The 51,851-nt window shown below is 50.3% G+C and overlaps 1 protein-coding gene across 1 annotated transcript; it reads right to left on the reverse strand.

Moving 5' to 3' along the window:
- Positions 1–22,457: 22,457 nt before the first annotated feature.
- On the reverse strand, positions 22,458–50,741 carry NLRP12 (NLR family pyrin domain containing 12). The gene is made up of 10 exons (XM_032323589.1): positions 50,271–50,741; positions 45,093–45,173; positions 40,855–42,556; positions 36,769–36,939; positions 34,688–34,858; positions 33,024–33,194; positions 30,063–30,233; positions 25,391–25,561; positions 23,302–23,472; positions 22,458–22,866 (listed from the first exon to the last, which is right to left on the reverse strand). The coding sequence occupies exons 1-10, from the start codon at positions 50,626–50,628 to the stop codon at positions 22,779–22,781; spliced, it is 3,255 nt and encodes a 1,084-aa protein (XP_032179480.1). The 5' UTR covers positions 50,629–50,741; the 3' UTR covers positions 22,458–22,778.
- Positions 50,742–51,851: the final 1,110 nt, after the last annotated feature.

A 51,851-nucleotide genomic window follows, 5' to 3' on the forward strand; every position in this document is an offset into this window, starting at 1 on the left:
TCCTCCCCTCCGGCTCCGAGGCTCCTTTCCCACATGCTGTCTCAGCACCCTTTAAATAGTGAGACACACCCTCTATCCTCCTCTCCCCCAACCAGATCTCTGACCCTTCCCTTGACAAATCCACTCAATGTGAAAAATGAATGGAAATTGTAGCAAAATGGAATGCGGGAGATAGAAGAGGACCTGGAGGTTCTGGGTGGGCTGGGAGGAGCTCGAGGGTGTCAGAGCCAGGTGGGAAGCTAGAGGAGCCCACATGGGGTAGAGCAGAGGGAACAGTATGGCCACAAGCTTTAGGTGGATGCAGGCTTGCTGGCTTACAGGATGGCACTGTCCAGGCAAATGGGCACTAGCTTATCGCATGATTGCATTTCCGTGAGATGCCCGGGAAAGGCAAATCTGAAAAGAGTAGGGTAGGTGCTTGAGATTGGCAGCAGGTGTCCCAACCGTAAAGGAGCTGCAGGTGATGAAAAATTAAGAGTGCCTCATGGCCATGTTTGTACAACTCTGTGGACTTGGTAAAAATTTGAGTTGCAGGGTGAGTGAATTTGGGGGGGGGGTGTCAAGTTAGACCTTGATACTGCCTTCTAAAGCAGAGAGGGATATCCTGATCGGAGAAATACGAGTTAAACTAAGTGTGATGTTTTTGACCTAATTCTTGGCCAAAAACAAAAATTGTTTTGAATATTAGTAAGTCACACAGTTGACGTTGATGGGAGGAAACTGTAACCAACAGTGAGGGGATTTCCTTGAGTACCTCGCTCAGCCTCGGGATCTCATCTGGGAAATACAGGGTTCTGGGTTCAACTTCTACCGTGTCAGCCCTACAAGTGCCTGACAAGTCTTTAATCCGTCAGATCTCTGGCTTCCTGGTGTGTGAGGTGGGAAGAACAGGACTTACACAGGTAGGGCACACGCTGTCTGAATACGTGTTCGATACTTTTGTTGCTGTTTCTGAAACAGTTTCAGCAGGCTCGATGTGTGTTTTAACCACTTGACTGAGGTGTGGTTGTGATTCGGTGTGTACGACTTGATGAGTTTGGGAGCAGTTTATGCCACAAGTGTGTCTACCCCCCAATTTCATCCTCACTATGTATGGTGTGTGTGTGTGTGATCACAACACTGGACAGAAGAGGTGCGCCGGTGGTGAGGTTTTCAGCGCGGCATGCTGCTGGTTACCGTTGTCACCATGCTGCAGGCTCTAGAACTTCTTGACCCCCAGGGGAGGCCCTGGCACCAGGATCCCCACCCCCGCACTCTGCTTCCCAGTCTGATGGCCTCACTGTCCTGTGAGATTCCTGACACGGCGGGATGATATGGCCTTGGTCCTTCTGTGTCCGGCTTATCTCACTTAGCACAGTGACCTCCAGGTCCGTGCTTTTCGGGAGTGGTGGCGTGTCCTTCATTTTAAGACTGAACAGTGTTCCATCCTGTTCCCTTTCCTAAGAAGCGTGCGCCGTGTTTAAGAGAAAGAGGCAACAGTGGCGCTCTGAGGCTCAGCCCTGTCCTGGCCGCTAGCCCACAGCACGCTCTGTCCATGGCTTCTCTCTCCCCATTACAGGAAATAAAAGTAAACGTCTCTTTGAGTCAAAGGTAGGATTGAAAACACACAAACACACATTTGAGCTCCAGAAAAGAGAGAGAGATAGAGAGGTCAGAGACCCAAAGAGGGGGAAAACGGTGCTGGGGACTTCATCTTGGGAACCCTCTCAGGATGGGGCAGTCAAGGATCTCTGGGACTCAGACTGGATTCCCCAAAATCCTGACCTTCCCACCACAGCACTGTGTGAACTGAGCCGATGACCTTCAGTCTCTGAGTTGCAGAAATAAACAAAGACCACCCAAACTAGCACAGGCAAAGGAGGGGCAGTGTTTTGTAGTGGGGATTGGTGGTGGGGGGGGGAGCAAGCCTCAGGCTGTTGGCACGGGAAGCCTGTAATCTGCTGGGGATCCAGTGTGGCTCTCTCTGGGTAAGCCTAAATTGAAAGCAGGGACAGGTGTTAGGGAAACTATCAGTTATTAACTCTGGTCATTTGGGGCCGACTGCTAGAGGAGTTATTGTTTGGCTTCCCACACTGGTTCCTAGAAATAGTGGTCTGACTTGTAGAGAGCAGGCTGGTTTTCTGGGCCGGCCGCTGTAAATAGTGGTCTGACTTGTAGAGAGCAGGCTGGTTTTCTGGGCCGGCCGCTGTAAGTCACAGGTCAGAGTTGTGTTCTATAATATGGCTGGGACACCGTCCATATGTATATCTACAAAGACACTAGATACAGCCTTATTCTTACAGGCATGATAGATACAATGACCCTCTGGAGGTTGTGAACATCTGAGGGATCCGATGGGATCACCTTATACCTTAAACATACACATTGTTACATCTCAGTTGTATCTCAACAAAGCTGGAGAAACATTTACAACACGTTTCCTTCTGAAAAGTTCCACGTGCCCCACTGTGATCAGTGCCCTCACCTGCCTACAGTCCTTAGCAAATGCCGTTCTGTTATGTGTCCCCCCTGGTTTTGTATAATGGACTAAGTCTTGAAGGGAGGATCGGGCTTAGGAGAGAATAATGTGGTAGGTCAGTGGGGAGAGGAGCCAAGTCAGAGGGAAAGAACGGGACACTTTTAGGCAGAGATCTGAAGGGTAGGGAGGAGTTTGCCAAATTAAAAGAGAAGCAGGGCTCGGGAGGGTGGATGGGGAGATCCTACCATCACCCTTGCTTTCGAAAAGGTAAACTGTGCAAAAGAAAACACACCGTGCACACGCGTGTTCATAGCAGCATCATTCACAACAGCCCAGAGCTGAAGCAGCCCAGAGGCTCCTCCACAGGTGCAAGGGTGAGTGGGATATGGTCTGTCCGAACGGTGGGATGTTACTTAGCCGTAAGAGGGAATGAAGGTCTGATGTGTGGCGCAAGTGGATGGGCTGCGAGAACATCTCGCTGAATGAGAGAAGACCAGACAGGATGGGGCACGATGAGCAGATACGTCTTGAGTATCACTAGGCTCTGCATTCATGCAAATTGCCGCGAACCCCCTCCTCCATCTGCCATACACAGACGGTAAATTTTTCGGGCGGTCTGAAACCTTTCTTTGTTCCCCTCCACACAGTGGCCTCAGAAGTAACTACTGCAAGTTTCAACGCCTGGACGCCTCCCATGGAGGGATGCTTCGGGGTACAAGATTCAGGACGGTATTGTCCCACTGAGTCCTGTGGTTGAGGAGAGCCTGCTTGGTCACGTGGTTCTGGCCACCAGGAATTCCAGGTAACTCTTTACTTGTGAATTCGTGGTCGACTCCCGTTTTCCAGATGTTTATTCTCCAGGATTTCCTGCACGGGAAGTTCTCAAATTCGTGACGACGAAAATCTGCAGGCTTGCTAGGAGAAGCTGCTGCTCCCACCTACAGAATTTCTGGTACAGTAGGTCTGGGTTGGGTCCTAAAATGAGAATGTCATCCTTGGGGCACCTGAGCCCCACTGTCAGTGTAAACGTCTAGACCGCACACTCAGATGGCTGGGTCCCCTAGCACCTGGGTTGTCCAGGGGGTTCTGTATACAAAAGAACAGACTAGAGGCCGGCATAGAAATAATCCTCCAATGCCCAGGACCTTGTAGATTGAAAGCAAGCTCAGAAAAAAGTCCCTGTGCTCAGGCATCAGGTCTGTTTTGTGAAGAGCGTCCTTGAAATGCATGTAGCCTCGTTGAACCCTGAGGCCCCTAAAAGACATTTGACCATTTGAACCCCCCCCCCAAGAGAGGACATAAGATACTAGCGTATAATTTTAAAATGGGAATTAATTTAAGTTCAGTTATTTAAGTAGGGCACCTCAAGTTGTCCTTCCTGGGACTCAACCCCAGCTATGATTCCAAGCTGGACAGCGCCTTCTGTATGTCTGAAAGGAAAGCACCCCCAAGGCTGGGCCTTCACAGTCCAAGGCGAGCTGTCCAGGGGGCCGGGTTGTTGTGAGTGCTGGTGAACTTCCTGGAGACAGGGTCCCAGGTCTGCGTAGCCCTTGTTCTCAGTCAGAGACCTTAATCCCTCGACCTTGACCTTGACATCTCTTCCATACCCATCCTCACAGCACCGTGAAGGTACCGTGAGCAAACTGCCTAGGAACCCCCAACTCGAAAGATCTTCAGTGTTGTGTTCACTCCCACATAGCTGGCTTTTGCAGATTTACTGATCTCGCAGGTAATTTCTTTGTGGTTGGAGAACATGCTTTTGTATTTCTCTTGTTTTCGACCTATGGGATTTATGGTCTCGCTCGGAGAATGTTCTGTGTGTACTTGAACCTCTACTCATAACCATCCCAGACTCCATCCCGGGTGCTCCTACCTGAAGATGACAGATTACGTACCACATCACCACTAACCTCTGTTTCCACCCAGCTCCTGTGCAAGGCAGCCTGGTTCTTAGACACAAGCCGTGGGTGTCTAACAGACATTGATTTTTCTTTCTAGGGCTAAAAATAAGTAGGGTTTGGGTGCCTGGATGGGTCAGTTGGTTAAGCATCTGCTGGGCGCAGGTCATGATCTCAGGGTCCTGGGAACCAGCCCGGCATCAACATCGACATCCGGCTCTTTGCTCAGCAGAGAGCCTGCTTCCCCCTCTCTCTCTGCCTGCCTCTCTGCCTACTTGTGATTTCTCTCTCTCTCTCTGTCAAATAAATAAATAAAATCTTTAATAATAATAATATCAGGGGCACATGGGTGGCTCAGTTGGTTAAGTGACTGCCTTCAGCTCAGGTCATGATCCTGGAGTCCCAGATTAAGTCCCACATCGGGCCCCAGCTCCACGGGGAGTCTGCTTCACCCTCTGACCTTCTCCCCTCTCATGCTCTCCCTCAAATAAATAAATCTTTTTAAAAAATAAAATAATAATAATACCAAAATTATAATAGAAGCTTCTGAGAATTAAAAAACAAAACAAAGAACGGTGATCTGTTTTGCAAAAGAGAAGAATGGGACATTTTGGTTTTGTCCGGAGCAGTTTTTCTAAGGAAATCGCATTGCGTTTGGGTTTAAGGGACGCGCAGAGGTTGGCCGGGTGATGGGCTAGGAAACCATTGCAGGCAGAGCGAATCTTAGGCTGACAGCCCTCGGTCAGAAAAGAAGAGAAGGCCAGCGAGCGTGGCTGAGCCGCGAGAGGAGGGAGACGGAGAGCAAGTAATGACGTTCAAGAAACGAACAGGGACAAGGTTACTGAGGTCTAACCTGCAGCAGGGTTAGAATGTGGCTTTCCAAGGACGCTGAGGACCAGTCAGGTCTTTCTGGCTGGTTTCATGTCAGGGTAATTATTTGCGTTTGGAGAGGAACATTCTGGTCCAGCTCGAGCGCATATCCCTGGGAGGCCGGCCTGGATGTAGGGCGAGCGCAGCGCCCTGATTGGTCAGCAGGTGACCGAGCCGCCCAGCTGGAGGCCGCGGGGGTGGGGAGGGGTTGGCGGGATGTGGGGCGTCGGGGAGGTGGCTCACAGGCACTGCGCATTTGAACTCGTTCCCCACAACCCCCGCCAGGGCGGTAGGGGAGATGGGAGTGCTCCACAGCCGGCGGGAAGTGTACGAAGATCGGTAAACCCAAAGTGCCCTGCGTGCGGAATCCTGTGAACGTTTGGCGAGCCGGAGGCGCTTTCCCACGGAGGCCACCAGGGGGCGCGCCGGGGCCGGCCACCCGGTAAGCGGAGGCGCCGAGGCCGCCGGCACTTCCTTCTTCGGCCAGTAGGGGGAGAACACGAGCCAGGCCAGACTCGCCCCGCGGGGTAGGCGCGGTCCTGGGTTCAAGACCCGCGGCCCCGCAGGCCCGCCGAGGACGCCCTACCTCTCTGCATTTTATTTTACTTTTTTATATATTTTTAAAGATTTTATTTATATATTTGACAGAGATCACAAGTAGGCAGAGAGGCAGGCAGAGAGAGAGAGAAGCAGGCTCCCTGCGGATCTCGATTCCGGAACCCTGAGACCATGACCTGAACCGAAGGCAGAAGCTTTAACCCACTGAGCCACCCAGGCGCCCCCTCTATGCACTTTATAGAATGAGCCACTCAAACACTGCTCGGCTGTGGTCAAATGTTAGTCCCGCGCCCTGGCCCCCGGGTGACCACGTGACCTCCGGTCCCCAAGCTCATGCCCTTAGGAGGCAGAGTGGCCCCCCAGGAAGACAAAACCCAAAGTGTTCCTGAAAATAATTTGGAAAATGAACGATCACTCCGGTTTCATTTGTTTTTTCTTCTGTGTTCTCCCCTGGACCTGTGACTCTCCAAAAAGGAGAGGAGACAAAGTAGGATCCAGCATTTCCCCAGTCCTTTTTCTTGTTGTCTACGTTTTGATAAATAAAAGAATGTATTTAATTAAATGTATGTGGTTCCACGTTTTCACAGGGGTTTGTAGAAGATGAAAATTGACAGGTGTCTCTCCCACCCACACTCTATTTTTTGCTCTCAATCATCCCACTTCCCATATAAATGCTCCCCTGTGAGCCCTGGTGTCCCCTGCTGCTCCCATCTTGAAGAGGCTTTTCTCCCATTACTATATGCCTTAGCCTACACATTAAAAAAAAAAAAAATGGGGGGTTAAGCGTCTGCCTTTAACTCAGGTCATGGTCCCAGAGTCCTGGGATGGAGCCCCGCATGGAGCTCCTGGCTCATCAGGGAGTTTGCTTGTCCCTCTGCCCCGCCCCCAGCTTGTTCTCTCTCTCTTTCTCTCTCTCTCTCAAATAAATAAATAAAATCTTTAAAAAAATTTTTTTTTTTACATTCAGCAGTGTCCTGCAGAACTTTCCAAATCTGAGCTTCCTTCCTTTTTTTTGCGTACCAGGTACATACCATTCCAGTATGTGCGTACGTATCATCCTTTTTATGTAGTTCCTCACTGACAGATTGTTACTAAGATTTTTTTTTTCAGATTTTATGTATTTATTTTTTATTTGACAGATCACAAGTAGGCAGAGCAGCAGGCAGAAGTGGGGGAAGCAGGCTCCCCACCGAGCAGAAAGCCCGATTTGGGGCTCGATCTCAGGATCCTGAGATCATGATCTGAGCTGAAGGCAGAGAGCCAACCCACTGAGCCACCCAGGCGCCCCAAGATTTTTTTTTTAAGTTTATTATTTTAAGATTTTATTTATGTATTTGAAAGAGAGAGAGATCACAAGCAGGCAGAGAGGCAGGCAGAGAGAGAGAGGAGGAAGCAGACTCTCTGCTGAGCAGAGAGCCCAATGCAGGGCTCGATCCCAGGACCAGAAATCATGACCTGAGCCGAAGGCAGAGGCTTTAACCCACTGAGCCACCCAGGTGCCCCGATTTTTTTTTTTTTAAGAGTTTATTTATGTTTGGACAGAGAAAGAAAGAGCACAGGCAGGCAGTGGCAGGCAGAGGCTGAGGGAGAAGCAGGCTCCCGGCCAAGCCAGGAGCCGGATGTGGGACTCCATCCTAAGACCCTGGGATCATGACCTGAGCCCAAGGCAGCCACTTAACGGACTGAGCCACCCAGGAGTCCTGCTAAGATTTTATTTTTTTTAAGTCATCTCTGCACCCAGCGTGGGGCTTGAACTCACAACCCCAAGATCAAGAGTTGCACGTTCCACCGTGGGAGCCCGCCAGGTGCCCTGACAGATGGTTTCTCCTATTAATTCTGTGCCTGTGCTGTTACACCTGCAGGCGAAGCAGCAAGAAGTGAGAGGAGGGCAAATGTTTTCCTCAATTTAATGGCCAGCTGGTCCCCACAGGGTCCTGCCTTCTGTGTGTATGTGCGCGTGCGCTACCAGTGTCTGAGCTGTTCTGTTTCTTCACTGCTTTTCCAGCAAAATGAGTTCAGCTCCACAGACTGTTTGTTCATATCCTTTGCCCACTGGGGACAGAGAATGCCAAGTGTTTGACCATCTGTTCTGGGGGGCCGTCATTCCTGTTCGGGGGACACTGATCTGAAAGCCAGATACCTCCTTATCTCACACCACATCTCACGCCACACCTCCCGGCCCTCACTGTCACACCGTGAAGTCACCATGTTCAGGCTCCCCTTTCAGGACTTGCACAAAATGAAGCTGAGCAGTGGGGACGGCTTCTCTGGGTGGCCGGCTTGGCATCTTGTCTGACTTGTAGTAACTTCTTGATGACTATTATTCCTTAGAAGTGTGGCATTTTTCTAGTAACACGGATTACATTATCACCGCTGCTTTTATCACCATGTATTATAAACATCCCTGTTATTTCTGATTCCAGACTCCCGGGCCTTGGAGAAAGCCTCAGCCAACCCTTCCCTACCCTGCCCACCTTCTCCGCCCGAGGAGAGTCCCCAGGAAGACACTCCCAGCCTTTGGCTCTGAGCGGGGACCGGAGGGAGGTTTCCTGCACTTTCTGGACTACAGCTGAGGTGCTGTACCATTGATCGAGAACGGCAGGAAGCCTCCATGCTCCATGACCTTGAGCAAATGGCTTGACCTCTTTGGGTTCTCAGATACCCCATGCCTTCCTCATGGGGTGAGGGAGAGAGAAATGCAGGAAAGACTGTGCCTCAGGCGCTCGGCATGCAGAGTAGCAAACATGGCCCACGCAGTAAATGAAGCCTTCATGACCGAGCCACCCAGCAGGGTCCTTGTGGCTGGTGGCTTTTCCCTGGGTTCTGCTGTATTGAGGCTCCTTGACTTGCTCATCAGTCCGTCCATCCATCCATCCATCCATCTGTCCACTTCCAGTCAGCTTTCTGCCGACCAGCACCAATGCTAAATGACACCAGGGATGCGTCCGAGACCCTCCCCGGTTGAGGAGAAGGCAGCCACAGCCCAGGGGGGCCCGAGCAGTGGAGTACTTGGCAAGTCACAAATGACATTTCCGAATGCAAGTCCTCACCCCAAGAGGGCCTGTCATTGCAGATGTGCATCTTTCTGGGGGCTGCTTTCTAGTCTCCAGCAGCCTCGGCCCTGTGCTCACCCAGATGTGCTCACTGGTCCCTGACGGGAGATGGCAGCTGGGACCTCACCCTCTCCCTGCCGCCATCTCTGTGAGCCCATCTGCAAAATGGGGACAGCGACCAACCGTCTAAATGACAACATTGTTTGTAGAATTCCAGCTGACCCACAATTAAAAAAAATAATAATAAAAGCCAACTGTAGGATACTATTCATAAATGACTCATCAGATGGCGATCACAGACACAAGTGTGCTGGAAAGACACTGGGCATTCCTTCAGGGCTGACCTCTGCTCTCATGGGGCTGCTTGTTTCCTGTTGGAGGCTGCAGCCCTGCTCGAGGGCCTCACGACTCGTCTCAGAAGGTTCCCCCCCCCCCCCCCGCCGAACTCTCATCCATCGCCATCCTCCTTGTCATGTTTCCTCGTGATGAGAACTTTGATATCCAGTCGAGTGTGTGTAACCACAGTCCCCGTGCTGTACAGGACATCCCCGTGACGGACTTTGTCCTCGTTAGCCCCTTTGCCCCTCCCCCACCGCAGCCTCAGATCTGCCGCTTGTATTGAGGAGTTTGGGTTGTTTCTATTTTTAACTTTTTTTTTTTTTTTTTTTTTTTTTTTAAGATTCCGCATGTAAGTGAGACCATATGGTATTTGCCTTTCTGCGTCGAACTTATTTTACTTAGCACGCTGCCCTCTGAGAAACACCCCGGTCTTCCTGAACCGCTCTTCATCCCGTGTGTGCAAGGGCTAGCAGACCGGCCGTCCCTCTGCGCACACCTTGGTGCCCGTCTCACCGGGATCGGAGGCTGGGACACACGTGGAGCCCAGAGCTGCCATCGGGATTATTTTATCTTTGCCCCAAACATCAGAGCTGGAGAAGATGCAGAGAGAAATCTTAGATGAACCTCCCGCAGGGGGTGGGTGCTACGACAGGGACAGCTGCCCTCAGCCTCCCTCTGCGGGATTTTCCGGCAAAGTCGCCTGCCCGGATGGACTCGTCAGCCCGGATGGACTGGTCTGCTCATTTCCCTTAGCATCAAAAAGCCCCCCCAAAGAATCTCCATCGTCTCCCACCAAAGCCCTAACGACCTTCCTTTTGTTACGCTGATACACATCATTTCTTCGGGCCCTTCCTGCAGTTTGCCGGGAGGTCCCGCATCCACGTGTAAATAAACCTGTCTTTCTCCTGTTAATCTGGCCATTGTCAGTTAATTTCCAGGCCCCCACGCACTGGATTTGGGCTGGAAGAGGAAAGTTTTCCCTCCCAATGTTTTCTAAGGAACACCTTCCATCGCTTTCCAAACTGAGGGGGGGATCCCAAACCACCACCACCCCCCGCAAATGCCTCAGTTCCCAGCCTTTTACGGTTCTGAGCTCTGGACCGCAGCTCCCAGCTAGGAAGGAATTCCATCTCCCCTCCTTACTGTGGGACCTGGAAAGTGGCAAGTGTCGAGGGACACTGGTTGAATGACTGAGATTCGCAGGAATCACGAAGAGGGAGCTCTGGAACCTTAAACACAGTCCTTGCCTAGCAAATCCTCAAGGCAGAAAGATTTCTGCCCCACCTCAGTCCTCTCGGGGGTTCTGCAGTAATCCAAAAGGAGCTCCCTGTGGGGAACAGATCCTATCCCTGACCCATGTCACTTTAAAAAAACAAAAACAAAAACAAAAAACACCACTATTTTTGCAACAAGGCCATCAGAAGCAACTCTCGGAATGAATGCACCAGCCCCTGAAATCTCTTTTTGCAAAAGCAGCAAATCGTGTGGTTCATACCTGGGCATCTCCTCCCATTTCCCAGACCGCCATCAAACCCGCCCTTCCTCCCGGCTGGCTCCCCTCAGCCCTGTCCCTCTAGGTCTGCACTTCTGACGGTGTCCACGCCAGCTGCTTTGCACCTCCCTGCCCAGCCAGACATCCCGCGAGGACGCAGGTGTGCGTCTCCGCTGTCCTGCACGGGGACACAAGGTTCAGGTGTCCATGGACCCTGACGGGCTACCGTGCTTGAGGACAGCTGTAAGCTTTAGGACACACGAACACGGGGCACCCAGTAAAACGTGCTCCACACTCCTTGGATCATCTGGGATCTAAAAACTCAACAGCGGGGTCACCTGGCTGGTTAAGTCAGTAGAGCGGGTGACTCTTGGGGCCATGAGCATGAGCCCCATGTTGGGCCTACAGCTTTTAAAAAATGGTAAGAAAGAGTGTATTCAAGACAAATGACTAGGGATTGTTAGGAAGAGGAAATAATTCCAATAATTGTCTAGGACCCTACTAGGGTCTGGGCCGAGACCTCTCCCAGTCGGGCCCCACCTTTTTATTATGTGCCCCCACACACATAATAAAAAGATGAGCAGGGACAAATTTGATTGTGCACAGAGGTACGTGTGAGAGGCTCCCAAAGATGTTAAGACTGTAAGGTGACCAGAGCAGGAAGGTTCTAGACCTTTTAGAAAAAAGTCGTGAAGAATTGATAAAAGAAAGGGGTTTGGCCCTCGAGTAGTCCACAGGAGTGGTTTACACAGCCCCCTTGGCCTGGACCCTCTCTCTAATGAGGAAGATGGCTGCCTACCTTCTGGCTGCTGGGAGGCATCTTTCACGTGAGAAATTTATATCCTGTTTTCAAGGACAGAGGAAGGTCAAAATGGCCTCCTTGCCCCTGTGGTCGCTCATGTCCCTTAAGCAGCATGCTGAAGTGGCCAGTTTTAGGGTGCTGCGTTCCGAACCCCTGCAGAGTCATAATGATGGCAGGAGTGGGGAGAAGATACCGGGCTCAACTCCATAAGGAAGGCAGGGAGGGAGGTACAGACAAGGTGCAGGGGAAGGGGTCCCTGGCTGGGAAATCGCAGAGGGGGGCCATGGGAAGGGCGATCCTACTGGACTGGCCTCGGGCTTCTCCAGGAGGGTCAGCGAGGACATGGACATCAAAGGTGGAGGATGAGAAACTTGATCAGATATCAAGGGTGTGAGGAGGTGACAGCAGGATTCCTTGTTAAGACCTGCAGGGCAGGCCCTAGACAGGTTGGGGCCAAGGTCAAGGCCTAGTTAGGGCTGGGGAGCCCAACCACAGTTTGGCCACGGAGAGCGTCTGGGTCAGGATGTCCCCTTGGAGCGCGATGAAAAAGGCATACACATCCCTGCTCTTTCTCCCCAAATCCCACAATCCCAGGCTAATAGGACCAAAAAATGAGACAAAGCCCAAAGGAAGCCCTTTCTACAAAGTCTGACAGGATGCCCCAACCCAGCCGTTGCTACTGGAGATACATTAAGTCTGAGGAGTCCTGGTGAAGATGGAGCGTGTGGTCTCCTGGGTGGGAGCCAGGGCTCCTAAGGAGACTGAAAGAACTGCGGCCTGTGAGCAGTAACATTGGTAATACTGGCTCTGGAACCCATTTATAGTAGGAGAACTGGGCCTACAGGGTACCATGGGGACTCTGCTATCCTCCCAGGTTTTCTATAAATCTAAACTTGTTCTAAAATTTAAAGTTTTGTTAAAAAAAAAAAAAGTCCGAGGACCAGTCTGGCTCGGTTGGTGGAATGTGAGACTTGATCGTTGTGAGTTCAAGCCCCAGGCTGGGTGTATGGATTACGTAAAGATAAAATCTTTAAATTAAAAAAAAAAAAAAAAAGGTCTCTGGCTTGGCAAACTCCTAGAAATCCAGCGACTGGACTGGGAGCTTGTTCTATTCCCCACCCCCAACATCCCAGCCCCCCCACCCCCAGGGCTTAGTAAACAGAACTGTATTTGCCACTAGTAACTGATGCATGCCTACCCTTTGTGTTCCCTGGTATTCAAAATATTCCCTAAAACAGCCGTCAAGTCTCATTCTTTGCAAAGGAGGGAGGTCCGCAGGTCTGCTAAAGCCGGTGGAAGGAGGGATTCCTGCCTCTGATTCCCAGTGCTGTTTAGATCACCCCTGCCCCAACACCATCACTCTTGGCCATCCATGGATTCCTGCGGCCCCGCAGATAGGACTTTGGGGGTGAGGAGATGGATGGTCACAAACGGTGCTTAAGGCTCAACACCCACTTTGCTTCCAGCCCAAGATCTGGGATCATTTCCTCCTTTGTGATTTGTGCATTTTGAGCATAAAATTCTGTCCCTGAGCAGACTGTAGCCAGGCTCCCCGGACCTCGACCTTGGCCTTCGACCTTTGAGGCCTGCCCAGCCCAATCTCGATAAAGAATCCTTCTGTCATCCCACCCTTGGTATCTCGGGATCCTCGGTATCTGATGCAGTTCCCATCCCGGCTCTCAGATATCCCCGTCCTCTGCAAAAAGCTTGAGGCCAGGTTGGGAGGAGCCCCGTACCAGAGGTGTCCCTCTTACTAATTTCCACCCACTTGCCCCCTCCCTCAGCTCCTCGGCTGCACATCCTCTTTTCCCCCTGTTACCGTGGTCGTTGAGCTCAATCCGTGCACCCACTGAGAGTCCGGACCCTAAAGGATTTCAGGACTTAACGTGACACCCAAAACTACACCACTCTGCTCTGACAGATTGGCTCTTTGGAGTGAAAGACACCTGAAACACAGCCAATCCACAAAAAGCACTCCTTTTATTTTTTTTTTTCTGAAAAGCAAGAGATGGAATTTCCAGATTTCCCCTGCAAAGGAAAGCCATACTGTTGTCTCTGGGGAGAAGCGGGACTGGCCCTACTTCATGGATGGGGATGTGGAGGCTGAAGGTCCCACAGGTGGTCAGTGCCAGAGCCCGGGTTTTTTGTTTTTCAAGATTATTTATGGGGCACCTAGGGGGCTCAGTGGGTTAAAGCCTCTGCCTTTGGCTCAGATCATGATCTCAGGGTCCTGGCATTGAGCCCCACATCGGGCTCTCTAATCAGCAGGGAGCCTGCCTCCCCCACTCTCTCTGCCTCTCTGCCTACTTGTGATCTCTGTCTGTCAAATAAATAAATAAAATCTTTTAAAAAAAAGATTATTTATTTGAGAGAGAGAGAAAAAAAGCACAAGCAGGCAGAGCAGCAGGCAGAGGGATAGGGAGAAGCAAGCTCTCCCCTGAGCAGGGACTCAGGGCTCGATCCCGGAACCCTGGAACTATGACCTGAGCCGAAGGCAGATGATTCACTGACTGAGCCACCCAGGTTCCCCCAGAATAGCTATTTTCTGACGACATTTTGGTTGTCGGGCAAAAAAGGCAACAAAGCAGTCACGGAGAAGAGCCAGACACAGAAGGAAAGTGTGTGTATTCATTCTTTTACAGCTGGGAGAACATTCCAGACCATTGCTGACCGAGCAATGATCAGAGCATCTGGGCAGAGCTGCACTGTTGTGGAAGATTTTTAGAAAAGAATGAGCAGGACAGCATGATCACCGGTCTGAGGGGGCCCCCTGGCCAGGGAGCATCTCTCTCTATAGTTCCAGGATTTTCCCTTCAGCTAAAGCATCTGGGAGACACAGAACAGGGAGCCCAATTTCCGGGTCTAGCCTTGTCAGCGGGTGCAGGCATAAAGAGTAGAGGTTAGTGTTTGGCCTCGTTTCGGGACAGGGGAATCGCCTGGGCATATGGAGAAGGGCAGCGATTTACAGAGTCTTTTCCTGGAACACGGAAGTGTCCGGAAGGGACTTCCTCACCAGCGCTGCTTTCAGGACACAGGAAAAGCCCAAGGCTGGCCAATAAAACCAAAAAATGGACACTTCATCTGAAGGTCATAAGGGTATTGAGGAGAAATCAAGCGGTATAAGGTGACGGGATGGGGGTGGCAGGATGGAATCCTGAGGTCATGGACATTCTAAGGAGGGGTATTTGGGGGGCGGGAGAGGGAGAGGCTGCAGCGCAGTGAGTGAGCAGACCCCAGGAGGGTCTCTGCAACAGGACTGCCTAGAAGACCCCCAGACCACCTGTGGAATATCATCACCGGCTTCCTCAGATGAGCACAGACGTCCAGGGACCTTGAGTGACCCTGGAGGCCAGATCCCTGCTGACCCCAAGCTGAGGTCTTCTGGCTGATGACCACGGAAGGCACTTGCTTCAGCCAACTCCCCCAAACCAGGGGGCAGGACCACCACGAACCCTCCCATTCTAGCACCATAAACCCCGATTTCCTACCAAGTCCACTACTCTAACCCTAACCCTACCTCCACCAGCTGGAGAATGCAACAGACTTACAAGGCGTGGGACATGACTATTTTTTTTTTTTAAGATTTTATTTATTTATTTGACAGACAGAGATCATAAGTAGGCAAAGAGGCAGACAGAGGGAGGGGAGAAAGCAGGCTCCCCCACTGAGCAGAGAGCCCGATGCGGGCCTTGCTGGGATCATGACCTGAGCCGAAGGCAGAGGCTTTAACCCACTGAGCCACCCAGACGCCCCTCATGACTGTGTTTTAACGTCAGCGTTTTTCAGTTTGAGAGCAACCCTGGGGTCCGGGGAGGGGGGTCCTGACATTACAAGTGCTGAGTTTCCTTCCCTAAGCCCTTAGACACATCTGGGAGAGACCGAAACTCACCCCATTTCCTGGATTTCTTAACTGCACAAGGTATGCAAGCACCCTGAAGGAAATGGAGCTTATTGAGGTGAAAACCAGCACAGAACTTGCAAGATGCCTCAGAGGGGCTCCTGGCCAGCTCGGTCAGTGGGGCTGGACTCTCGATCTCGGGATTGTGAGTTTGAGCCCCGCGGCCCCACAACGGGCATGGGGCTTACTTTAAAAAAAAAAAAAAAAAAAAAAAAAACACCTCAGAAAATGTTCCACCTTAGGGCTGTTTCACTCAATGCCCACCCCACCCTGAGCACATCTTGTGAAGAATGCAGATCTAAAATGTCTCCCAGGGGCGCCTGGGTGGCTCAGTGGGTTAAAGCCTCTGCCTTGGGCTCAGGTAATGGTCCCAGGGTCTTGGGATCGAGCCCCCCATCGGGCTCTCTGCCCAGTGAGGAGCCTGCTTCCTCCTCTCTCTGCCTCTCTGCCTACTTGTGATCTCTGTCTGTCAAATAAATAAATAAAAATCTTGAAAAAATGAAATGTCTCCTAAAGTCTTCTGCTAGCTGCTCAGCTAGTGTTCCCAAAAGTGAAGGTTTGCTTATACTTTCCAAAGGCAAAATGATCACAACACAGAACATTCACCAGGATTCCCCCAGTTTCCCAAGTGTCCCCCACACTTGACCTTTCCCCAACTGACAGATTCGCTGAGTAAATACTCTGAGCCTCTGTGGGACATACAGCCCTGAAAAAAAAAACAAAAAAACAGGAGAACGTTCCACCTTTAGCAAGCTTGCCTTCTAGTCGTGGAGACAGGGCTGTGAATAGTCTGGTGGAGTCATCGGACCTATTATGGCCGCAGTGTGGGGGAAAGCATCTGGGACTGCTCCTCTAGAAATCCCACAGGGAAGAAGCTTCCAGAAGGAGGCGTGATTGGATTCGTGGCCTAGCACTGAGCCCTGGGGGTCACGTCCAGGCTCAGGGACTCTCCTGCATTTGCATAAGCTCCGTTCCCGGCCTCCCGGTTTCCATTCAGGTGTGACTTCCTAACGTGACCGCACATTTTGCTGGTCCACGATGTTTCTTTACCTCTCTCTTCCCCGCTAGAATGCAAACTCCCAGTGAGTCAGGACTCTGCTTCAGTGTTTCTTAGCCAGCACTTACCCTTGCCAGCCCCCACTAAGTCTCCCGCCATATTAAAGGATGTGTCTCGAGTCTTGGGAGGTGCTGGGCAGAGATAGGCATCAGGGACACCCTCTGTGCTCTTCAGAAGCATCTGAGCTACTCCAGAAAGAATCCTTTCCCCACTTTTTCTCCCAAACCTCTTCCCAAAGCGGGACATTTAGATAAAATGGCGGGAAATAGGATTATCGACCCTCCCCACCCCCCGGGCTGTAGATATCACTGGAGCCAGAGAATGTGGGATTAGAGGGAACAATACCTACCTAAAAGGATTTCAAAAAAACTGTTGGGCTCCTTGCGGGGAAGAATCTATTCTCATTGGTATGGAAACCAGCCAGAGAGTGCTGAGTCCTGGGTGGGGAGGGTGTGCGTGTGGCGGGGAGGGGGAGGCTGTCTAGGGAGATTGTAATGACAACAAGGTCTAGTGACTTGCAAATGAAGATCTACCAATTCTGCAGGAGGAATTCCTGATTAGGGAAAACTCCTGGATGTCTTTCTAACCTCACGCTACGACCTCCACCTCAGGCTATCAAATCAAGTCTGTGGAATTTTTGACTCTTTCCATCAGGAATGCAAAAAAAAAAAAAAAAAAAACACACCAAAACCCAAAAATCTTTAGAATATTAATTTGAGACTTAAAGTCAATATACCTGGAAACAAAGAAAGCGGAACACTGGGGGGAAAAATTACCAACAATGATATCGACTTGAGACTCAACAGATGTGTTAAATTGCCAAAATGCAAGGTTAGACCAAGCTTGGAATTGGCGAATCAGAGGAAGGCGTGAGGGGTGTGTTCTCTTCCCTGTCTCAGCACAAACATCACAAATCACTGGGAAAATATCAAATTGGGTCCTTTACTATCCATTTACTTAAAAGCATCTTTGCATCTTTAAAGTTCCTTAAATTCAATTGCATTGACCACATTTATTGCCCTGGGGGGTGCGGGGGGTGGGGGGAGAATGCTTGCTGCACCTCTACCTTGTGTCAAATCCAAGACTGGTGTGGGGGTTGGGGGCAGGGGGAGGTGGGAGAGATGAATACGACAGAGAAGCCATCGCTCCCCAGGAGCTATGCATGAGAGGCAGGTAAAAGAAACTGGGAAATAACCAGAGCTGGTTAAGAGCTTTATTAAAGCAACACACAGAACTCGTAAGCAGGAGCACATGGTCAAAAAGGCATACAGGACATTGTATTGTCTCTGCAGTGCCCACGGGAACCCCTAGACAGGCAACTTTCATTATGAGGACGCTTATGGGGGTCAAGTGCAGGAGGAGAAAGCTGCTGCTGGCCCAGAAAGTCGCAAGGACCAGGTGCAGTGATGGGAGAAAGCTTGCTGAGTTTGGAGAAACTGAAGGTCCAGGTGTCCAGGTGTCCAGGTGTGGTGGGAGGCAGGGGGAGAGGACCAGTCCAGATCTGAATCTGGAGCAGGAGCCCCGTCCAATGCACTGCTCTCCAGCAACTCAACAAGGGCCAAAGCAAGAATCTGGCACCTGGACTTCTAAACCTTACTTCTTTCTGGCCCTTGTTTTCCCGGGGAAATCGAATCATCTCCGTGGTCGCATCCGTCAACCGTCCACAGCCTTTGGAGGGTTAACTTGGATTCCTAAATGACGTCAGAAATGCCCCCACTCTTAGAGCTGCCCTCAGACAAGTTTGGGATAACTTTTTAAATTATCCTAAAATTTAGGGGTGCCTGGTTAGCCCAGTTGGTAGAACAACCGGGTCTTGATCTTGGGGGTCAAAATTCAAGCCCCAGATTGGAGGAGGAGCCTACTTTAAAAAAAAATCCTAAATATTTTCTTAATTGAAAACGTCTAACTTTAGAGGATTCATGAAATTATGATAAAGCATTCTCTGTATTGCCCTTCGGCATTTAAAACACATTTTACCTGGGGCGCCTGGGTGGCTCAGTGGGTTAAAGCCTCTGCCTTTGGCTCAAGTCATGATCCCAGGGTCCTGGGATCCAGCCCCGCATCGGGCTCTCTGCTCAGCAGGGAGCCTGCTTCCTCCTCTCTCTCTCTGCCTGCCTCTCTGCCTTCCTGTGATCTCTGTCTGTCAAATAAATGAATAAAATCTTTTAAAAAAAAAAAAAAACACATTTTACCTGTTTTTCAATGGCTTTGCTTATATATTCTATTTCCCCCAACCTCCCTTATCAGGTCCCAAGGACTTCAGATACACCTCCAAGATCTATTACGGGAGAATTTCAGTAAGGCCTCAGACCTCAGCAAGATGCATGAATTAAGTAAAACGGCACACTTTCAAAAGTATCAAACTTAAATGGTTGTAAAAGCACGTTTTAAGATTTTTATTTAAATGTAATCTCTAGGGGTGCCTAGGTGGCTCAGTGGGTTAAGCCTCTACCTTCGGCTCAGGTCATGATCTCAGGGTCCTGGGATCTAGCCCCACATCGGGCTTTCTGCTCAGGAGGGAGCCTGCTTCCCCCTCCCCCCGCCTGCTTCCTCTCTGTCTACTTGTGATCTCTGTCAAATAAAAACTTTAAAAAAAAAGAAAAACAAAAAAAGCAAAAACAAAAAAAGGTAATCTTTATACCCAACCTGGAGCTCAGACTCAACCCCAAGATCAAGTCATCTGCTCCACCCCCCCAGCCAGCCTGGCATCCCTAAGATACATTTTAAATATTTTGTAACACACTGTTGGATTTAAAAGCACATAGGCCTACTCCCAACACAGACATTTATGAGTATCCTGCCACATTGAGATGGCATCAATTGAACAGCAATTACACCTCTGTGTGCTTAGTGGCTGCGGGGCGGAGGGTGGGGGAGGGCGGCTTTTTTTTTTTTTTTTTTTTTTTTGGCTCTGCAGCCTAGTGCTAATCAGTTCCTCGTCTTTGAGGGCGGGGATCCTTCGTCACCAAGAAGGGCTGCCTGCGTTGAAGGATGCTTACAAGCAGTCCTTGACCCCCAGGCACTAAATGCCTAAAGCACTCTGCCCCCGACCCAGCTGTAACAACCAAAAAGTCCCCCAGACATTGCCAATTGTCCCCTGAGGAGAAAGCCACCCACCTCTAGTTGGAAACCGCTGTACTAGACAACACAATATATGGTCTTACTGATCCCCCCCTCCCCTAGAGATAGCAAAGTGCCTGGTAAATCTTGTCAACTCCATAAACGTAAAACAGATTATACGTTTTTAAGTGTTTGCTGAGTGAATCTGCATTTTCCCCAGGAGAGCCAACCCGCCCAGGAGGAAACATTTCACCAGGTAAGGGAGTGTCTGACCCAGACCAGTCCAATCAGAGGCTCTCAGGTGGGTCTGGGCGGAGAAGGGGAGGGGAGAAGGGTCCTCCCCTAGGGATGGAGGGGGGAGAGTGGGCCATCAGCTTATATAAGAGCCCAGCAGGGCTAGGACCACTACTTGCTTCAGCAAACACAGATGTTTTTTCGGTCCTTCCGGATGTGAGTATGATCTACCTCTTTCTCTTTTTTTTTTTTTTGCTTTTTTCTAGATTTTTTTTTCCCCGATCTGTATGTCTGAGGTTGTTGGGGCAATATTTTAGTCCTACTTTTTCTTTTTCTTCTAGAATCTCAACTTGATCGCACTTCAGTATTCTGAGGGCTTACTCTGTGGGCTGGTGTGGGGAGAAGTGGGTGTGAGTGGGTTTTTTTCTGGTGGTTGAATGTGTAAGCTCGTTTTGTTTTTGAACAAAAAACCCATTTCTTTGAGAGCCCGGCCTTGAAGGGTCGGAGGAATCACCTTAACCTAAAGGGCATTGTCCCCTGAGAATCCTAGGTCCACGTCAAAAGCCTTTCTTTAAGTGTTCTATACCCCATTTGTTCACTGTCATCTTCTATTTTCAGGGCAAAGGTTTTTTCTCCGTCCTGCCTGGTAAGCGGCTCCGCTGGTATCCCACGGCTGTGCCGACTCCGTCTGTGCAACTCAAACTGTGGGGGCACTTTCTGTTCTGAGTAGGGAAGTGCCGCCATTTTTTGAGTGTCACCGACGGAGACTGTCTCCTGGAGCTGTCGGACGGGTCCCTAATCGTTCCGAAGAGCCATGTTTCTCGGAGGGGGCCAAGGTCATGTCTCTGCAGGGCTCCCCCGTGGCACTCAAATGTGGAAGCACTCTTCGGACAACTCAGTGAAAAGTGCTACAATATTTGGGTGTTGCTGGAGGGCACCATCACGGTACCCAGACTGGGCTCTGATCTGGGGTACACTTGACTAATCTGTCAGTGGCTGAGGCTTTTGTGGGAGATGAAGTTAAAATGGACTGCATGCAGTTTGGGGATTCTGGGAAGCATTTCAGTGCATGTAACATAACTATTCATTTCCATATTAGCCTCAGTGGTGTGTGTGTCTCATTGCCTTTCGCGGTGCAGTGTCCGCAGGAGCAGATTCCAACTGCTCACGCTGGGATACACAAAATGAGGGCACTTCCTGTTTTCCGTCTGGAAAGTGCTCCCATTTTTGTGTGTCCTTGTCTGAGGAAAGCAGCTGCATTCTCGGGACCAACTGGGAAGCAGGGGATCTTGGTGAATGTTCTCCAAAGGTGGCATTGATGCTTTCTCCAGCCTCCTACCTCCAGTTCCGGGGTCTGAGCCGCGGCCTCCAGCCCAGCTGTCCCCACTGCCCACGTCCGTCTGTCCTGCCCACTTCTCTTAACTTCATGGGGCATTTTTGTAACTTGAGTGTTCTTTTCCATAATCCGGTCCTTAGCAGCATTTAGTAAAGCCTAGGATCAACCTCCCTTCTGACTTCGCTTCCCATTTCAAGGTGTGCCTTCCTGGTCGGCTGAAAATTCCACAGACTTCTCAGACCTATACTATCAGAATATAAAGCATGCTGCCTCACCTGGTGTAAAGGCCTCTGGGCCGCCTGGCTGGTTAGGTCCTCGGTCTGCTAACCACCTTCAGGTCGTCATCCCAGGGTCTTGGCAAAGAGCTGACTTCCCTGACCAGGCAGCCCTGTTTGTCCCCCACAACTCTGCTTCTGTTGCCCTCTTGTCAAATAAAGTCCTAAAAACAAATGGGTCGTGGTTTTTGCAGTGAGGGAAGGGCCTATTGTGTACAAGTTTGGGAAGCTAATTGAAACCGTGTGGCTGGCAGGTCTCTCCATGGCTGTGTGCCACGTGCTGTGCCCCCCCCCCCGCTATTTTAGGCATGGCACCTACCGTAGTTGCAAGCCTATGGAATGCTGTTGAGATTGTAGTGGCCCAGCTCAGATGGGCTCCCACAGAAAAAGGGCGCAGAATACATGCTCGGCAGTTTTCCTTCTTGGGGAGGAGGGGGAAAGCTGAAACTATCCCTGGAATTGGCTGGCCTAGGGAGCGGCTGTGCCCCTGCGTTTGCTAGATAGCTCCAGACTCCGTTTAACTGGCTTCCCCACCTTTGAGCATCCAGGGGTCTGTATGAGGGCCTGCTTCTCCAGTTTCGTTGTAGAGCCTGGGTTGTAACCCGTGGAGTAGAAAGTGCTTATAGAAGGAGCTGGTGACTGAGTATCCAAACAATTACATAATGGAACTCGTGTGACAAACCTTTTTTGGGACCTGTATTCCATACGAATGCCCTCTGTATAAAAGTAAAACTTGGGTTGCAAGTTAACTTTTGACAGTCGCAGTCTCTACCCTTTGAGCCACCACCTATGCCTCGAGTTGGTCGTGATCACTAAGGGGGGGGGGGTTACTGCCCATCACTGACTGGGACCTGAGGTGCCCCGCTTCAAATTGTCCCCCAAAGCATGGCTGTTGGGCGGGTTACAGTAGGTTAACCATGCCAGGGGGGGTCCAGGTGCAATGCACCGGCTTCCAGCCAGGGGCCAGAACCATGTCCATGCAGAACAAGACTGAAGGGCTTGGCTGTGGGCATTAAGCATCCTAAGGCAGGCCGGCCTTCAGGGATCCTTGAACAGGTTTCAAAGCTTTACCCCAATGTCATTGCAGCTCAGCACTTAGCCAGAGTGGGGCTGTGTTCTTTATGGGGTGTTCAGAAGGACCCCTGGCTTACGCCCACCCCATCCAGCAGCTCCCGGCACCACCCCAGTGTCTCCTGACATTGCAGTGTCCTGGGGGGGAGGGAGGGAGGTACAAAACCACCCTCTTCTGAGAGTCCTCGGGACCTGTCCTAAGTTCCCCCCAGGACACCCACATTCCCAAAACTAACGCTCCAGGGCGCACGTGGATAACCTAAGTCCCCAAGGGATTTTTCCTGTGTGGAAGTTTGCAGACCAACATGTTGACTGGCAGGTCCCGGGGTCTCCTTCCTCTGCCCCAAGTCCGAGAGAAGAGCCAGCAGCTAAGACATTCAGCAACCAATGTCCAGGTGAGGCTTTGTTAGCCGAAGGGCTGCCAGCCGCCTTTGGGTCATTTTGTTTAGGTCCATTCCAAACAACCTTGGGACACAGAGTAGAACACATTACTCCAGGCCGCTGTTGTGACATTGGAATCCATCATACCTCTTGCCTTATTACCCTAAGTTTATTGACTAGTACTTTGTTGGAAACCTCAAATCCCATCGGGGACCAGGCTGGGCTCCACATCGTCATCTGTCCCTGACCTGTGCCGACCCTTTCAATCTGACAGGTACTGAAGAACCTGAGAACGTGCAGAAACCCATCGCAAAGCTGGCAAGTGGCCAAATTAGAATAGGAAAGGAAGGCCACCTCGGCATTCCATGCTAATTGCACGCATTAGTGCACGGAGGAAATGTTAGCAAATTTTCTAGCTTCTTTGTCCATCCCAACCATGGATCTCCATCACTGACCCTGACTCTCACTTCCAAGCCCCGTTTCCTCCCTCCTTCCGAACCAGAAACCAGAAAGTCTCACCAGAGGACTTGAAGTTTGCAGCCAGGATGACTCAGCCCCTTGCAGAGAAGCCTGACACCGCCGTTCCCCAGGGCGTTATGGGTCAGATAAAGCTCCCTCAGGGTCTGGTTGACCCCAAGGGTGGAAGACAGATCCTCACAAGCTTTGGCTGTGAGGCCACAGCTATCCAGCCTGTGGGAGACAAGGAACAGTGGAAGAAACCTAAGGAGCTATTTCGGAAAGTCTTTTGAGAGGGATTCAGGATGATGTTTTTAGGGGACCAGTTGAAGAGACAGCAGAGTAGCACCCAACTGAGAGGCATTCAAGGATGCTTGTCAATTCGCAGCTCCATGTCTCTAGGATACCCACTGATTTTGCAGTCAAGTACCCACTTCCCTTCCTGGTAGTTCTACCCCAATTTCTCTTTGAAACCCCAGTCTCAGCCCATTGGGGGTTCACACTGTCCTTAAGCTCAGGGTCCAGGCCTGAGTTGGCTGGTTGGTTTCCATGGCTCCAGTTACTATGTTTTGGTTGGACAGAGGACCCATTCAAAACCAGTGAATCGGAACCTTATTCAATTCCTGGAGTTTTTCTTTCAGAACTTAGACCTGGTTAAGAAGTCCTCCATAGAGCTGCGGGTGTTTCACCACCAAGTAGGATCAAAGCTAAACTTTTTCCATAGAGGAACCAAGGCAGGAACAAGTACAGAAGATAATAGACACCAAGACTCCAGACACCTAGATCAAGCCATGCCTGAAGCCATTAGTGTTCAGTTACACATATCAATAAGTACCCCCCCTTTCTTTTTTAAAGGAGCCAGTATGAATTGGGCTGCCACATGCCCAAACCATAGGCCTTTTGATTCTCTCTGACTTCCAATCTGCCTCCCATTGTGTTTCTTTCCTGCATTCTCTGCTGTTAGAATAAGAACAGGTCACATTTACTGAGTGAGGGCCAGCTGTGTGCTGAGCACCTTGCTAAGGGCTTTGTTTGCTTCATCATTTATTCCTCACAGGAACTGCTGAAAGAAGTACTACCACAGCTGGGATGCTAAGTGGAAATATTTAATCTTGATTTGGCTGAGGCTGTGAGGCAGGAGATGCCAGCTTCCAAAAGGAGGTACAAGACAACGGCCGCGAACTTGCAGAGGAAGAGGAAAAACCAGCTTGGGGCTGAAGAGCCACCCACATCACGGGTGCAAAAGGGTCAGGAGAGGGGCGCCTGGGTGGCTCAGTGGGTTAAAGCCTCTGCCTTCAGCTCAGGTCATGATCCCAGGGTCCTGGGATCGAGCCCTGCGTTGGGCGCTCTGCTCAGCAGGGAGCCTGCTTCCTCCTCTCTCTCTGCTTGCCTCTCTGCCTACCTGTGATCTCTGTCAAATAAGTAAATAAAATCTTAAAACAACAACAACAACAAAAAAGAAGGGTCAGGAGAGGAAGGTTAGGGTGAGACCCACAGTGGGGGGGGAGTGATATATGAGGAGGTCGACCCTGATTCCATGTCAGGAGACTGGGCAGTCGGGGCACTTCCCAGGGGTCCCGTAAGAATGCCCACATGATCCCCATGACAGAGTGGCGTTTGGATGCCAGCCAGATGGGGAGAGATACCGACATCCAGGGACCCCAGCAGCACAAATAAGAGGAAAATGCTGTCCCTGAGACACCATCTCGATGGCCACCTACCCAGGGCCCCAGATAATGGAGAGACTCAGAATCGACCACAACAGAAACAGACAGTCCTTCCCTCAGGGTGGGGGCCAAGCAGGTTCCGGGGAGGAAGAAGGAGGAGGAGGAAGGGACAATTCACATTTGCCCAGAATTCACACTAGAGCAGACTGAGTTTTTATTCTATAAAGGTCACTGAAGAGCCACGCAGCTGTGTAAGTGAGTATCAACGGAAAAGGGGAATTTTACAGAAAATGTTCATGGGCAAGGAGCCAAGAGAAAGGGAGGCATTTTATGTTTGCATCCCACAGAGAATTAACTCTTCCTCCGGGAGCTGTTTGTGGCTTTTCCTTCCACCTCCGGGGGCTCCTGAGTGTGTCTGCCGGAGCCGTGGAGGGATGGCCATGGGACGAGGATGCACCCCACCCGTCCCGGCGCCCGGGGCTCACCATAGTTTCTCCAGCCTGCAGGTGGGATGTCGTAGCCCCTTGCACAGCGGCCACATGCCCGTGTCCCCCAGGTCATTGAAGCTCAGGTCCAGCTCCCGAAGGTGGTGGTTGATCTGGAGCACCGTGCAGAAACCCTCGCAGGCGGCGGAACTCAGCCTGCAAATGCCCAGCCTGGAAGACAGGATGCCCAGAGCCCAGCTGACTCAGCCTGCAGACCTCCCTGGGGAGGGCTCCCCAGCTGGGCGCCCCCAGACTGAAGAAGGGAGAAGCAAGGGGCTTCATCAGAAGGAAGAGAGAGACCAGAATGGAAGGGGGGAGCGGGAAGGGAGGAAGACAGGACTGTTTGGAGTGAGCTGGTTATCGGATGGCTGCCGGGGTACGAGCATCCCCCAGCTGCTGCAACGAGTACCATGCCAGCAGGGCCCAGGGCAGAAACACCATCTCACTGCGCTGGGAGCCTGCTTCCCTCCTCAGCCCTGATGACCTGCTCCAGCCTCTGCCCCGGGGAGTCCTCAGGGTTCCCTGCCCTGTAGAAGCATCACCACTCTCTCTGCCCCCATGTTCACACTGCGTCCTCCTGCCTGTGCACTGTGTCCAAATGTCCCCTCTGCAGGAGGAGGCCTGAAGGCCACCCCGCTCCAGCAGGCCCTCACCTGAACTAGTTTTTTGGTTTTTGGGTTTTGTTTTTTGGGGGTTTTGGGGGGTTTTTTGTTTGTTTTTTTAGATTTTATTTATTTGACAGATAGAGATCACAAGTAGGCAGAGAGGCAGGCAGAGAGAGAGGGGGAAGCAGGCTTCCTGCTGAGCAGAGAGCCCGATGTGGCGCTCGATCCCAGGACCTTGGGATCATGACCTGAACCGAAGGCAGAGGCTTAACCCACTGAGCCACCCAGGCGCCGCAGCTTTTTTTGTTTTTGTTTTTGTTTTTTTTAAGATTTTATTTATCGGGGCACCGGGTGGTTCAGTCATTGAGCATCTGCCTTCGGCTAAGGTCATGATCCCAGGGTGCTGGGATCCAGCACTGCACTGGGCTTCCTGCTTCTCCCTCTCCCACTTGCCCTACTTGTGTTCCTTCTCTCCCTGTGTCTTTCTTGGTAAAACAGATAAAATATTTTTTATCTATCTATTTGACAGAAAGAGAGAGAGCTCAAGCAGGGGAGCAGCAGAGGAAGAGGGAGAAGCAGGCTGCCTTCTTTTCCGACTGCAACCGCCAGAAACAGGGGCCATTTGTGATTCGGGACAGCAAGCGATTCCTAAGTGGCACTTCCTCTGCTCCTGGCGGCAGCCGCTGGGAGGGAAATGCGACATGTCCTACCATTGTTAGGAGACACCTGTGAGCTCCAAGGCCCCAACAGACAGACGCCATGCACTGCTCAAGGTCACAGACCTGGGGACCCTCAGCCACTGTCCTCGCCGTTAATGTAGATGCCCTTACCGCTGGGAGACCATGTGGGGTATTGAGAGGGTCAGAAGTGCCATATTTCGGGGGCCTGGGTGGCTCAGTGGGTTAAAGCCTCTGCCTTCGGCTCAGATCATGATCCCAGGGTCGGGGGATCAAGCTCCACATCAGGCTCTCTGCTCAGCAGGGAGCCTGCTTCCCCCTCTCTCTCTGCCTGCCTCTCTGCCTACTTGTGATCTCGCTCTGTGTCAAATAAATAAATAAAATCTTTTAAAAAAAAAGTGCCATATTTCACGGCATAGTATTTTTCCCCTGGTTTTCAGGTATTTCTGCCTGAGATACAGCTCCCAACGGTGAACTCCTGAACTGCCCTTTGAGGGTGACCCGCAGGGTCTGTGTAACGTAGACATCTGGCTGGCCCGCTGTGTCTGGACCAGAGAAGGAGCCCAGCCTCAGTCCATCAGTATGAGCCACGCTCCGTGACTGGACCAATGCACTCTGAAAAGAGTTGGGTTTTTTTGTGTGTGTGTGTTTTCTTTTTTTTTTTTTTTTTTGATACATCCTAAAATTTAATGGCAGAATAAATGTCTACGAATAACTGAAAATCTGCTAAAACAAAAAGCAAAAGACAGACTCTTCCTCACAGTGGAGCATGTGACAAGCGACAGCAATTTCAACAGCAGGAAATTAGATTCCAAGCCCAAACAGGGCGAGAGCAGAGGATGGGGGAGGGGCACTTAGTTGACTCAGGCGGAAGCGCTCAGGATTCTTGATATCCGGGTCATGCATTGGAGCCCCATGCTGAATGTAGAGATTACTTAAATAAATAAACATTAAAAAAAAAAGAAAGAAAGAAAGAAAGAAACGGAAAAACTACAATATGGGGAAAAGACTGGCATTACAAATCAGCAAGGAAAGCATGGGCCCTTTATTAAACGGCAACACAAAAATTAGAGGAAAAAAATTGAACTGTGCCTAACCACATATGTAGACACAAAGAAGAAATGGAATACACCTGTGATAGTGTACTAGCAAAGGACTTGTTTTTTTTTTTAAGTTTTTTTTTTTTTTACTTATTATTGTTATTATTGTTTTTTTTTAGTAATCTCTACGCCCAACATGGGGGGTTTGAACCCAAAACCCCAAGATCAAGAGTCACTTACTCCACTGACTGAACCAGCCAGGAGCCTGGCCAAAGAATATGAATCAGGGGCACCTGGGAGGCTCCGTGGGTTAAGCCTCTGCCTTTGGCTCAGGTCATGATCTCAGGGTCCTGAGATCAAGTTCTGCATCGGGCTCTCGCTCAGCGGGGAGCCTGCTTCCCCCTCTCTCTCTGCCTGCCTCTCTGCCTACTTGTGATCTCTCTCTCTCTGTCAAATAAATAAATAAATAAAATCTTCTAAAAAAATAATGTAAATCATAGAAATACATATGGATTTGACCTCAAAACATAAAGATTTGAACTTGATGAAAGCAACCACAGACAACTTGACAGATTGGTGACCCGCTGAGCAGACTTTCCAAGGGCTGCCCTCAACAAAAGATTGATCCCTGACACAGGGAACATCTGGGTATGAAGACCAGTGTAGGACACACACCAAAGACATAAATAAATTATACGAACATGCAATCCACAGGATGGGGGAACCAAAAAAGTGGGTAAGCACAGGAAGAGCTACTGAACACTGAAATTCCACTTAAGAATGGTTTACACCCACCAGGGTTTTACAGATAGAGAACTGAATAACCATCCACATCCCCTCAAAGTAGCTTTCCTAAATTGTGGGTGGAAATTTAAACGGCCCATCTTTCTAGAGAGCTATTCAGAAGTGTTGCAATCTCAAGGATGCAAATTCAGGCTGAGTGTGTGACTCTGCCCCCGGGTGGGATCTCCCTGTGGCTCAGAGAGGGACACAACTGAGAAGGAACTCTGCGGGGGAGGTGGGGGTGGGGTGGGTAGGGGCACGACTCCGTAGCCTCTGGGGCTGCAGAGGAAGGCGTGCCAGGCAGGGCAAAGGAATGCAAATCAGTGCCTCAGAGGTGTAGAGCTCAGTGGGGCTGGTGGGGGGAGAAGGAGCCAATGGCGAGATGACAGGGGTGCCTGCAGAAGAGCTCAGGGGTGCCAGAAGGAGACAGAATTCATGCACAAGTATCTGTGGGTCTGTAGTGATACCAGATGCAGTGGAGAGGAGAGAAGAAGGGAAGAAACAGGGCACGTCTCCAAACGCAGCAACAGCAAGAGAAAGCCCACTGTCCACGATGTCTTGAAAGAAAAACAAAACAAAACCAAAAAACCTGAGGCTTTTGTGGGACAGACTCTCCTTTAGGACTACAGAGAAAAATGACTTTCTTTTTTTCTTTTTTTTTTTACGATTTCATTTATTTATTTGAGAGGGAGAGCGAGAGAGAGCACCAGTAGGGGAGGAGCAGGACTCATTCCCAGGACCCTGGGATCATGACCTGAGCCGAAGGCAGATGCTTAACCCACTGAGCCTCCCAGGAACCCCCCAAAACTGATTTTCTGAAAATGAACAGCCCTCTGCATTCTTTTTATTCCTTGGGTGTATTTATGTGTTTATTGATTTAAAAACATGTTAACTAATCTGGAATTAAAACAAAAACTTAATAAACTTAAACTTAGTAAATAAATAACTTAAATAAATTTAATAAATTCAATAATAAATTTAATAATAAAATAATAAATATCAGGGTCATGAGTTGGATATTATAATAAATAATAAATTTAATAAATAAATAACTTAAATAAATAAAATAAACTTTTAAAACTTAATAAGAATAAATAAAAATAAAATGCACAAACTTTCAAACACCCCTCCCTGAGCCAGTTCTTACACCAGCGATCAGAGCATGGAGCTGGCACAGCTTCTTCACTTTTGGAAGTGCACACCCATGCACACAAATGGCAAGTTTTAATGATGGATGCTGAGAAGCATAAGATCAAATTAAATGCTACAACTAGGAATCTAGACCTTATTTAGGGGTCAGGGAAGCCATGCAGGGGGAAGAAGTGTTTGTTTTTCCTCACAGATAGAACAGATGTCACCAGGGTGAAAGGGGGATCAGCAAAGCAGAAGGGCATCCCAAGAAGAAAAAAAATGGCTTGTGCAAAGGCTCTGTGGCAGAAAAATCTTTGCAGCAGAGGTAGCTAGAGGCTAGGAGAAGAGGGGAGTGAGCATGACCCCAGTGAGCTCAGACATAAGAGCAAGGATTGCATACTTGAACTCGGATGACGGTGAGCAAAGCAAGACTCACCGAAGGGTCTGGAGCCTGCACTGGTGACACCTGAGGCCCTCACACAGCAGCAGCACCCCAGGGTCCCCCAGGTCATTCAGGCTTAGATCCAGCTCCATCAGGCTCTGGTTCACACTGAGAGTGGAAGCAAGGTCCTCACAGGCAGCTGCAGTGAGATGGCAAATCTTCAACCTGCCAGAAACCCAATTCAACACAGATCAGGGAGTGTTCTCCACACAGCACTGATTTTATCCTCCCTACCCCCACTTGTAATGGTTTTCAAACAAATAACTCATTTTTTCTTAAATAGGCAGAAACTTTTTGAATAGAAATTTCTCCATGGAAAATAAACACAGATGAAAAATAAAATAAAATCAGATGAAAAGATGCCCAGCACCACTCATCATTCGGAAAATGCAAATCAAGACCACCCTGAGATTCCATGTCACATCCATTAGGAGAGCTATTATTAAAAAATAATAATAAAGTTTTTTAAGAATTAAAAAAAAAAAAATCCTGAAAATCACAAGCATTGGCAAGGACGTGAAGAAACTGGAAACTTTACGCACTGTCGGTAAGAGTCGATAACGGTACGGTGGCTGTGGGAAACAATATGGCAGCTCCATGAAAAATTAAAGAAACCATAGGATCCATCCATTCCACTTCTCCGTTACATAGCCCGAAGAATTAGAAATAAGGGCTCCAAGAGATATTTGTACTCCAGTGTTTACACCATTATTCAAAATAGCCAAAAGATAGAAGCAACCCAAGTGTCCATCAGTGGAGAAATTGAATGGGTAGACTGGTGTATCCATGCAATGAGAGGTCACTCATCTGTGAGGAGGAAGGAACCTCAAACACACAAACACATGCTACAATGTGGATGAACCTTGAAAAGATACTAAGTAACATACGCCAGTCACACACACACACACACACACACACACACACACACACACTTTGTGATTCTACGTATATGAGGTACCTACAGTAGTCAAGTTTGTAAAGACAGAAAGTAGAATGGAGGTTATCAGGTGCCGGGGGAGGGAGACAGGGAGTCTGTGTTGAATGGACACTCTTAATTTTGCAAGAACTGTATGCCTCGAAATGGTGAGATGGTGGGGGCGCCTGGCCGCTCAGCTGGTAGAGCACGGGACTCTTGATCTCTGGTTCGTGAGTTTGAGCATCCCATGTTGGGTGCAGAGACTACTTAAAAAAAAAAGCTAAGATGGTCATTTTATGACATGTGTATTTTATTTTATTTATTCATTTGTGTGTGTGTGTGTGTGCAATGCATTTTCTTGGCTGAAATAACCAAGAAGACACAGAACAACATTTCCGTGCCCATCGTGTGTGATTCCTCAACCTCTCTTGGATGTGACACCATAAATTTGTAGTCACGTGTCCGGGGTTCAGTTAGAACCGCCTTCACTGATAGAAATATAGAGCAGGGAAACACTATTGTCCCTCAAAGATGTCCTCTGTTGACATTTAGCATAGTGTCTGCCCATATATAGAAAGGAAAGACAGGGACAGAGTCCTGATTTTACCATGTGAGTCCCTGGATTCAGCCGTGCTGGAAACCAGTATTTCCCTCCGGGCTTCTTGGTCACAGAGGCCAACAAATTCACTTTTATCGTCAAACACATTGAGATAGGGTGTCTGTCGCTGGCGACCACAAGCGTTTTGGGAGAGGTTCTTTATTTTAAGGGGCTTTATGATGCTTGCCACTGATGCTTGCAACTGATGCTACTATCCCCTTGATGTTTATTTATTTATGTTTTATTCTGGTAAAATATACATCACATGACATGCCTGGCTGGCTTATTCGGTAGAGCATGTGATTCTTGATGGGGAAGGGTGGTTCTTGAATTTGAGCCCCACATTAAGCACAAAGCTTACTTTTAAAAAGTATATACATAAATAAAGATATAAAACATAACATTTACCTGTCTAACCTTTTCTTTTTATTTAGGAATCTCTGCGCCCAACCCAACGTGGGGCTCGAACACACGTCCCCGAGATCAAAAGTCACACTCTCTTCCAACTGAACCAGCCCCCGTTTTAACCATTTTTAAGTGTACAACTCAGTGGCCCTAAGTACGCTGCAGGGCTGTGTGACCATCACCACCATCCACGCTCAGAACTTTGTGTGGTCCCAAGCAGACTCTGCATGACTCCCCATTCCTGCCTGTCCCATGGCAACCACGGTCCTACTTTCTGTCTAAATTGGACTCTTCTAGGGGCATCGTAAAATGGAACCGTATTATCTTTGTCCCTCTGTGATTGATTGACATTTCACTCAACACCACTCCAGTTTCATCCACGTTGGGGCACGTGTTAGAATTTCACCCTTTTTTCTTACTTTCTTTTTTTTTTCTTTAAAGATTTTATTTATTTATTTGACAGACAGAGATCTACAAGTAGGCAGAGAGGCAGGGAGAGAGAGAGAGGAGGAAGCAGGCTCCCCGCTGAGCAGAGAGCCCGATGTGGGGCTTGCTTCCAGGACCCTGGGATCATGACCCAAGCCGAAGGCAGAGGCTTTAACCCACCTGCCACCCAGGCACCCTCCCCTTTTTTCTTTCTAAGATAGAATCATTTCCCATCGTGGGGCTGTGCCATATTTTGTTTGCCCGTGAACCTATGGATGAACATTTGGCTGTTTCCACCTTTGGGCTCTTGCGAATAAGGCTGCTACAAACACAGGTGTACAAGTCGGATGCATTTTTATACCATCCCTCCATACGAGGAGACTTGCATCTTTTTAATCTTTTTTTTTTTAAAAGATTTTATTTATTTATTTGAGAGAGTGTGCAGAGGGAGAGGGAGAAACAGACTCCCTCTGCTGAGTGAGGAGCCCGATGTGGGACTCTATCCCAGGACTCCGGGATCATGACCTGAGCCAAAGGCAGATGCTTAATGACTGAGCCACCCACACACCCCAGGAGACTTGCATTTAAGTCAGCCCCAGGAAGAACTCACCACAGGATCCGCAGCCGACATATGGGGTGCTTCAAGCCTTGACATAAGAACCTCAGACCCAAATCCTCCAGCGTGTTTCCCGTCAGGTCCAGCTCCAGCAGATGCTGGTTGATGCTGAGCACAGATGCGATCTCCTGGCAAGCCCCAGCCTCCAGCTGACACTTCCTCAATCTTGGGAGGAAAGAGACGGTGAAGAGGGTGCCATCCTGCTGTCCTCTATCCTGCCCACTCATCCCTGGGCCCTCGAATCACCCGACACGAACCCACACACGTGTCACTACAGCTCACAGATGAACGAGACTTCATCATTTCCAGCAGGGAGCATCTGGTCCCATGAGGCAGGGGGTAAGCGAGGACCCTCCAGGAAAGGCAATGCCAGTGAGGCTGGAGCGCACCGTAGCTCCGGGCGAGGTCCCTAGAGCTCAAGACGTGGGCGTGTCCGTCTCTGCGGCTCACTAGCCCTGCACCCTCAAGCAAGCTGTCAGCAAGCACGTGTCATGTTTCTGGGAGCTACCCCTGTGTCTGAGGCTCACTGCCTCTACGGAAAGGACAATAATCACACCTGCTTCACGAGACTGTTGCAAGGACTGCGTACTTGACTAAAGGGACAGAGCACACAGCAGGGGCATACTTGACTAAAGGAACAGGGCACACAGCAAGTGCTCGGACAGTGAGCTACTGTTGATTAAAACCACCCCGGGGAGGGGGGAACGTCTAACTCAGGTTTGACACACTATGCACAGTTAGGAAAGGCTCTCTGGGTCATCTGAGACGGTGCTCGAAGGCTGAGTAGGCATTCACGGTCAGGAACAGGACGAGACACGTGGCAGGAGATGGTAGAAAACACACATGCTGGTTTCTGCCCCACCACCCTCTGTTCCCAACACAGGACTCCTGAAATCCCTGCATTTCCTATGTGACAAGAATGCCAGGAGAGTCTCTGGTTCTAACAGGTGGGCCACATGGGATGGGCACCAGAGAGACTGCGCCAGGATGAGAGGCAGGCAATGTGCAGCCCTGCCCCCCACCCTCCTCCAGAGGGGGTAGGGGCCGGGAATGGAGTTAATGATCTTTGGGCCACAAGGGGAAGGCTCCATAAACCCATAACACCCCCCACCCCACACCCCCACACCCCCACCCCCCACCCAGAGCACACAGCTCGGAGGTTCCAAGCTGGTGAACACGTCCACGCTGGGAGGGTGACGTGCCCCAGCTCTGTGGGGCAGGAGCTCCTGCTCTGGGACCCTCCCAGACCTCACCCCATGGGGTCCTCCTCTGGCTGATCACCTGCTTCCTTAGCCATATCCTTTATAAACCCCCATAAACCTAAGTGTTTCCCTGGGTTCTCTGAGCTGCTCTAGGAGAGTAATCAAAGCCAAGGCAGTTGAGAAGCCAGGTGACCACAGGGACTTGTAACTGATCTGAAGCTTGGCGGGGGGTGGGGGTGGGGGACCTAGCCGTTACCTCCTGGCAGATGGTGGCAGAATGGACTTGAGCTGTAAAGGAACTGTAGGGCGCCCCACTGGAGTGCAGAGTTACTTGCTGTGGGAAACCCCACACATTTGTGACCAGAAGTGTAGTGAGTGAAGTCAGCCCCCCGCCCAGGGAATGCTGGGGGGCTTGTCTAGGGCAGTGGCCTTGCAGTGAGAGGGGCTGAGACTCACTGGATCACCTGCAGCCTGCATCTGGGATGCCGGAGCCCTTCGCAGAGCAGCCTCACGCCCGGCAGCCCCAGACCATTGCAGCTGAGGTCCATCCTCGTGAGAGTCCGGCTGGCCATCAGGGCAGCCGCGAGGTCCTGGCAGGCAGAGCTGGCCACGCAGCACCTCTTCAGGCTGGGGGGTAGGGGGTGGGGAGGAGGGGAGAAGGGCCATGTCACCACGGTGGTGATTCTGCCCCTTGTCCTTTGTGTCTCCCCTTGCTTTGGTCTATACCTATTCCCCCCTCCTTTTTTTCTTTTAAAGATTTTATTTATGTATTTGACAGAGAGAGACACAGAGAGAGGGAACACAAGCAGGGGGAGTGGGAGAGGGAGAAGCAGGCTTCCCGCCGAGCAGGGAGCCCGATGGACGAAGGGCTCAATCCCAGGACCCTGGAGTTATGACCTGAGCTGAAGGCAGACACAACCGACTGAGCCACCCAGGTGCCCCCTATTTCCCCTTTATCTAAAGTAAAAGAAAGGAGATCAGGAGGCACCAGGGGCCAGGGGAGAGAGGGAACTGGAGAGTGCCTGCTAAGGACTAGGGTGTTTGTTTGCCCTGTGGGGAAAATTGCCTGGAGTTCATGCTGACATTGGCACAGTGCATACACTGAAGAAAAAACACCACTGACGGGCGCCTGGTGGATCAGTGGGTTAAGCAGCTGCCTTCCGCTCAGGTCATGATGCCAGCATCCTGGGATGGGTCCTGCATTGAGCTCCCTGCTCAGCAGGAAGCCTGCTTCTCACTCTCTCTGTCTCTGCCTGTCACTCTGTCTGCTTGTGCTCTCTCTCTCTCTCTCTCTCTGACAAATGAATAAATAAAATCTTTAAAATATTAAAAATAAAAGAAAAAGCACCACTGAGCTTTCCAGCATGTCAATGATACGTCAATAAAAGAATAAATAAAAATAAATAAATAAAAGCAACAAGAATAACATAAGATGTCGCAAGGCACCCACCCACCTGTGGAAGTTTGCCCATCACCGCGTCTATCCCTGAGCCGCAGGAAAGTAAGTCTGATGGCATTGACTCGAATGAGTTGGTGACATATATAACGGAAGCTCTTGGCGTGGTTCCTTGCACTTGGCACAGGTTAAAGAACGCACAGTTTTATTTATTATTATGTCTTGGGATCCGGCCCATGTCCTGCTCACAAAATGGTAGCTTGCTTTTCTGGGCTCCGATCTCTGTGTCTGCCCTTCAGGACGCTCCCCACAGGAGCAGGGCTGTGCTCTGGGTCAGAATCCACATACGCCTGGTTCCCTCAACCAGCTGTCATCTAACTTCTGGAAGCCGAGCCTTAATAGTGCCACGTTTGGTAACAGCATGGTAGAATATGCATAACGTAAAATTTACCACCTTCACTTGTTTTGTTGTTGTTGTTGTTGTTGTTGTTGTTGTTTTAAGTAATCGCTGCCCCCAGTGTGGGGCTGGGACCCAGGAACCCAAGGTTAAGAGTCCCCTGCTCTTCTCACTGGGTGAGCCAAGCGCCCCTGGCACCAGACTGCTTTAATTACTACGGCTTTGTGCACTCTGCTTTGAAATCAGGCAGCGTGATTGGAGGTAAGAAGCCTGGAAAGGAGGAGATACAATGAGAGAAGCGGGAGGTAATGATGCTGGGCTTTCTGCTGACTGCTTCCGGTAGGCATGGGCTGAGTCATGTACCCCCACATTCATTCGTACACTGAGATCCTAACCCCTGTATCTCGGAGTGTGCCTGTTTTTGGAAATAGGGTCTTTAAAGAAGTAATTCAAATGAGGTCACTACTGTGACTGTGACTTACAAAAGAGGAAAGGACAAAGATAACGCAGGTGTGAACACACAGTGAGGAGATGACTGAGGGGAAAGCAGCCCCGCCCACACTGGATCAGGAGCCGAGCGGCCCCGCCCACACCTGGATGCGAACTTGAGGAAATGAATTTCTGTTGTTTAAGCCCCCAGTGTGTGGTGCTTCGTGCGGGCAGTGAGAGCGAGCACCACCACGGGTCTTCCTGACGCAGCCCCCCTGCCCCGCGAAGACGGGGTGCAGGCCCGCCCCGACTCACCTCAGGTTCTGAAGTTTGCAGCCAGGGTGTCTGAGCCCCTGACACAAGAGCCTGACGCCCCGGCTGCCCAGCGCGTTGCGGGACAAAACCAGCTCGGTCAGGTTGGGCTTGGTGCTCAGAGCGGCGGCGAGCTGTTTGCTGTAGGCCTCGGGCAGCAGGTTCTTCTCGGCTCTGCAAGGAGGGACACAGGACAAAGCCGCGTTGCGCCCGACGCTGCGCAACGACTGCGTGCGGACTGTGTCACCTCGGGCTTGAGGAAGCATCTGTCATCTTTCTTACTTTTACAAAATGGGCTCCACGCCCCACTCAGGGCTTGAACCCCCAACCCTGAGATCAAGAGTGCCACACTCTACCAATAGAGCCCAGCAGCCCCCCACTCCTGCGTGTACTTTAAATATCCCACTGTAATCATCCTTATTAGTTTTCAAGAGCATTAGCAGCCAGCTCAGGGCAGAAAATGTTGGGGCTTTGATTCTTGTAGATTTAACACCAGGGAGCCCTTCTCTACCCTCTCCCCTCTCCCGCCAGCAGCAGCGGCCCCCGAGAGCCTGCCAGAAACAGGAACCCGGCTGCATCAGACATTCCCAGGGCGGAGGGTGCAGCCCGGACATCTGTTTCTGACAGCCTCCTGGTGCTCTGCTCACGTTCCAGAAACACAGATGAACCTGGTGGCTTTCTGCAGTCCCTCCCTTTCTTCCCAGCTAACGAATGTACAACGCTCTCCCTGAAGATCCAGAGCCGGAAGTAGGAGCCTGTGGCCTGGGAGCTGAATTCCTCCAATAATTTCTCAATCAGGAGGCCTCACACAAAACAGGGGTTTCTACACTTTCTTGATAAACCAAGCCCGGCTGCACAGGGACCTCGTGAGCAGGAGGCAGCCACCGGGTCCCAGAGAGCTGGGTGCATTATGACCTTGTTCCACCCAACCTGAATACGCCAGGTGGCCGCCTGCCGGTGGTATCTGATTCTGATCTCCCCGGGCATGGCCGCTTGAAACGGCTGTCTTCTGGTTCTAGAGGTCAGAAATCGGAACGGGGTGTCCCGGGGCAGGCGTCAGGGCAGACTGTCTTCCTTCCAAAGGCCTCGCATCTCTTGGCAGGTGTCTCTCCTGGCTTCCCACTTCAAGATCCTGAATTTAATCACACCTGCCAAGTCCCTTTTAACCTGGGAGGTGACATACCGATTCCAGGATTAAGGCGCAGGTGTCTTGGGGGTGGGGGAATTATTCTGCTCCCCCCTCCCCCACTCTGGCTTGAGCAAGCATTTCCATTTGTCGTTTCTGCTTTCAAGAGATTAGAAAGTGTATATATTGGGCGCCTGGGTGGCTCAGTGGGTTAAAGCCTCTGCCTTCGGCTCAGGTCACGATCCCAGAGTCCTGGGATCGAGCCTCACATCGGGCTCTCTGCTCAGCAGGGAGCCTGCTTCTCTCTCTCTCTCTCTCTCTCTCTCTCTGCCTGCCTCTCTGCCTACTTGTGATCTCTGTCTGTCAAATAAATAAATAAAATCTTTAAAAAAAAAAAAAAAAGAAAGTGTATATATTGATTTCTGCCCCCGGTTCCTGGCACAGACCCCCTAAAACCTTAGTGATTTCCTAAGTCGTAAGAGCACTAGGGCCCATCTCTTGTTCCAGCACGTGGTCTCTGACCCCATCCCTGACCCAGGGCTCCTAAGTCCTTTGGACTCTCTGGGGAACAGGAGAAGATTTTGCTCTCCTGAGGAGACTCAGGGTGAGCCTCTGGGTGGGCCTGGTGGCCAGAAAGACCGAGCTATAATTAGAAGCTCTGCACTTTCTGGGGAATTTTGGGAGATACTGCAGTTTGGAATCTCTAAAGTCTTATGACAGTCCCTTCCTCTGAATCAGCCTGGGATGGAGAATGGGCTGACTCACCAGGGCATGACATGCTGCCCATGAGGCCTCCTGATTTGCTTCTAGTTATATGGTCTGTCTTAGAACCCATGTTTAGGGTCTTTCTTCTTCTTCTTCTTCTTTTTTTTTTTTTTTTTAAAGATTTTATTTATTTATTTGACAGAGAGAGATGACAAGCAGGCAGAGAGGCAGGCACAGAGAGAGGAGGAAACAGGTTCCCTGCCGAGCAGAGAGCCCGATGCGGGGCTCGATCCCAGGACTCTGAGATCATGACCCGAGCCGAAGGCAGTAGCTTAACCCACTGAGCCACCCAGGCACCCCTAGGGTCTTTCTTCTTTTAAGTAAACCTCTGTGCCCAGTGCGGGGCTCAAGCTCATGACCCCAAGATCAAGAGTCACATGTTCCACTGACTGAGCCGGGCACACCCCTCATTTCAGAGATCTTTTATTTTGTTTATTTTTACAGATTTTATTTATTTAATTTTTTTAAAAGATTGTATTTATTTATTTGACAGGAGACAGTGAGAGAGGGAACACAAGCAGGAGGAGAGAGAGAAGAGGAAGCAGGCTTCCCGCTGAGCAGGGAGCCCCATGGGATCATGACCGGAACTGAAATCCAGAGTCAGATGCTTAAACTCACTGAGCCAGGCGGGTGCCCCTAAATTTCAGAGATCCTTTAGTGTAGTTCTCTCTGTAATGACAAGATAAAGCTGATTCAAAATTCAGCCTGATGTGCCCTCAGATGGCCTTTCAGCTCTTCACAAGTTGATTGTTTTTATCAGAGTGTATGAGAGCTTCCTGCTCTGATGTAGGCTCCCAGGCACATGTGAAAATTAAATAAACTGCTTTTCCCCTGTGAATCTGTCATATGTCAGTTTGATTCTTAGGCCCAGCCAGGGACCCAAAGAGGGAAGAAGAGAATTTCCCTCCCCTACAGCTCCAAGACAGACCTGATCAAACACATCAGTCCATTAGCGTCCCCCATACTTCTACTTTCCCCCTTAACCTCCAGAGAAACTCAGTGTCCCTTTCCTTTGTCTTGCCACTTCTCTAAAAATGTATTGCACTTTTTTTTTAAAGATTTTATTTATTTATTTGAGACAGAGACAGAGAGAGTGCAAGAGCCTGTGAGCAGGGAGGAGAGGCAGAGGGAGAAGGAGAAGCAGGCTCCCCACTGAGCAGGGAGCCTGAGCTGGGCTCCAGGATCATGACCTGAGCTGAAGACAGACTCTTAGCCCACTGAGCCACCCAGGTGCCCCTAAAAATGTCCTGATCTTGTGTTAGGATGCTATAAAATTCCAGGTTCTAGCAGCCTTTTGAGTTCCTCATCTCTGGGGACTCCCGAGTGTTCAGTGAGAACAACCAATAAACTTCCTTTTTTTATGCCCAATGTGGAGCTTGAACTCATGACCCTGGGATCAAAAGTTACATGCTCTACTGACTACACCAGCCAGGCACCCCAGAACAAATAAACATCTAAAAACGTCTTTGTTCTTCTCTGTTACTCTGTATGTTGGCTATTTAATTTACAGGCCTCCACGCCAGACCTAAGAGGGTAGAAGGGAAAAGGATGATTTTCCTCTTCTATTTTAGTGACATTCAACTCTACGCATCTACGATTACTCCTTGCCAAAAAGCCAAAAGAATACTCTGAGCTTCCTTCCTCCATCCCCTCCTCAAGCCCCCCAGCCCTCCAAATCACTGTCTCTTACACCACTCTGTTGTATTTTCTTCATAACGCTTCTCTCTATCTGAAACTACCCAAATGATCAATTTTTTTTGCTTGTTTGCCTGTTCATTTGTTTACTGTTCATTGTCTCTCTCCCTTCCCATTAGGATGTCTGGGTTTGCAGGGGCACTGCTGGCCTACTCCACTGTCTACACTTTGCAGAAAAGCACCCTTGATGGTATTTGTCGAGTGGATATGCTCTCCTTGACCGGGGCCCTAAATGAGTCCAATGGGTACTGTTTAGAGCAAGATGCTAACCTGGACACTGCTGACACTTGGGGCCAGACCATCCTCTGTGGTGGTGGGGCCATTCTGGGGACTCTGGCCTGCCCCCCAAATGCCACAGCAACCCCCATCTCCTCTGTGATGACCCAACATTTCTGCAGATTTTGCCAAGTATCTCCTGGAGTGGCGGCCATGTCAACCCCAGGTGAGGACACAGACGTGGTTGAAAGCAAGAACTTGGAGAGTGAACCCCACCGAGTACTTACGACTGTGCTGGTGGCATCTGGGGCCCCGACGCCCATCTCCCCCCATCGTCCTCATCCGTGCTGTAGGCGGCCCCGTGCAAACGCAGCACCAGGGCATTCCTGCAGCTCTTTACGCAAAAGGAGGCGATCAAGTGCTCCATTCTGGTGGCCATGTTGCTGACCACCACCACCTGGAAGGGGCTCAGCGCCTGCTGGATGAAATCCTCCTCCTGGATCTCGTAGAGGCAGCTGAAGAGCTCCAGGGAGCCCTGCTGCAAAGTGGAGCCCTCGCTCTGAGCTTTCCTTTGGATCCACCGCAGCAGCTCTGCCTTGACGTGAGGCGAGACCGTCCAGCAAAGGCTCTTCTCCACATAGCTTCTCGTCTCCTCGTTCAGGAGTCCAAACAGGAAGTGGACGGTGAGGGCCAAGAAGCTCCGTTCTGAAAACCCGTACTCCGCGAGCAGCCTGGCCACTGTCTGCTCGGGGCCGGCCCCTGCCTCCCCGGGATCCAGGAGGTAGTACATGGCAGCGAAGAATTCCTGGAAACTCAGGTGGATGAAGCTGTAGAACTTTTCACAGTTGATATCCTTCTGGAAGATGTTCATGTTGAGGAAGGAAGACACGTCGGCCCCATCGAGGCCGTGCTTCCGGAGGTCCCGCTCCTCAAACAGGATTTTCTGATTCCAGAGGCCGTCAGCCGCCAAGGAGCACAGCCCTCTCTGGTTGGAGGGGGGCTGGAGGGTGGGGCTCCCAGGCTTGGGCTGCATCAGACTCAGGAGGTAAAGCATGTACACTGCGGTCGTGGTCCTGGACGTCTGTCTTAGTAGCCCCCCATCCTCCAGCTGCTGCTTGAGGCAGGTGCAAACGACCCAGCACACCATGGGGACAAAGCACAGAGTGAAGAGGGGCTCATTGTCCCTCACGAAATGGAAGACTTGGGCAGCCTGCTCCGTGTTGTGGAAGTACTTGTAGAAGTACTCCTTCCTCTCTGCCTCTGAGAAGCCCAGGATCTCCACATGCCTGGGGTGCTCCAGCCAGCGGTGCAGTTTCTCCAAAGCCGTGGGCCTGGTAGTGATGAGCACCGACAGCTCGGGCAGCAGCTTCTTCCGAATCAGGCTGCAAAGGAGAAGCTCTGTGGGCCGCTTCTCCTCCCAGCAGAGGCACCAGGGGCCCCGAGGGTCGTGGAAAGAGGGCTTTAGCTCATCAAAGCCATCAATGATGAACAAGAGGCGCTCAGGGACTCGGACAAGCTCCTGAAGGGGCACGCTGGGCTCAGGCCAGCAGCTGGAGATGAGGTCTTGGGCGCTCTGCTCTGCGGTGCTCTGGTTCATCTCCCTGCAGTTGATGTAGAAGACGTAATCAAATCTGTCCTGGAAGAGCCTTCCGTCGGCCCAGTCCAGCATCACCTTGTGGGCGAGCATGGACTTGCCCATCCCCGCTGCTCCCTGCAGGACCACGGTGCGCGGTGGCTCCGGGCGCTCTTCGTCGGGCTCGAAGAGGGTCTCCAACTGGATGAAGCTGGTCTGGTGTCCCATGGTTCTCGCCTGTCCCCAGCTTGTGTCCAAAAGCTTCTGCTGGGCCCACATGGGATTTGAGTGTTCCTTCACCAGGAGGAGGCGGGTGTACCTGTGGCTGAGATTGACGCATTCTCCTAGGCGTGCATTGCGGTCTTCCATCAGCCGGAACTTCCTGCGCACATAGTCCCTGTAGGTTTCCTGGGGATCTAACGGGGAGGAAGGAGGGGTCCGTGGAAGACTCATCAGCAACCGTTGACTGACTCATGACTTAAAGCAAACCACGATCTAGTGCCTACTTGTTCTAAAGTATCCACGGGAGAGTTTTCTGGATGGAGCCTGGGAACCATGGTACTACTCTAAAAAGATCTCCCCTGTTCTTGGGAAGTGGAGACACTAACATGGGAACTGTCTTTAGCCAACAGTATTCATTCTATCCTTGCTACTCAATGGTCCACGCCCAGGAGCTGACGGAAGGCCACGAGGGCACCTAAAGAACATCTTAATCTCAGCCACTGGTTCCCTGGGGTCCTCCTGGTGAAGAGACACTGAAATCCCCAGTGGGCTCACAAGGAGAGGGTGGGAAATGGGAACGTGAGCCCCAGTCCCCACCTGAATGCATCAGAAACTGCATTCCTAACAAGACCGCTGCATAATTTATAGGCACGTTTAAGTCTGGCCAAGTTTTCTGTGCCCGCTTAAAAAAAAAAAAAAAAAAAAAGCCAGATATGTCATCTGCACCAGAGAACTTATCCCTCCCATAAGTCCCGTGCTTGAAGTCTCTTTGGGAAATCGACTTAGCATAGAAGTGAATGCCTAATCTAGAACAGGAGTGCTCAGCAGGGTGACAGTGTCCTCCCTAGGGGATTTCTGGCAAGGTCTGGAGATATTTGGGGCCGCAGCAACTGGGGGATGGGCGGGTGGGGGCGGGCTACTATCGTCTAGTGGGCGGAGGCCAGGGAGGCTGTTCAAAATCCTGTAGTGCCCAGGACACCCCACAATAAAGAATTATCCAGCCCACTGCCCGGGTGCCACGGTGGGGGAACCGTGATCCAGACTAAAATGCATACTGTCTTACCTGGATGTCACCAGAGGCTCATACTATCTGTCCAGAGGAAGGTGAATGAAAGAGCACAATGTGATCCCAGAACTCTCTCAAAAGGAATGCATGTTCTCTTTTCTATTCAATTGTAGTAAAATATACATCATCTAAAATTTAGCATTTTAACCATTTTTTAAGTGTTTGACAGACTCAGTGACATTACACTGCATTCACAAAGTTGTGCAATCATCACCCCTATCCATTTCCGGGACTTTTCCGTCATGCTCAACAGAAACCCCTGTGTGTATGAAACACTAACTCCTCATTCCTTCCTCCACCCCGGCCCCTGGCGGCCACCATTCCACTTTCGGTTTCATGAACGGGACTACTTTAGGCTCCTCATGTGAGTGAAATCACACAGGATCTGCCTTTATGTGTTGGCTCTTTTGACTTGGCCTAATGCTGTAGCAAGTATCAGAATTTCATTCCTTTTTAAGTCTATTATTCCATTGTATACAAACAGAATACATTGTATACATGTGGAATACATATAAATACACCATATTTCGTTTATCCATTTATCTGTTGATAAAGTTATTTCATTAGCTCTCTTAATGTGTATTAATAAATATTGGGGTGCCTGGGTGGCTAAGTTGGTTAAAGCCTCTGCCTTCGGCTCAGGTTGTGCTCTCGGGGTCCTGGGATCGAGTCCTGCATTGGGCTCTTTGCTCGGCAGGGAGCCTGCTTCCCCCTCTTTCTCTGCTTGCCTCTCTGCCTACTTGTGATCTTTGTCTGTCAGATAAATAAATAAAATATTTTTTTAAAAATTAACACTTCTAGGCTCATAAATACACCCATTGTCCTTCCCTTTTGTCAACTGTGATTCTATTTCAATCAAACAAAGATAACTGTGACAGTAATGTTTGAATTTTGTAAAATTCTTTGTCTTTTCCTGAGAAAGTATTCCTATTTTGAGACACAGAACATTAGGAAAATAGAAATGCTTAAAATAAGAATGAGAACAAAGAGGGAGTTACGATATATAGGCCCTGTGCTATGCCCCATGCCTTCAGGTGCCTTGAAAGGTGTCCAGAATCATTGGCGTTATTGTTGACGTTGGCGCTGCCTGTCCTGCAGCCCATACTCACTTCTTCCTTGTCAATAGTCCTGACTCTATTAAGGTAATGGGTGCCGATCCCTTGATTCCAGGAATGCTGTCCCTTCATGAGCCCCAGAGGAGGAACGTTGACACAACCAGTCATGAGCAACCTCATTCCCTGTTGCCAGTGGCTGGTCCGGGAATGGGCCCCAGTCCCTACTAAGAGCGCATATGGGGATGACCACTGGGAAGGGGGAAGCATGTTAAACAGATGTTTTCCTGAAGGAAACGATACTCTGTCGAGGAAGAGAGCCTTCTGTCTCTCTTTTCTCCCTAGCTTGGAATTCACTTGCATGGTTTGGCTGCCATCTTGTAACTGTGAAATGACAAGAGTCAGGACAAGTGAACCAGCAAGAAGTTGGGGCTTTGACAGTGTTGTTGATCTACTACATCAACTCTGCAACCATCCCACCCAAGATTTTTTGTTATATGCAAACACTAATTTTACACGTCCTTTTTTTTTTTTTTGGTCTGATGGACTCTGGTGGATAGTCTGATGCGTGTGGCCTTGCGCATTCTACGAGATACGTGGCTGACAGCTCACCTCTTGTTGGAGCTCCAGGAAAGACTTCGAGAGAACATGCTGACTGGCTTCCCAGTGAGGATGGACCACCAGGTGCAGTATCTGGAAGAGACATTTTAGGAGGTCAGCTAGCATTTACCATGAACACCTGAAACCAACATAACTTGTATGTCAATTTAAAAAATAGTAGTTACCCTCTCTGCCTACTTGTGATCTCTGTTGTCAAATAAATAAATAAAATCTTTAAAAAAAAGTGGGGGGTGCCTGGGTGACTCAGTGGGTTAAAGCCTCTGACTTCGGCTCGGGTCGTGATCTCGGAGTCCTGGGATTGAGCCCCACATCTGGCTCTCTGCTTAGCAGGGAGCCTGCTTCCTCCTCTCTCTGCCTGCCTCTCTGCCTACTTGTGATCTCTGTCTGTCAAATAAATAAATAAAATCTTTAAAAAAAAATTAAAAAATAATAGTTACCATTACATCAAGCTGTGCATATAACTCCACCTATAACTCCGCCCACCCCCGCTGCAAATGTTTAGCAGTCTCCTCACATATGCACCGCTGTTGAAAGCACTCGTGCTTCATAACCTGCTCTCCTTTCTGGGGGCCCATCACGGTGATTGGCACCTCCATCCATCCAAGAATTCCCCCAGGCAGGAAGGCGTGAATCAGCTTGGATTCCCTCCCTCTCCTTCCATCCTTGGCCGTGTCTCATCCAGCCACCCGTCCATCCACACACCCACCCACCCATGTATCCATCCAACCAATACACATACATTGGCCACCAGCGTTATCCAGGCAAATTTTGCTAGCAGTGGATACACAGTAATAAACAAGGGCTCTGCTCCGTGGACCTTACATTCTAGTGATGTGGGGAGCTGAGCACATAAAAAAGAAATATTTCAGAGGTGCCTGGGTGACTCTGTCAGTTAAGTGTCTGACTTTGGCTCAGGTCATGATCTAGGGGTCCTGGGATCCAGACCCATGTCCCCTGCTCCAGGCTCAATGGGCTCAGTGGGGAGACTGCTTCTCCCTCTCCTTCTGCCCCTCCCCCTGCTCATGCTGAGTCTCTTTCTCACATAAATGAATAAAATCTTTAAAATAAGATAGATTAAATTAAATAAACACTTTATGATAACTCCAGATAATGATGAAGTTTTACTTAAAATTGAAGAAGGGTACACAACAGAGTGATTAAAAGTAGAGTTTGAATTTGGGTTGCCGGGAAAGGCTTTTCTGGGGATGTATTGTAAAATCGGAGATTCCAAGAGCTTCCTGGGCATCTCTGAGCTCTACAGGACCCTGAAATGTGAGCCTAAGTGTGAGTTCCGGTGCTCCCACCAGGTATGGCCCCATCTAGTGGGACAGGCTCCCCAGCTGCCTAGTTTTCCCTGTAAAAGTAGACCAGCTGCCCCCCACCTCATCCCCATCTCCTAGACCTTACTCCACCTCACCTGGTCCTCATTCTTAAAGGTTCCAGTTCCCTGCTGGCCAGTGAAATCAAGCAAGTCAATCTCATCCTTTTTCCAGGAATCACAAAGCCCCCATGCTCCTGGGTCTACAAAGCCTGCCCCCTACAGCCCCTGCAGATTCACTGTGTTCTGAAAGCAACCCTGGGAGACCCCCACGGGACTTGGGGTTTCCTCCCCTGGGCTGAGTGCGTGCTACTGCTGTCAGTCTCATCTCTCCTGTGTTTGGTGTCATGTGCACAGCCATCTAAAGCCATTTAGGGTGGGATATCCCTCCTTCATCAGTGGGGTGAATGAGGGGTAAGCAGAACAGAGTATAAGACACTTAATCCAAGATCTGAATGGCAAGGGGCCAGGTACATGAGTAAAGGTGTTCTTTTTTTTTTTAAATTTTTAAAAGATTTTTATTTATTTATTTGACAGAGAGAGATCACAAGTAGGCAGAGCAGCAGACAGAGAGGGGGAAGCAGGCTCCCTGCTGAGTAGAGAGTCGATGTGGGGTTCGATCCCAGGACCCTGAGATCATGACCTGAGCTGAAGGCAGAGGCTTAACCCACTGAGTGACGCAGGCACTCCAAGCAAAGGTGTTCTAAGCAAAAAAACAAACAAACAAAAACCAAAAACCAAAAACCACAACAAGTATAAAGGTCCTGTGGACACAGAAGAGGAATAAAGTTGGAGTGGAATGAGTTTCAGAGTAAGTACTGGGTGGGTTTGGAGAGAGGGGCTCAGCCAGATCTTGTGCGAGCAAGTTTGAAGAGTTTGGATTACATTCTATTCACAACAGGCAGCCTTTGGAGAATTCAACCAACTGAGCCACCCAGGCGTCCCTAGCCTTTGGAGAATTCAAAACGAGAGAGGGGAATGATCTAATCAATGGTTGTACAGATTATTGTGCCTGTAAGGAAGGAGCTGGGGGAGCTAGGGGAGGGGTGAGTGTGGGAGGGGGTGGGAATCAAAGCACACCTAGGGGCCCTTACCCAAGTGCAAGGTGGGTTACCCACTGGGTGGCAGCAGAGGGAGGCCTTGGAGCTGTAAGTCCTGGGATTTGCCAAAGACTGGATGTGTGAGGTTTTGGGAAACTAGGACTAAGGTAACAGCAGTTGAAGCTAATCGCAAAGGATCACACGCATTAGGACAGCTGCTTTAAACAAACACAACGGCGGGGTTCCCCAGCTGGCTCAGCCGGTGGGGACTCCTGATCTCAGGGTGGTGAGTTCAGGCCCCACAGAGGGCATACAGATTACTTTCTTTAAAAATGAAAAAAAAAAGAAGACACAAAAACTTAGAGATAACAGGTGTTGGTGGGGATGTGGGAAAATTAGAACCCTTGTGCACCGTGGTGAGAACATAAAATGGGGCAGCCCCAATGGAAAACAATGCGTTCCTTAAAATATTAAAACGAATTACTATTTGATCTAGCAATGTCACTTCTGAGTACATACTTAGAAGAGTTGAAAGCAGAGGCTTGAGGAGCTAGTTGTAGCCCCATGTTAACACCTGCGGTATTTACAATAAGAAAAAGGGAATAGCAGCTCCGGTGCTCATCAAGAGATGAATGAATTAAAATGAAATGTGTGTGTGTGTGTGTGTGTATGTATATTCCACAGTGGAATATTATTCAGCCTTTAAGAGGAAGGAAACTCTGACACCTGCTACGACATGGATGAGTCTTGAAAACATTAGGCTTGGTGCACCTGGGTGGCACCTGTCTTCGGCTCAGGTCATGATCCCAGAGTCCTGGGATTGAGCCCCGCATCCGGCTCCCTGCTCAGTGAGCAGCCCGCTTCTCCCTCTGCCTGCCACTCCCCCTACTTGTTCTCTCTCTCTCTCAAATGAATAAATATAGTCTTAAAAAAAAAAAAAGACAACATTATGCTAGGTGAAATAAGCCAGCCACCAAAAGACACTCTATGATTCCACATCTATGACATATCTTGAAAAGTCCAAAACTAGGGGCGCCTGGGTGGCTCAGTGAGTTAAGCTGCTGCCTTCGGCTCAGGTCATGATCTCAGGGTCCTGGGATCGAGTCCCACATCGGGCTCTCTGCTCATCAGGGAGCCTGCTTCCTCCTCTCTCTCTCTCTCTGCCTGCCTCTGCCTACTTGTGATCTCTCTCTGTCAAATAAATAAATAAAATATTTTAAAAAAAAGTCCAAAACTATTCATTTATAATAGTTTTGTTATGTGTATTTTACCACAATTAAAGAAAAAAGTCATCAGTGAATATTACAGCTGACAAAGACATCAGAGAGGTCCATCTCAGCATTTTCTGAAGCGTGCCATGAACACCACCCACATCCAAATTCAGATTCCTGGTGCCCCAAACCTGCTGGTCTTGGATGCTCCCTTCCCAGCAGGGCGTCTGGACCATCCCCAAGTATGCCTAACATTCGAGAACCACTGAACTGCTCCAATCCCTTCTGTCTTACTGATGAGGCAACAGAGGCCCGGAGATACTCTGGTTCTCCAGCACCACACAGCTGAAAAAAAAAATGAGCTTCAGACCACACAGCTGCCCTTCCATGTGTTGAAGGGTGCTGGCCAAAGTGATGCTGGGGAGAGGTTTAGGTATAATGGGAGAAGGAAGGGGGCATGCAATATTTGTACATTATTTGAATCTCCTATAAGAAGTATGTGGAACTTCTAGAAGTCCAACAATTATATGAGATCATAAATGAATCAATTTATCCTTTTTTCTTTATTGCTGAGAGTGCTTTGACTTTCATAGGTGTCCTTGAGGCAAGATGGAATGCCATCTCACACTCCCACAGTCCAAGGCCTCTGCAGTGTTCTCCCGGGATGGAGACAAGGAGAGTAGGAGCCATGTGAGACCGTATCTGAGGGGGCCTCTTGTCATCAGGCCTCACCCGCTCAAGTGTGCCGCTACATTTCAGTGAATTACAAGCCAGTGGGCATCCCACTGGGAACTCCAGATCAGCCCTTCTGGGAGTATTTACACGACCCAGAGTAGCAAATACTACAAACCAGGGTCTCTGTTTTGTTATGCACGCCCCCTCCAACAGCAGCTGGCAGGCGTAGCACATCGCCTGAAACACTCTGCATGGTTTATCCCAGGAACTCTCACCTGGGGCACACCGTGTTTTTCTGAGCCTCAGTTTCCTCACCTCTGTAACAGGGGGGATCATAATCATCTCTCTCACACAGCACTTAAAGCACCGAGCGCAGGGGCGCCTGGGGGGCTCAGTGGGTTAAGCCTCTGCTTTCGGCTGGGGTCATGATCCCAGGGTCCTGGGATGGAGCCCTTAATCGGGCTCTCTGCTCAGCGGGGAGCCTGCTTCCTCCTCTCTCTCTCTGCCTGCCTCTCTGCCTACTTGTATTTCTCTCTGTCAAATAAATAAATAACATCTTAAAAAAAAAAAAAAAAGCACCCAGAGGGTCCTTGTGCACCGTGGACGCCGTGTTAGAGGAGGGAGTGCGTGGGAGCAGCCCTGGGAGTATCTCATAGGGTGGGAGATACAGGAAGAGAAATCGGGGCGCTGAAGAAGTCAGACAGGTTGAGCACAAGGGGCAGGCCCAGAGGTAGGAAAGAACTTGCACACCACGTAGTGCCTACATGGTTCTGATGGCGAAGCAGGGATGTTCCGGGCAGAGCGAGGGCGTTGGGGGCAGAATGCAGGGCAAACAAGGCCAAGGGCAGAAGCGGGACCTGGGTCTCATGCGCACCGAGACCGTCGCCAGGGAAAGGGCCCCCGCGGCGGGTTGCGACCTCCTTACCCCTCACCAGGTCCTCTCTCAGTCCTCTCTCCCAGAGGTCCCGCCGGCTGATGCGCTGAAAGAGGCCCAGCGCCAGCGGCCAGGCGGCATTCGGCCCGTAGTGTGCCACCAGCAGCTGCGCGGTGTCTAGGGGCCCCGCCGTCTCCAGCCGCCCCCAGGGGATCCTGCCCGCCTCTGCCTCCGTGCCCAGGTACAGCTTGAATTTCTTCAGCTCCACGGCCTCCAGCTCTTCCAGGTAGGCCGAGAGGCGACAGAGGCCGTGGCTGACCGGGGCTCGGGGCATGGGAGGTGTCGTGAACCTCGGAGGGCAGAAGCCGGAGGCCTGGGCGTATGGGCGCACGCTGAGAGATGCCAGCATGCCCTTCTTCTGCCTCCGCAGAGCCGGGGCGGGGCGCGGGGCGAGTCCTAGGGTTGAAATAGAGCTTCCTCCCCTCACAGGTGACGCCTGCCCAGGGCCAGGAGGCACCAGGTCGTGGGTGTTCCCTTCCAAGAAGAGGAAGTTGGGCAGATTAGGAAATCCCAGCAGCCATTCCACCATGAGAAAGACTTTCACTTCTGCTCCCTCTTACCAGCTCCCTTGGCCAAGAGCCACACTCCTAACGTAATCCTTCCTGCTCTTGGTGTGCCCATGCTGTGCTCCTTTGGATTATAATGAGACTAGCTACTGCCGCTCCTCATGGGATCCTGTCTGTTGGTGTCAGATGTGCGCAGAGAACCTGCCACGGCAGGTGGCCCTGCACCAGAGGAGCAGTGAAATGTGGGCAAATGCAAGCAAACCTCCCTTCTAGGGAGAAGCGTGAAGCTCTTTACCTGCAGGGACCGGCCGTTTCTCTTTTCTTGGCCCCAAGACTGCCCTATACCTACCACTGTGTGGTACACAGGATACTGGTTCTCAGAAGATGTCTGTGTCCCAATGCCAGAACCTCTGAAACACTACCTTCCATAGCTAAAGAGGCTTTGCAGATGTGATTAAATGTAAGTCTCTTGAGATGGGGACGTCGCTGTGAATTGTCCAGGTGGGCCTGGTGTCATCGCAAGAAGGCCCAGAGTCAGAGGCAAGAGAGATGGAAGCAGAGGAAGGAGTGATAGGATGCATGTCTGGCTGGAAAAGGCAAGGCAATGGATTCTCACCTGGAGCTTCCGAAGGAGCAGCCTGCTGACACCCTAATTTTAGCCCCTTTCTGAACTTCTTTTTTTTTTTTTTTTAAAGATTTTATTTATTTATTTGACAGACAGATCACAAGTAGGCAGAGAGGCAGGCAGGAAGAGAGAGGAAGAAGCAGGCTCTCCGTGGAGCAGAGAGCCCGATGCGGGGCTCGATCCCAGGACCCTGGGATCATGACCTGATCTGAAGGCAGAGGCCTTAACCCACTGAGCCACCCAGGCGCCAGGCACCCTCCCTTTCTGAACTTCTGACCTCAAAACTAAAAATAGTCAGTGTGTGTAGTGGGGCTTTGTTATAGCAGCATAAGAAACTGATACAGACTCTTTTGTCTGCATTGGGTTGGACCAGGAATGAAAAGAATATAGATGTAACCACGGCTAACAGGCTCACAGCGAACTTGTAGGGAAACAATGTTG

Source organism: Mustela erminea, chromosome 19 (assembly GCF_009829155.1).
Source record: "Mustela erminea isolate mMusErm1 chromosome 19, mMusErm1.Pri, whole genome shotgun sequence".
NCBI lineage: Eukaryota > Metazoa > Chordata > Mammalia > Carnivora > Mustelidae > Mustela > Mustela erminea.

What these genes read in the sequence shown, in the direction of transcription:
- NLRP12 (XM_032323589.1), bottom strand. Translation starts at nt 50,628, where the DNA reads ATGCTGGCATCTCTCAGCGTGCGCCCATACGCCCAGGCCTCCGGCTTC. An exon ending in TCCTGGAGCTCCAACAAGAG is followed by an intron (nt 42,557 to 45,092) that starts GTGAGCTGTCAG and finishes CCTCCCCGTTAG; the next exon opens with ATCCCCAGGAAACCTACAGG. An exon ending in TGCAGGCTCCAGACCCTTCG is followed by an intron (nt 25,562 to 30,062) that starts GTGAGTCTTGCT and finishes CCTGTCTTCCAG; the next exon opens with GCTGGGCATTTGCAGGCTGA.